This window comes from Cervus elaphus, chromosome 22, assembly GCF_910594005.1.
Source record: "Cervus elaphus chromosome 22, mCerEla1.1, whole genome shotgun sequence".
NCBI lineage: Eukaryota > Metazoa > Chordata > Mammalia > Artiodactyla > Cervidae > Cervus > Cervus elaphus.
This window is the reverse complement of record NC_057836.1, coordinates 59,440,745-59,512,833: the sequence shown is the minus strand read 5'-3', so window position 1 is coordinate 59,512,833 and position 72,089 is coordinate 59,440,745. Positions and strand designations below refer to the sequence as shown.

General features: G+C 36.4%; 4 protein-coding genes and 4 pseudogenes across 4 annotated transcripts; 3 read left to right on the top strand and 5 right to left on the bottom strand.

The window, feature by feature from the left end:
* Nucleotides 1–1,613: 1,613 nt before the first annotated feature.
* LOC122680005 lies at nucleotides 1,614–3,301 on the bottom strand (annotated as a pseudogene).
* Nucleotides 3,302–11,557: 8,256 nt separating this feature from the next.
* On the top strand, nucleotides 11,558–19,447 carry LOC122680004 (annotated as a pseudogene).
* A 3,137-nt stretch (nucleotides 19,448–22,584) lies between these two features.
* LOC122680426 (olfactory receptor 6C3-like) lies at nucleotides 22,585–23,529 on the top strand. The gene has a single exon (XM_043881779.1). The coding sequence runs from the start codon at nucleotides 22,585–22,587 to the stop codon at nucleotides 23,527–23,529; it is 945 nt and encodes a 314-aa protein (XP_043737714.1).
* A 6,585-nt stretch (nucleotides 23,530–30,114) lies between these two features.
* LOC122680003 lies at nucleotides 30,115–38,616 on the bottom strand (annotated as a pseudogene).
* Nucleotides 38,617–40,359: 1,743 nt separating this feature from the next.
* LOC122680309 (olfactory receptor 6C3-like) lies at nucleotides 40,360–41,304 on the top strand. Its single transcript, XM_043881534.1, has one exon. The coding sequence runs from the start codon at nucleotides 40,360–40,362 to the stop codon at nucleotides 41,302–41,304; it is 945 nt and encodes a 314-aa protein (XP_043737469.1).
* A 7,347-nt stretch (nucleotides 41,305–48,651) lies between these two features.
* Nucleotides 48,652–49,591, bottom strand: LOC122680310 (annotated as a pseudogene).
* Nucleotides 49,592–61,118: 11,527 nt separating this feature from the next.
* On the bottom strand, nucleotides 61,119–62,208 carry LOC122680692 (mitochondrial import receptor subunit TOM22 homolog). Its single transcript, XM_043882323.1, has one exon. It carries the CDS (start codon nucleotides 62,178–62,180, stop codon nucleotides 61,758–61,760), a length of 423 nt encoding a protein of 140 aa, XP_043738258.1. The 5' UTR covers nucleotides 62,181–62,208; the 3' UTR covers nucleotides 61,119–61,757.
* Nucleotides 62,209–69,248: 7,040 nt separating this feature from the next.
* Nucleotides 69,249–70,319, bottom strand: LOC122680404 (olfactory receptor 6C1). The gene has a single exon (XM_043881730.1). The coding sequence runs from the start codon at nucleotides 70,279–70,281 to the stop codon at nucleotides 69,340–69,342; it is 942 nt and encodes a 313-aa protein (XP_043737665.1). The 5' UTR covers nucleotides 70,282–70,319; the 3' UTR covers nucleotides 69,249–69,339.
* Between the last annotated feature and the right edge of the window lie 1,770 nt (nucleotides 70,320–72,089).

The following is a 72,089-nucleotide window of genomic DNA, read 5'->3' as shown; positions in this document are numbered from 1 at the left end:
TTTATTCAGTAAGGAAAACCAAACTCAGAGAAAATTTTCTGAAAACTAGTGAAAAAATATATTCCTATGACAAACAGGAAATGTAAGCATGTTCATTTTTCATAATCCTTGATATACATCAGAAACGAATGGCAATGCCAATTATTCATCTGTACCTGATAAAAAGCTGAGCTAAGAACTAATAAATCAGTGCTTAGAAAAGCTTCATTGCCTTTTACTTTGCAATCTTACCTCTCTTTGTCCTACAGTGCATCACATCAGGCAGTTGAAATTACAAATAATATATTGGAAACTGTTTCCATTTTTGTTTAAGCAAACCAGCACTTCTAGAAAGTTACTCTTTCTCAATACATTTGAAATTATTTTATTTCTATAGTTATTATAGAAAATATTTGGATACATTTTTCATTCAGCCATGATAGCAAAAATAGTGAAGGGAAGCAGATATGGAGTTAATGTGGTCCTTTATGGGTATTATTTCTATGTGGAATTTAACCCGCATGAGACAAGTGTTGCTTTATCCACCACATATGCCCAAGGCTCATTGGAAATACTCAGGTGAATCAAATGTACCAACCAGGGCGAAGAGGAAAATACACTGAGGATTATAAACATATTATCAACTTTTGTATCACTACTGAAACAGAAAACTTGCCAGACAATGTCCATAGGGATAGAAAAACATGAGAAATAGGCCAGAGGTATATGCAATATTTTGCATAGTATCTATGTGAAGATATCTAAATGTGCAAAAGTTATGGAAATGGTTTCCTGAATTTCCTAAATCAGTATTTCTCTGAAGAGCATTTTTTTTTCCCTAGCAACCCAATTTACAAGGGACATGAAGAAAGAGAAAATAACCCAATCAAATAAACAAAATAAATTTCAAAAAGTAGACCCTAAAAAATTGGAGGTTTGTGAACCCTTCACCAAGAATGAAAAACAATTGTCATAAACATGATCACTAAGTTCAGGAAATTGGCAGTGATTTAGTTTTATTGCATTCACTCTGAATTATTTGAATATAAGTATTTTTCAAAAGTGATAGAGAATATGTGAATTTTATTACTAGTACATAATACGATAAATGTTTACCTTGAAAATAGGTACTGAACTTTACAAAATGAAAAATTCTACATTTAATGTACATTTTATCTCTTTGGACTTTTATCTCTTTAGTGCCTTATCATTGAATATATAAATTCTTAAACTATAGGAAATTGTCAACATTCAGCCCGAAAATACACTGGAAATTACACACTCATTTTGAAACTCTACATTTGAAGTATGATGTTGCATTATAGGATCTTTTCAGGGACTGATTAACAGAATTAAAACTATCTATTCACATCGTGCTATGTCTTAAAGAAATACGTTTCATGTCCAGAAAATTCTGAATGAGAAATAATATTTGCTATAATTTTAAATATAAATAACAATGCACTGGAGAAACTTGGGCATTGAAGTGAAAGAAACATTGGGAAATTATTATATTAACTATTATGTGGCTTGTTAAGAGACTATAAACAGCAAACATAGCTATGCAGATATTTAGGATTTTCAGGGTTTAATCTAATTTCTATTTAAAGTAGCCTTCATTTTTTACCAAAATCTCACTTATTGGCAGGAAACATTGCTTTATAGACCATGTCTTTGAAGCTTCTTTTACTGGCTGGTCTCTCAAGAGTGTAGATGTAGGGGTTCAACATGGGGGCCACAGAGGTACTAAGAATAGCTACTCCTCTTATTAATTACACCATTTCTTTGGCCAACGGATTAGCATACATGAATATACAGCTTCCATAGGAGATAGAAATGGCAATCATGTGAGCGGAACAAGTAGAGAAGGCCTTTTTTCTCTGACTAGCAGATGGAATTCTCTAAATAGCCCTAATAATGTGCATATAGTACAAAATTACTAATGCCAAGGTGAACAGCAAACTAACAAAAGCAAAGTAAAAATCCCATTACCACTGGAAGTCATGTATCTGAACAAGACAATTGTAAAAGAGGGAAACAGTCACACACAAGATGATCAATGTGAACAAGACAATTGTAAAAGGGGAAAACAGTCACACCAAAAGTGATCAAAAAGTGATTACTGTGCTCAATTGGAAGCACAGTAATCCAACTGGATGAAAAGCATAAGGCGTTGGAAGATGGTAAGAAACCTGCCCAGCCCAAGCACAGAGCACACGCAGGCTGCAGAACTTCTTGCTCACAATGGTTGTGTAATGCAGGGGTTTGCAGATGGCGACGTAGTGGTCATAGGACATGGAGGTTAGAATGTGAAATTCAGTCACTCCAATGAAAATAGAGAAAAATAGTTAGCCTGCACAATTGTAAGAAATAGTCTTGTCCCTGGTGATGATTGCCCCCAGAAATCTAGGGATACACACAGTAGTAAAGGAGATTTCTAAGAAAGAGAAGTTTCGGAGGAAGAAATACATTGGTGTCTGGAGATGGGAGTCCACTCAGGTTAGGGTGATAATAGGTTTCCAGTAACAATACATGTGTGATAAATAAAAAGAGGAAAATCACAATCTGAAGGTCAGGATCATCAGAAAGGCCTAGGAGGACAAACCATGTGATCACGGTGTGTGGTTCATTTCTCTGTCTCTTTTTCTCCTTTTTCCTTCTTGTAAATATATTTAGGTGGAAAGTGTATTAAAGGGAAAAGATGAAAGATTTAATTCATTGTGATCAATATCATTCTCATGAATACAATTCTATATTCATGCTGATGTTATTTTCTTTTGATTATTTTCTTTGCATTGTACCTTAAAAGGTTTGAGTCCTGCTTTATTTACTAGCACTCATTCTAAATCGAGCAGGAGATGTTAGGAAAATTTCATACAATAAGTCATATTATTCAGTGACTATAAATTAAAGCAATCCTTTTGCTTTGTCCAATTTATTCAAATAACTGCATTTTTTAAAGAAACAATCATATAAATACATTTTTCTGTGATGTATTTATTAGACGATACCATAACTTGAAAGTGTTTCCCAGATGGCTCAGTGGTAAAGAATCCACCTGCCAAGCAGAAGATGTGGGTTCAAATCTGGGTCGAGAAGATCCTCTGGAAAAAGAAATGGTAAACCACTCCAGTATTCTTGCCTGGAAAATCATGGACAGAGGAACCTGGCAGGCAACAGTCCATGGTCGCAAAGAGTGTTGATAACATGTCTATGATCCTTAAAGTATTTTCCTCTTGGCCGTTGGTGGCACTTTGGATTCACTGGCATATTTCCCATGAGCCTGGGGCATATGTGGTGGATAAAACAACATGTGGCTCATACTGGTTAAAACCGTATAGAGTCATGTCCATAAAGGACCAAGTAATTCCATATCTTGCATCCATTCACTATTTTTGCTACTGTGGCTACAATGAGAGATGTATTAAATATTATCTATAGACAAAATAATTCCAAATGTATTCAGCGTGTGAGGGTGACTTTTAGAAGTGCTGGATCGCTTAACCTAAAACTGAAATGATGGCCAATATATTTTTTAATGATTTAACTGACTGATATGATGCATTTGTATGACAAGGAGAGATAAGATTGTAAGGAAAAAGGCAATGAAAGCTTTGTTTTTATATACTTTACTTTTAGTTTAAATAAACCATCACTTGATGAAGGTGGAAGAGGAGAGAGAAAAAGTTGACTTAAAACTTTGTTGAAAAACAAAGATCATAGCATCCAGTCCCGTCACTTCATGGCAAATAGATGGGGAAACAATGGAAACGACAATAGACTTTATTTGCTTGGGTTTCAAAATCACTGCACTTGGTGACTGCAGCCATGAAATTAAAAGACGCTTGCTCCTTGGAAGAAAAGCTATGACAAACTTGGGCAGTGTATTAAAAAGCAGAGACATTACTTTGCCGACAAAATTCTGAATGGTCAAAAGCTATGTTTTTTCCAGTAGTCCTTTATGGATGTGAGAGTTGGACCGCAAAGAAAGCTGAGCGCCCAAGAATTGATGCTTTTGAGCTGTGGTGTTGAAGAAAAATCTTTAGAGTCCCTTGGACTATAAGATCAGAACAGTCAATCATAAGGGAAATCAATCCTGAAAATTCATTGGAAGGACTGATGCTGAAGCTGAAGCTCCAATACTTTGGCCACCTCACGCAAAGAGCCGATCATTAGAAAAGACCTTGATGCTGAGAAAAATTGAACACAGGAGGAGGAGGAGGACACAACAGAGGATGAGATGGTTTGATGGCATCACTAACTCGATGGACATGAATTGGAGCAAGCTCCAAGAGATGGTGAAGGACAGGGAAGCCTGGCATACTGCAGTCCATGGGGTTGCAATGAGTCTGACATGACCGAGGGACTGAACAACAACAACAGAATTATTTAATGAAATTATACTCATTTTCATAGTGGAAAAACAAACAAACCTAAAACTCAGAGAGTTGTATTTTTAATGCATTTCTCTCAGAATGCAAAGCCACATAATCAAACACATTATAAATTAAAATTAAGTCCTGATGCCATATTATTATAAAACTTGTTTTTTCCTTTTAAAGTTAAAATTATCTTCAAATATAGATACTAGTTAACAAACTGAGACAATCAGGAGAGAAACAGTATCTCTATGAAAACCTAAAAACTTTGAGAGTGATTTTAGGTGATTACTGTTTTTCCTCTTTATTCCTATTCTTACTGGTTGGTGCTTTGAACTGACCTACTTAATTTGACTCCCCTTTTTTATTAGGAAAAATGTAAGGTCATTTTTTTCCCCAAAAGAATCAGGGAAACAGAATTTTGAACTAATTGTAAGATTATTCAAAGGCAGTCTTAAAGCAATAATCTGAAAATAATATAAATTGATTCCTCTTATGATTTGTTTCCATTTAGTTATGATGAAGTTCTTACATGATATTAGAAGTCAGCAAACACAGTCAGGAGTGGAATAAATCATTCCAGAAAAAAAAAATCAAGTTGTTTTAAAATAAAAATTTACCCAAGGTATTAAATTAAACCAATGTTCTGTTGTCTTCTGTGACAAATTAACTTTGCACAAAAAAAAAAAAAAAAAAATTATGGCCAAAGGAGAGGGAAAGATCAGCAATTGGAATGCTGTGCAGTAATTTTGAGGGTGCAACATGCCTTGATGATAAATATGTTTGCAGCATCACTTATGACTTCTTAGGAGGCTGAACATAATAAAAACAAATTCAGTACATGTATACAATACAGGAGGCTAATTTATGTTTTCAATTATATTGAAGAATTTAGGAAGCTTCTCACATGCATATTTATATAAAATAAGGAAAAACAATGTCTCTGTCTCTAATAGTTGTTTAAATAGTGTTGCTTCTTTAAATTGGAGAATTTGGGGAATGATAGTACTCTTTTGTCACAAGAGCCACCCTTAAATTTACTTTAGAATGACAGAGATGTCCTGAAAGTCATTGCTAGTTATTTTATTTAGCACGATGGCAAGCCTTTATTTATATAATAGGTTAATTTTCACATTCAATGAACTACAAGCATGATTTGACAGTGGGGTATCCATTATTACAGTTCATTAAAAAGAAAGGGACAGAAAGGAATATGAAGCTTGTTAACTTAAGCTCCATGGGACTAAGGGAAAAATGTGGATAGATTGTTAGGAAGGCAAGTCTGAAATTATGTCTTAGAAACAGAAATATTCTTCATTACCTCACCAAGGAAATTCCGGGAATGGTTGACAGATCACACCTTAGAAAGTGTTTATAGTTCAGAGTAATACAGATTTGTTAATTACAGAGGCTTGTTAATTGAGAACAATGACTTTTGTGTTTATAAATACCTATCACATGATTGAATTGCTATACATTTGTCTACAGAAAATGAAATTTTAATGCCTATTTTTCTTGCAAGTGTTCTTCACCTTTCTTTTCCCTCTAGTCCCTGAGGATTAGGGAAAAAATAAGCTCATTTTCTTGTGAACGTCACATATTCTCTCTGTAGCACTGACTATGATCCATCTCAGCAAGAATTTTCCTTAAATCAACAGCAGCTATACTTTTTGCTGTTCAATGAAGTGAGTGAAAGAAGTCTCAGACTAGTAAGTGAAAAAACACTGAAAATTTTCACAATATTATGATGCTTTACATGTTACAAATCAGAAAACCTATATCTTGATATTAAATAGTCTATTGCCAAAACTTCTGACAGTGGGATGTAAACTTTACTATTTAATGAGTATTTTCAGAATGAGTGATATGAAAATGAACTGGTTTAATGTAGGGAGGGAATTCTTTGCTTCTTTTTAAAATGCATTATTTTAAATATTATTATTTAATGCATATTATTATCATAACTGTTATTTAGAAAGACAAAATAAAAGACCTTCTTTGCTATTTCTTGGATTATTCCAAGGTAGTAGCGACTTTCTATTAACAAAATATTAATGTAGATAAAAAAATATAATATAGGTTAGAAAGCTATATATATGTATATAGAGAAAGACAGACAGAGGGAGAGGGAAAGAGAAAGAGAGCATTAATATAATTTAGATGGGAGAAATTTTGAAGGGAAAAAACATGTTTTCTGGAAGATAATGCTTTAAGTTTTACTTTCAGTTCAGTTCAGTTCAGTCACTCAGTCGTGTACGACTCTTTGCGACCCCATGAATTGCAGCACACCAGGCCTCCCTGTCCACAACCAACTCCTAGAGTTTACTCAAACTCATGCCCATCGAGTCAATGATGCCATCCAGCCATCTCATCCTCATCGTCCCCTCCTCCTCCTGCCCCCAATCCCATCCAGCATCAGGGTCTTTTCCAATGAGTCAACTCTTCACATAAGGTGGCCAAAGTAATGGAGTTTCAGCTTTAGCATCAGTTCTTCCAATGAACACCCAGGACTGATCTCCTCTAGGATGGACTGGTTGGATCTCCTTGCAGTCCAAGGGACTCTCAAGAGTCTTCTCCAACACCACAGTTCAAAAGCATCAATTTTTCAGCACTCAGTTTTCTTCACAGTCCAACTCTCACACCCATACATGACCACTGGAAAAACAATAGCCTTGCCTAGATGGACATTTGTTGGCAAAGTAACATCTCTGCTTTTTAATATGCTATCTAGGTTGGTCATAACTTTCCTTCCAAGGAGTAAGTGTCTTTTAATTTCATGGCTGCAATCATCATCTGCAGTGATTTTGGAGCCCAAAAAAATAAAGTCTGACACTGTTTCCACTGTCTCCCCATCTATTTCCTATGAGGTGATGGGACCAGATGCCATGATCTTAGTTTTCTAAATGTTAAGCTTTAAGCCAACTTTTTCACTCTCCTCTTTCACTTTCATCAAGAGGCTTTTTAGTTCCTCTTCACTCTCTGCCATAAGGGTGGTGTCCTCTGCATATCTGAGGTTATTGATATTTCTCCCGGCAATCTTGATTCCAGCTTGTGCTTCTTCTAGCCCAGCATTTCTCATGATGTACTCGTCATAAAAGTCAAATAAGCAGGGTGACAATATACAGCCTTGACTTACTCCTTTTCCTATTTGGAACCAGACTGTTGTTACATGTCCAGTTCTAACTGTTGCTTCCTGACCTGCATACAGGTTTCTCAAGAGGCAGGTCAGGAGGTCTGGTATTCCCATCTCTTTCAGAATTTCCCACAGTTTATTGTGATCCACACAGTCGAAGGCTTTGGCACAGTCAATAAAGCAGAAATAGATGTTTTTCTGGAACTCTCTTGCTTTTTCAATGATCCAGCAGATATTGGCAACTTGATCTCTGGTTCCTCTGCCTTTTCTAAAACTAGCTTGAACATCTGGAAGTTCTCGGTTCACGTATTGCTGAAGCCTGGCTTGGAGAATTTTGAGCATTACCTTACTAGCGTGTGAGATGAGTGCAATTGTGTGGTAGTTTGAGCATTCTTTGGCATTGCCTTTCTTAGGGATTGGAATGAAAACTGACCTTTTCCAGTCCTGTGGCCACTGCTGAGTTTTCCAGATTTGCTGGCATATTGAGTGCAGCACTTTCACAGCATCATCTTTCAGGATTTGAAATAGCTCAGCTGGAATTCCATCACATTCACTAGCTTTTTTCGTAGTGATGCTTTCTAAGGCCCAGTTGACTTCACATTCCAGTATGTCTGGCTCTAGGTGAGTGATCACACCATTGTGATTATCTGGATCGTGAAGATCTTTTTTGTACAGTTCTTCTGTGTATTCCTGCCACCTCTTCTTAATACCTTCTGCTTCTGTTAGGTCCATACCATTTCTGTCCTTTATCGAACCCATCTTTGCCTGAAATGTTCCCTTGATATCTCTGATTTTCTTGAATAGATCTCTAGTCTTTCCCATTCTGTTGTTTTCCTCTATTTCTTTACATTGATCACTGAGGAAGGCTTTCTTATCTCTCCTGGCTATTCTTTGGAACTTTGCAAAATTTGGTTTCCTTAGCCCATGACACAGATCATTAATCACAGTCTACTAAAGATACAATATGCCTCTTCTATACTCTGGACTCTTTAAAGATGTTCCCAAAACTTTTGGCACCAGGGACCAGTTTCCTGGAAGACTATTTTTCCATGAACCAGAATAGAAGGTGGTTTCAGGATTATTCAAGTATTGTGACATTTATGGTGAACTTTATTTTTATTGCTACTGCATCAGATCCACCTCAGATCATCAGACATTGGATCATGGAGTTCAAGGACCCCACCTCTAATACCTTAGGAGGTCACGACAATGAATGCATTACCTGTGGCTTCAGATGAGGAGTAGGAGGTTGGGAAAGTGAAAGTTTTCTTAGTGAAAATTTAGAAATCTGTCACATTGTGAAAGATTTTACTCTAATGACTTTCATCTTGGACGGACCCATCTGAGTGATCTTTTTCTGACATACTTGGAATTACTATATTAACTAGTACATAAAAATACAAGAAATTAGGTGAAAGATTAGGAAATAATACAATTTTACTGGGTTTGAAGAAAAGAGGAGTTTCTCAGTGGGAAGGCTTTTAAAAATACTTAGGAATATATCTACCTAAAGAAACAAAAGACATATATATAGAAAACTATAAAACACTGGTGAAAGAAATCAAAGAGGACACAAATAAATGGAGAAATATACCATGTTCATGGGTCAGAGGAAACAATACAATGAAAATGAGTATACTCCCCAAAGCAATCTATAGACTCAATGCAATCCCCATCAAGCTACCGATGGTATTTTTCAGAGAACTAGAACAAATAATTTCACAATTTGTTTGGAAATACAATAAAACCTCAAATAGCCAAGGCAATCTTGAGAAAGAAGAGTGGAACTGGAGGAATCAACCTGCCTGACTTCAGTCTCTACTACAAAGCCACAGTCATCAAGACAGTATGGTATGGGCACAAAGACAGAAATATAGATCAATGGAACAAAATTGAAAGCCCAGAGATAAATCCACACACCTATGGACATCTTATCTTTCACAAAGGAGGCAAGGATATATAATGGAGGAAAGACAATCTCTTTAACAAGTGGTGCTGGGAAAACTGGTCAACCACTTGTAAAAGATTGAAACTAGAACACTTTCTAACACCATACACAAAAATAAACTCAAAATGGATTAAAGATCTAAACATAAGACCAGAAATGATTAAACTCCCAGAAGAAAATATAGGCAAAACACTCTCTGACATAAACCACAGCAGGATCCTCTATGATCCACCTCCCAGAATATTGGAAATAAAAGCAAAAATAAACAAATGGGACCTAATGAAACTTAAAAGCTTCTGCACAACACAGCAAACTATAAGCAAGCTGAAAAGACAGCCTTCAGAAAGGGAGAAAATAATAGCAAACAAAGCAACCGACAAAGAATTAATCTAAAAAAATATACAAGCAACTCCTGCAGCTCAATTCCAGGAAAAATGAAAGACCCAATCAAAAAGTAGGCCAAAGAACTAAACAAACATTTCTCCCAAGAAGACATACAGATGGCTAACAAACACATGAAAAGATGCTCAACATCACTCATTATCAGAGAAATGCAGGTCAAAACCACAATGAAGTACCACTTCACGCCAGTCAGAATGGCTGCTATCCAAAGTCTACAAGCAATAAATGCTGGAGAGGGTGTGAAGAAAAGGGAAACTTCTTACACTGTTGGTGAGAATGCAAACTAGCACAGCCACTATGGAGAACAGTGTGGAGATTCCTTAAAACACTGGAAATAGAACTGCCATATGACCCAGCAATCCCACTACTGGGCATACACACTGAGGAAACCAGAATTGAAAGAGACATGTGCACCCCAGTGTTCATCGTGGCACTGTTTATAATAGCCAGGACATGGAATCAACCTATATGTCCATCAGCAGATGAATGGATAAGAAAGCTGTGGTACATATACACAATGGAATATTACTCAGCCATTAAAAAGAATACATTTGAATCAGTTCTAATCAGGTGGATGAAACTGGAGTCTATTATACAGAGTGAAGTAAGCCAGAAAGAAAAACACCAATACAGTATACTAACACATATATATGGAATTTAGAAAGATGGTAATGGTAACCCTGTATGCGAGACAGCTAAAGAGACACAGATGTATTGAACAGTGTTTTGGACTCTGTGGGAGAGGGTGAGGGCGGGATGATATGGGAGAATTGCATTGAAACATATAAATTATCATATGTGAAATGAATCGCCAGTCCAGGTTTGATGCATGAGACAGGGTGCTCAGGGCTGGTGCACTGGGATGACCCAGAGGGATGTAATAGGGAGGGAGGTAGGAGGGGGTTTCATGATGGGGAGCACATGTACACCCATGGAGGATTCAAGTCAATGTATGGCAAAACCAATACAGTATTGTAAAGTAAAATTAATTAATTAATTAAATTAATTTAAAAAATAAATAAATAAAAAGTCAATAGGTAGAATTTCTATTTCGGTATTTCAAATGCTTAGAAAGGCCTATGTTAAAATCCCTGCTCTTCCCATTCAGAGTGCATGATTTGGATTTTTGTCATTTAGCAGATAAGTCCTGTCCCACTCTTGTGCAAATTCATGAACTGTAGCCTGCCAGGCTTCTCTGTCTGTGGGATTTCCCGGGCATGAATTCTGGAGTGTATTGCCATTTCTTTCTCCAGCCGACCTTCCCAACCAAGGAATGGACCTAAGTCTCCTGCATTGCAGGTGAATTCTTTACTACTGACCCACTAGGAAAGCCCATGATTTGGATTAGCTCTTTTTTTTTTTTTTTTTGCTCTTGTTTGCATACTAAACTTCTAGTCCTATTCTTTTTATTTTCTCTTTTTTTTTTTTTTTTTGGATTAGCTCTTTAAAAATAATTTTAGCCTGGCTTCAATCAGTAAATTAGAGTTTTAAAAGAAAAATTATATGAGAAATTCAGATCAGCATATGGTGAAAAAAATTACTTTAAAGCAAGTTATCTATTTTTATTAAGTTGTTTTAAAGATCTCCCAAGTCAAATCAAATATGGCATAACACTTAAAGAAATAAATTCCAGTGCTATTCAGGAATAAGTCTCTTTTATTTGAGGCTTCTTTTTATTTTTCTCCCAAAATGTATGCAAAAAGAAGAAGGACAAAAATGAGAAACTACACAGAAACAACAGAGTTTATCCCCGGGACTGTCAGATGACCCATAACTTCAGGTTGTGATCTTTGTCTTTCGGCTCATCAACTACAGGCTCAACATCACTGGGAACCTGACCTTTATCACCTTGACACTGCAGGATGCCCAACTCCAGACCCCCGTGTCTTGCTTCCTCAGGAGTTTCTCCATATTAGAAGTGTTATTCACAACTGTCACTATTCCTAAGTTTCTGACCACCATTATTACAGGAGATAAAACCATTTCTTTTAATTATTGTATGGCTCAGTTATTTTATTTTATTTTTTTCATTCTCTTGGGAATCACTGAGTTTTATCTTCTGGCTGCCGAGTCCTATGACTGTTACATTGCCATCTACAAATCACTGCATTACATGACCATCACGAATCATAGTCTTCACACTGCTTGTCTTGGCCTCTTGGCTGGCTTCATTCCTAATTATATTCCCATTACTCGTGTTCTTCATACAGCTCAGTTACTGTAAGTCCAGTACTATCGACCATTTTACTTGTGATTATCTCCCCTCTAACCTAGATAGCATATTAAAAAGCAGAGACATTTTTTTGCCAACAAAGGTCCATCTAGGCAAGGCTATGGTTTTCCAGTGGTCATGTATGGGTGTGAGAGTTGGACTGTGAAGAAAGCTGAGCGCCAAAGAATTGATGATTTTGAACTGTGGTGTTGGAGAAGACTCTTGATGGTCCCATGGACTGCAAGGAGATCCAACCAGTCCATCCTAAAGGAGATCAGTCCTGGGTGTTCATTGGAAGAACTGATGCTAAAGCTGAAACTCCAATACTTTGGCCACCTCATGTGAAGAGTTGACTCATTGGAAAAGACCCTGATGCTGGGAGGAATTGGGGGCAGGAGAAGAAGGGGACGACAGAGGATGAGATGGCTGGATGGCATCACCGACTCGATGGACATGAATCTAAGTAAACTCCTGGAGTTGGTGATGGACAGGGAGGCCGGGTGTGCTGTGATTCATGGGGTTGCAAAGAGTCGTACACGACTGAGCGACTGAACTGAACTGAACTAATACATATATCAAGAAGGGAAGCGAAAAGCAAAGGAGAAAAGGAAAGATATACCCATTTGATGCAGAGTTCCCAAAAAAATAGCAAGGAGAGGTAAGAAAGCCTTCCTTAGCAATCAATGCAAAGAAATAGAGGAAAATAATATAATGGGAAAGACTAGAGATCTCTTCAAGAAAATTAGAGATACTGAGGGAACATTTCATGCAAAGATGGGCTCAATAAAGGACAGAAATGGTATGGACCTAACAGAAGCAGAAGGTATTAAGAAGAGGTGGCAGGAATACACAGAAGAACTGTACAAAAAAGACCTTCATGACTCAGATAATCATGATGGTGTGATCACTCAACTAGAGCCAGACATCCTGGAATGTGAAGTCAAGTGGGCCTTAAGAAGCATCACTACGAACTAAGCTAGTGGAGGTGATGGAATACCAGTTGAGCTATTTCAAATCCTAAAAGATGATGCTGTGAAAGTGCTGCACTCAATATGCCAGCAACTTTGGAAAACTCAGCAGTGGCCACAGGACTGGAAAAGGTCAGTTTTCATTCCAATCCCTAAGAAAGGCAATGCCAAAGAATGCTCAAACTACCGCACAATTGAACTCATCTCACATATTAGTAAAGTAATGCTTAAAATTCTCCAAGCTCAGGGCTGGTGCACTGGGAAGACCCAGAGGGATGGGATGGGGAGGGAGCAGAAAGGGGAGATCAGGAAGGGGGACACATGTAAATCCATGGCTGATTCATGTCAATGTATGGCAAAAAGCACTACAATATTGTAAAGTAATTAGCTTCCAACTAATAAAAATAAATTAAAAAAAAATTCTCCAAGGCAGGCTTCAGCAATACATGAACTGTGAACATCCAGATGTTCAAGCTGGTTTTAGAAAAAGCAGAAGAACCAGAGATCAAATTGCCAACATCTGCTGGATCATTGAAAAAGCAAGATAGTTCCAGAAAAACATCTATTTCTGCTTTATTGACAATGCCAAAGACTTTGACTGTGTGGATCACAATAAACTGTGGGAAATTCTTCAAGAGATGGGAATACCAGACCACCTGACCTGCCTCTTGAGAAACCTGTATGCAGGTCAGGAAGCAACAGTTAGAACTGGACATGGACCAACAGACGAGTTCCAAATAGGAAAAGTAGTATGTCAAGGTTGTATACTGTCACCCTGCTTATTTAATTTGCATGCAGAGTACATCATGAGAAACGCTGGGCTTGAGAAATCACAAGTTGGAATCAAGATTTCCAGGAGAAATATCAATAACCTCAGATACGCAGACAACACCACCCTTATGGCAGAAAGTGAAGAAGAACTAAAGAGCATCTTGATGAAAGTGAAAGAGGGGAGTGAAAAAGTTGACTTAAAGCTCAACATTCAGAAAACTAAGATCATGGCATCCGGTCCCATCACTTCATGGCAATAAGATGGGAGACTGTGGAAACAGTGGCTGACTTTATTTTTTGGGCTCCAGAATCACTGCAGATGGTGATTGCAGCCATGAAATTAAAAGACGTTTACTCCTTGGAAGGAAAGTTATGACCACCCTAGACAGCATATTAAAAAGCAGAGATATTGCTTTGCCGACAAAGGTCCATGTAGTCGAGGCTATGGTTTTTCCAATACTCATGTATGGATGGGAGAGTTGGACCATAAAGAAACCTGAGTGCCAAGGAATTGATGCTTTTGAACTGTGGTGTTGGAGAAGACTCTTAAGAGTCCCTTGGACTGCAAGGAGATCCAACCAGTCCATCCTAAAGGAGATCAGTCCTGGGTGTTCATTGGAAGGCCTGATGTTGAAGCTGAAATTCCAATACTTTGGCCACCTGATGCAAAGAGCTGACTCATTTGAAAAGACCCTGATGCTGGGAACAATTGAGGGCAGGAGGAGAAGGGGATGACAGAGAATGAGATGACTGGATGGCATCATCGACTTGATGGACATGGGTTTGGGTGGACTCTGGGAGTTGGTGATGGACAGGGAAGCCTGGAGTTCTGTGGTCCATGGGGTCGCAAACAGCCGGACACAATTGAGCGACTGAACTGAACTGAACTGATACATATATCATCAGAACAATTTTGAGGATCCCTTCTATCACTCAAAGGACAAAGGCCTTTCCACATGTTCTTCCCACATGATTGCCATCTCCATCTTTTATGGCAGCTGCATTTTCACATACATGAATCCATCAGCAAAGGACAGGGTCTCTTTTGAGCAAGGGAGTAGCTGTGCTAAATATTTCAGTTGCCCCCATACTAAACCCATTCATCTATACCCTAGGATTCAGCAAGTCAAGAGAGCCTTCATGGACGTGGCAAGGAAGAATTTACTTTTCTCAAGGAAATGAAAAAATAAAAGTCTTTTTATTTTTTTCATAAATTAGAGGCATAATGAAATGCAATTAAATAAAACTCAGAACTATTCAAAATCTATTAATTTTCATATTGTCTCCAGAGTTATTTTCCATTACTCATAATTTCACTGACAGAAGCTTTGCAAGGATACTGTAGATATTTTTTTTTTTTTCTATTCAAATTCCCATCTTTCTCTCATTCACTTACCTTCCTTTGGGCTCAGCTTTTCATTCTGTGCTTCCTGATTGGTGCCAGGGGTAAAGAGTCCGCCTGCCAATGCAGGACATGCAAGAGACACAGGTTTGATCCCTGGATGGGGAAGACACTGTGGAGTAGGAAATGGCAGCACACTCCAGTATTCTTGCCTGGAAAATGCTATGAACAGAGGATCCTGATGGGCTACGGTCCATGCTGTCACAAAGACCTGGCATGATTGCGCAGCTGCACGTGTGTTCCACACTGTAACTATGAAACTGCAATTTCCTTCTTTGAAACGTTTACAAGCCCATTTCTTCCACAGTATTTTTTGGGAAATTGAATTCAAACAGAAAGAGGCAGAACAGGAATGCACAAGAGAGATTTCTTTCTAGAAATTCAGGAAACAGTAAATCATGCTAAACACTATTTTTAATTTACTATACAAGACCATGAGAATAATCTGACCATCTTATTAGAGTATTACATATATTATTCTCTCCATACAATGGCCTACTTTGTAATTATGTGAAAAACAGCACAACTAAAAAATAAAAAATTAAAAAATTAAAATTAAAAAATTAAAAAAAGAATTAATGAAATTATAGTTTCTTGAGAAATCAAAAATCTTTTATTACCCAACTTAAAATCTTCTCTGCCATGTAATTTATCAATTTGAGAACAATTATGAATATATACTTTCAAGAAAACTGTGAAATTGCCCCTCTTTTGGGGAACACTTTAAGTAACACATAACAATTTCTAATAAAAGCCTGAAGAATTAAAAATTATTGGAAACCATATATGACTACATTTGCCATAATCAGTTTTATATTTAAATTAATGCTTGAAGTTGAGCTGTTTTTTTAATTAATCAATAGCTGACAGTTTTTACAACTTTCTATTATTAGTGGTTATTTTGAGTTGATATCATACACATATAATGCATTCAACTACCTAATTAAATGAAAAACTTAATTAATAGGGATAAAGACACTGATATTGGCAAAATTTTACTGTATATAAATTTGAAATGTTCTTTTGTTAAAAATTTGTATGTTCACTCTGCTTTAAGCATTATAATGATTAGAATTTAGAAGATGATTATGCAAGATCATGCAATCATGCAATTCTGGCACTAAACTTTTTTTTTTTGCTTTTCCATGAAGCCAAAATTTTAAATAATACTGAATGTTATCCAAACTCATCTCACATTTTCTAACCTTTTTTCTATAAAGACTGTATTTGTAATTCATTGAGCCAAATTATTCCTGATATGCATATACTGTACTCAGTTGAAAGTTTAGATCCATACTTGCTGAAAAACAAAGAAAATAACTTTAAACATTACTAAAGAATTTTCCAGTTTGGAAAGAGTCATGGAGCTACTATCTCCTACCTTCTTGTTGAATCAATAATTTCTACAGTTAACTGGAAATATTTGAAAATACTGAAGTTTAGAATTGATTGATGATGTGGGTTCTTGATACCTGAATAAAAATATACCATAAACTAGCGAGTTATAGTTCCAGGAATTAAAAGAACTGTAAATTTTATTACAAAAGATATGAAGGAGTTTATGTTGATATCCAATAATGTGGCTCTTTAACTCTACAAAAACTCTTTAGTGGTTATTATAAAGGTTTCAATCAGTGTAAACATTTTAATTATCAGTATTGGAAGTCAACACAATTTGTGTCTAAAGGACACTATATTAATAATTTAGAATTTGCAGACCATAGCGTCCCTGATAAAATTACTCAATTCTCCCCCTCTGTCATACAAATGCAGCTATAAACCATATGTGAATGAAAGGGCTCAGGTGTGCCCAATTAAACTTTTAACACAAATAGGTGGTGGACCAACTGTGACCCATGGACAAGTTTTTCCATAAACATTGGCTAGTATATTATTTCTTATTTAACATAAGTTAATTTGACTAAAATTTGAAAATTCAATAAAAGATGTAAGATTTTCAAATTTAACAGCAAATGTCATTTATTTATTTATTGTTAAGAAGGTGAATGAGGACATCCATAAAATATTTATAGAAGAAAAGATGAGGTAAACATTTCTAACTCATTTTTGGACATTTACATTGTTTTTGATATCAAAAGATTAAGTGAGAAAGTCACCAGCAATTTGACTCATAAGTAAGGGGATAAAGCACTAAAAGAAATGATCAAAACTAGTATTTCATGTTACATGTGGCCCTATCCCAAAGATAATTTATCTTTAGAGAATTTACATGTGGAATTTGCCTCATCAAAAGACTAAAAATGAAAAACAAAAGTTGAAATGAAAATCATATATGTGATGACAAAATGCAGTGACCATTCATGATTTTTTAAAGTCTCTTAGTAAAATAGAATAAAACATTATTTCAATAGCATGAGTAACCTGACTAGATCATCACAATTGGATATGCTACATGCTCCTTGTCTGGCTCTAATTTGAACAAGCCAACAAAAAAGTGATGTTTTGAGACAATTGGGTATCTAGGATTATGTTCCCAGTGGCTCAGTGGTAAAGAATCCTCCTGCCAATGCAGAAGACTCAGGAGACATGGGTTCAGTCCCTGGGTCAGGAAGATCTCCTAGAGGAGGAACTAGCAACCTCCTCCTGTGTTCTTGCCTGGAAAATCCCATAAGCAGAGGAGCCTGGTGGGCTAGAGTCCATGGGGTCACAAAGAATCGGACACAACTGAGCAAGTGAGCATGAACTTGCACAAGTGTGTGCAAGGTGGTAAATGATACCAAAGGCGTTTTGCTAATTGGAAACTGCATCAGGATTAAGCAATATATATTTTAGGAGTTCATACTGAAAATATACAGGTAAGAAAAAGTTTGCTGTATAAGTTCTAGTTTAAAATACAACAAAATATTTAAAAGTTTTTTAAAAAACAGGTAAAACAATATAAAATAGCCTTCATATCTATTGAATCTGCTTGACCTGCACTTGAAACTATTTCTCCAGTTCTCTATCCTAGTGTATACTTGAAAATATTCAAAATTTAAAGTTTACAGCAAATATCATTTTTAATGTTTTAAATTGTAGCTGTAGTCTTGGTAAAATCAGTTATAAGATGTGAAGGACCACCATAACTGCTTTATTCAATACTCTGCTGGAGATTCTATCCAGGAAACTAGTTCAACAAAAATTGAAAAATATCAGAAATGAGAAAAAATAAACAACCAAAAATCATTCTTTGCAATTAACATGATTTTCCTTCTAGGACCTTAATGTATTTACACTAAATGTTTCTTAAACTGGAAAGTCTCCCTCTTCCAGATAATCACATGGTTAGCACCCATCCCTCCTTCAGATCTCTGTCCAAATATCACCTCAATAAAATCTACCCCATTGACACTATTTAAAATTATACTAGCTCCCCACTTCCAAGCCATTTCAGTTTTTTCTTCCTCTTCAAAACACTTACTATTATTACATTCATGCTTATTGTCTCCATTCTCTCCCACCCCTCACCCCATGAAAGCAGGGATATTTGTCCACTTTGTAAATGAACTGGTTCACTCCCAGCAGTGGTGTGCTGGAGCCTGTCTGGATCACATCATGGGACCCAGTTGTGCACAGGTTCTTGAAATCTGTCCCGGTAAGAGACTTTGCCTTAATATTTGAAAGGACTGGCAACCCAGTCCAGGATTCTTGACTGGAGAATTCCATGGACAGAGGAGCCTGGTGGGCTACAGTCAATGGGGTCGCAAAGAGTTGGACACGACTGAGCAACTAACATTTTTTTATCCAAATAGCGATTCTTTTCATATTTTGTTTCTCAAATTCTTTAACAATCAGTTTTAAAGATTTTATTGAGTACTGGATTATACACCAAAATTATTGATTATACACCAAAATTATTTCAACATATTTATTCATTCAGAAATATCTATTGTGTATCCACCACATGACTGACAGATGTTCTAAATGAGAGAATAGTAAATGTTTAACAACTACCTCTCAGAGGTGAAGTTGAGGGGCTGATTTGTCAAGTTTTTCAATTTCTAAATCTAAATCAAATTTTTGCACACTCAGTGTGACATGTTGTTTATGAAGTTACTTCATTTAGCTCAATCATTTTGGTTTTTGACTCTTTTTTTTTTTTAATAATTGTACTTGTTTGTTTATTTTGGCTGCACCGGCTTTCTCTAGCTGAGACTGGTGGCGACCGCTGTCTACTCACCATGTGTGAGCATCTCACTGCGGCGGCTTCTCCTCAGGTGGAGCAGGGCTGCAGGCGGGAACGGCTTCAGTAGCTGCAGCAGGCTGACTCAGTAATCGCGGTCCCCGGGCTCTAGAGCACAGGCTCAGATTTTGTGGCAAACGGTCTTAGTTGCTCCATGGCTTGAGGAATCTTCCCACTTCAGGGATCACAGCCGCATCTCTAGCATTGGCAAGTGGATTCTCTACCACTGAGCTACTAAGGAAGTGTAAGCACTTTCTTATTAATACTCACAAAACCGATTCACCTCTGTCTTTTCATAACACCTCATCAGCCCTCTGTTTACTTAACAAATTACCCTGAGAAAACAGGAAAGACTAGGTAAATCCAATTCCCTGTGTTTGACATACATGGAGAAGAAATTTCGAAATCTCTTTTTCTCAAAGCAGCATTCATAGGAAAACATAACAGTCTCTGAAGCCTAAGGAAAATATTACTTAAATTGCATGGATAAATAATCATTGAATTACAAAATCTTCATTTAAAATCTGTGCATTAATCTAAAAAAATGTTTTAATAAGTAATGCTTTATTATGTGAAAGGTGTAAATATAAGAAATATTTGACTAGTCCCCCCAAGTGCAACTGAGATTGTACACAGAACTCAGATAAGAGACAAGAATCAATTATGAGTTACAGTATAATGAAATGTGCACCAATTTTGCAATATCAGGAATGAAGGATATTGTGGGTCAAATATTACCAGTTGAACCACAATGAGAATATAATCCTTGAGAGCAATGACACGGTTAAGTCACCATATTTGTTTTGAGAGTACAATTGAAACCAAATAAATTGCTACCTCAGCTCAACAACTCTGAAATTATATAATTATTGAAGTGATCAGACCATAAAATTTGAGACTAAATCATCAAGAAAAACCAGGAAGCAAGTAAAATTTGTTATTATTCAGGTAAATGCATATTATTACATCTCATTTATGTGTTTTAAAGTAATATTTGCATATGGGTTTGTGAATTTTAAAAAGTTTTTGATATTAAAGAGTAAATAGTGGTTTACTAACAAAGAAAACTATTGATGGGGTCCTAAAGAAGCAGTGTAGCCATAAGTATTGAGTTGTTATTAATTTTTCCTAAGTTAAATGGTTTTCGTTTATAGAAATAAAACCATAAAAATGACATTACTTATTTAAAGGAATATCTGCTTCCCAGTAAAGGTTTTGCCCACCTACTTATTCATTTGCTAAGGCAAAATAGTAAAACAAAAGAAAATAAGTGTGCATTGTATGAACTAAACTGAGTGTAGGCAATTATTTAATTTGGTAGCGGAAGTTACACTTTCTTGTGCTTTTTGTCTCATCAGAAAAGGAAGAAATTAAGGCATTGCATCAACCAAACCTTTATGAAAGTAAATTAGGAGAGAGTGCCACCAAAATATTCCCATGGGTAAATACCTATATTCTAAAGTGAGATATTACGGAGCTGTGTTGTTGTTGGTCAGGGGGTTATTGTGTCTGACTCATGGGGTTGAACATCCCCATGAACTGCAGCATGCCAGTCTTCCCTGTCCCTCACTATTTCCTGGAGTTTGCTCAAACACACGTCCACTAAATCTATGATGCCATGAAGGCATCTCATCTTTGTCCCCTTCACCTCAGCCCTCAATGTTTCCCAGCATCAGGGTCTTTTCCAGTGAGTCAGCTCTTCCAATGAATATTCAGAACTGATTTCATTTAGGATTGACTGGTTTGATCTTCTTGCAGCCCAAGGGGCTCTCAGGAGCCCCACACCACAGTTCAAAAGCATCGGCGTTCAACTTTCTTTATAGTCCAACTCTCACATCCACACATGACTACTAGAAAAACCAAAGCTTTGACTAGATGGACTTTTGTTGGCAAAATAATGTCTCTGCTTTTTAAAATGCTGTCACGGTTGGTCATAGCTTTTCTTCCAAGGAGCAAGCATCTTTTAATTTCATGGCTACAGTCACCATCTGTAGTGATTTTAGAGCCCCCCAAAATAAAGTCTGTCACTGTTTCCACTGTTTCCCCACCTATTTGCCGTGGAGTGATGGGACTGGTTGCCATGATCTTAGTTTTCTGAATGTTGTGTTTTCAGCCAACTTTTTCACTCTCCTCCTCTTTCACTTTTGTCAAGAAGCTCTTTAGTTCTTCTTCTCTTTCTGCCATAAGGGTGGTGTCATCTGCATATCTGAGGTTATTGATATTTCTGCCCACAATCTTGATTCCAGCTTGTGCTTCATCCAGCCCAACATTTTGCATGATGTACTCTGCATATAATTTGAATAAGCAGGGTGACAATATGCAGCCTTGAGGTACTCCTTTCCTGATTTAAAACCATTATTTTGTTCCATGTACAGTTCTAACTGTTGCTTCTTGACCTGCATACAGATTTCTCAGAAAGCAAGTCAGGTGGTCTGGTATTCCCTCTCTTTAATAATTTTCCACAGTTTGTTGTGATTCACATGGACTGTGGCTACAGTTCATGGGGTCGTAAAAAGTCAGACACGACTGAGCAACTAACACACACACACAAACACACAGGGTGATGATATACAGCCTGGAAGTACTCCTTTCCCAATTTTGAAACTGTCCATTGTTCCGTGTCCAGTCCTAACTGCTGCTTCTTGTCCTGCATATAGGTTTCTCAGGAGGCAGGTTAGACTGTCTGGTATTCCCATCTCTTTAAGAATTTCCCACAGTTTTATTATGTTCACTAGTCACTTAAAGTAGTGAAAATCACCTAAACAAAGTGGGCCTCAGTTATGCAAAATATAAAATGTGGAAATAAGCATACAAAAACTCTGTATGCTTTCAAACTCTATTTAGATTATCTGCAAAATATACTGGTTTTTATAATACTGAGGAAAGGAGGAGAACCAATTAAAATATTTCTGTATTTTTTTACAAAGGAAGCTAAATATTTTAAAGACTGCCTTGAACCAATTAAAAATTATTAGAAAAAAAAATAGCCCTATTTAAGTGTTACCATAAGAGTTTTATTTTATCCGTAGTCTTTGATAATGTATTTTTGAAGAAGAAATAATGATTTTGAACTTCAGATAATATTCCTTACTAGAATGAAAAGTTGAATGGGAATTGGAGAGTATTCTATTCTCAAATGTATTTTGATCTTTTATTTCTTATAGGAAATCATCCATTTTCTGTTTGAATGGGGGCAAAGGATCAGCAATGAAAAACCACACAAGACCCACAGAATTCATTCTTCTGGGTCTATCAGATGATCCAGAGCTTCAGATTGTGACTTTTCTCTTTTTAATCATCACATATATATTAAGTGTCACTGGAAATTTGACCATCATCATTCTCACCTTGGTGGACTCCCATCTACAGACACCTATGTATTTTTTCCTCAGAAACTTCTCTATGTTAGAAATTTGCTTTACAACAGTCTGTATTCCTAGATTTCTGGGCACAATTATCACCAGGGACAAAACGATTTCATACAATGATTGTACAGCTCAGATGTTTTTCTTCATCTTCTTGGGTATCACTGAATTTTATCTTCTAACTGCCATGTCCTATGATCGCTATGTCGCTATCTGCAAACCCCTGCATTACGCAACCATCATGAACAACAGAGTCTGTGTATTGCTTGTCTTTTGTGCTTGGCTGGCAGGGTTCTTAAACATCTTCCCACCTGTTATTCTTTTCCTCCAGTTAGATTATTGCGGTTCTAACATCATTGATCACTTTGCTTGTGACTATTTCCCCCTCTTGAAAATATCCTGCTCAGACACATGGCTCCTTGAAGTGATTGGTTTTTACTCTGCAATAGAGATTCTGCTTTTTACTTTGGCATTGATAATTCTATCCTACATGTTCATCATCAAGACAATTCTGAGACTGCCTTCTGCCAGTCAGAGAAAAAAGGCATTTTCTACATGCTCCTCTCACATGATTGTCATTTCCATCTCTTATGGAAGCTGTATATTCATGTATGCTAACCCTTCAGCAAAAGAAAAGGCATCCTTGAGCAAAGGAGCATCTATTCTGAATGCTTCTGTTCCTCCTATGATGAATCCATTTATATATACACTGAGGAACCAGCAAGTGAAGCAAGCCTTTAAGGATACCATCCAAAAGGTTATCTTTTTCTCCAGCAAATGCAAGTGATTATATCATTAAAAGAGTAAAGTTCTTGTCAATGCTTTCTATTACTCATAATCTGCCAAAACTCTTTCAGTACAGCTGTATGAGTCCTTTTCATCTGTCCCCATGTTAAAAAATTCTCCACACTGAACCTAATTAACTGGATAAAGTTGAATATTGCTTCAGAATTTTCTGTAAATTTTTTATTCAAATATATTTGGATGAAGTAAAGAATACAGGTTGGTGTTACAATTTTATAGGCCATTTAGTTTGATAAAACGAATGTCAGAGTTGATGTGGATTTCTGAAATTTTCATTTTACCAGGTAATAGAAATGACTTTATTAGGAAATTTTTATTCTATTTGAAATTTTCATGAAATCAAACAATGACAATCCCTAGAGGGCTGGAAATAAAATATAAATATCTACTTAGATATTTTTAAAGTTTAGAAACTAAAGTATATTTGAACTCTTTATACTATTATAATACTTTTATAATAATGAGGAGAGAGAAGAAAGAGGAGGGTAGAGATAATATTTTATCCGCAATTACTATATTCCAGACCTGTTCTAATTATTTTCTTCATATTGGTTCATGGAATCTTGTGAACAAGTTTACTTCATTTTCAGTCACTCATTCATATCCAACTCTTTGTGCTTTCTTGGACTGCAGCACATGAGGCTCCCCTGTTCAAACGAGTTTGCTCAAACTCATGTCCACGATCTAGGGATGCCATCCAACCATCTCATCATCTGTTGCCCCCTTCCCTTCCTGCCCTCAATTTTTCCCAGCATCAGGGTCTTTTCAGCTTCAGCATCAGTCCTTCCAACGAATATTCAGAGTTGATTTCCTGTAGGATTGACTGGTGTGATCTCGCAGTCCGAAGGACTCTCCAGAGTCTTCTCTAGCAGCACAGTCTAAAAGCATCAATTCTTGTTTGCTCAGCCTTCTTTATTGTCCAACTCTCATATCCCTACATGGCTACTGAAAAACCTATAGCTTTGACTATACAAATCATTGCTGGCAAAGTGATGTTTCTGCTTTTTAATACACTGTCTAGGTTCTTCATAGCTTTTCTTAAACAACTTTCTGAGGTAACTGTTATTAATTTTCTCTTGAAGAAATTTTTACCTTACCTTTTCCTCTGGAAATGTTTTATATGATTGTTTTTATTTCACAGCCATGATGAAAAGGTAAAATTGGAGTTAATTTTAATTGGCAATAGAGAAAAACAAGAAAGAAAAATGATTCAGATTGGAAAAGAAGAAGTAAAACTTCCATTGGAGACAGCATGATACTGTACAAAGAAAGCCCTAAAAATACTATCAGAAAATGACTAGATTAATCAGTTAATTTAGTAAGGTTCCAGGATACAAAATCAATACACAGAAATCCATTGAATTCCAATACACTAGCAAAAAAATCTGAAAGAGAAAATAAAGAATCAACTCCATTTACCAAGGCAACAATAACAATAAAATAGGAATAAATGCACAAAAGAGCTGTATAAATAAAACTATAAGACGTTGATGAAAGAAGTCAATGATGACATAAACAGATGGAGAGACATACCAATTCTTGAATTGGAAGAATCAATGTAACAAAATAGAAAGCCCAGAGATAAACCCAAGCAGTTTTGGGTATCTTATCTTCGACAAAGGAGACAAGAATATCCAACAGAGGAAAGACAGACTCTTCAATAAGTGGTGCAGGGAAAACTGGACAGCTATGTGTAAAATAATAAAATTAGAACACTTCCTAACACCATTCACAAAGATAAACTCTAAATGGATTAAAGACCTCCACCTCCTTATGTTTTGGAAATAAAAACAAGTTGGACCTAATTAAACTTAAAAGCTTTTGCACAGCAAAGGAAATCATAAGCAAGATGACAAGACAACCCTCAGAGTGGGAGAAAATATTTGCAAATGAAGCAACTGACAAAGGATTAATTTCTAAAATATACAAAACTCATGTAGTTCAATAACAAAAGAACAAGTCATTGACACAATAGGCAGAAGACCTAAATAGATGGCTATTTCTCCAAAGAAGAGATAAAGATGGCTAATAAACACACAAAAAAATAGAAAAAAATACTCAACTTCACTTGTCAATACTACAATGAGGTAAACACATCAGTCAAGATGGCCATCATCAAACAAATGCTGGAAAGGATGTGAAGAAATGGGAATCCTCTTGCACAGTGGGTAGGAATGTGAATTTATAGAGCCACTATAAAGAATAGTATGGTGATTTCTTTAAAAATTAGGAATAAAACTTCCATATGACCCAGCAATCTCACAACCAGGCATATATTCAGAAAATCACAATTCTAAAAGACGTAGGTACCCCAGTGTTCATTGCAGCACTGTTCACAATAGCCAGGACACGGGAGCAACCTTGATGCCCATCGACAGACGGATGGATAAAGAAGCTGTGGTAAGCACGTGGACAGAGGAGACTGTCAGGCTGTAGTCCACAGGGTCACAAAGAGTTGGCTGTGACGAGCACACATGCACAACCATAGGCTGGGTTATAAACTGGTTCATAACAAGCCAAGCATCCACATGAAGGAACAAACTGGAATCAAATATAGTGAGGTAGATAAACCTAGAGCCTGTTATACAGAGTGAAGTAAATCAGAAAGACAAAAGCAAATATTGTATATTAGCACGTATATATGGAATCTAGAAAAATGGTACAGATGAACCTACTTTCAGGGCAACAATTAGACACACAGACATAGGGAACAGACCTGTGAACCTAGCGGGGTGGCGGTTGGGAGAGGGTGGGGCAAATTGAGAGACTAGCATTGAAACTCATATGTTAAAATATGTAAGACAGATAGCCAATGAGAAGTTGCTGTACAGCACTGTGAGCTTAACCCAGGCCTCTATGACAACCTGGAGAGGTGGGCTGGGGTAGAAGGTGTGAAGTCCAAAAAGGAGGGGACATGTGTATACTTATGACAGACTCACGTTAACGTATGGCAGAAACCAACACAACATTGTAAAGCAATTATCCAACAATTAAAAGACATTGAAAAATAGTATTCAACATCATTTAATATTTCCTGAATTTCTAGAAAGACTGTTTCCTGTCAAAATCAAAACACAAGTCTCTCTCAGGTGCTGCTGCTCGGCCTCTTTCTGTCTGTCCTTAATTTTCTAAGAAATATTGTGAAAACATGGAATTAAAAAACATTTCAAAGAGGGAAATGAGGTCAGTTCCAAGGTTGAGTGGAATGATGAGCCCAAAGGAAGGGCAGTACATGAGAGAATGATGAGAATTTGAAGGCAAAAAATGTATATACTATATTTGGTAGTTCATTTCAGTCATTCATTCCTGCTCAACTCTTTGCGACCCCATGGACTGCAACATGCCAGGCTTCCTGGTCTATAACCAACCCCTGGAGCTTGCTCAAACTCACGTGCATTGAGTCGGTGATGCCATCCAATTATCTCATCCTCTGTCATCCTCTTTTCCTCCTGCCTCCACTCTTTCCCAGCATCAGGGGCTTTTCCAGTTAGCCAGTTCTTTGCATCAAGTGGCCAAAGTATTGGAGCTTCAGCATTAGCCCTTTCAATGAATATTCAGGATTGATTTTCTTTGGGATTGACTGATTTAATCTCATTGCAGCCCAAGGGACTCTCATGAGTCTTCTACAACACCACAGTTTAAGAGCATCAATTCTTTGACACTCAGTATTCTTTATGGTCCAACTCTCACATTCATACATGACTACTGAAAAAAACCATAGCTTTAACTAGATGCATCTTTGTTGACAAAGTAATGTCTACTTTTTAATATGCTGTCTAGTTTGGTCATAGCTTTTCTTCCAAGTTGCAAGTGTCTTAATTTCATGCCTGCAGTTACCATCTGCAATGACTTTGGAGCCCAAGAAATTAAAGTTTGTCACTGTTTCCATTGTTTCCCCATGTATTTGCCATGAAGTGATGGAACCGGATGCCATGATCTTAGTTTTTTGAATGCTGAGTTTCAAGCCAGCTTTTTCACTCTCTTCTTTCACTTTCATCAAGAGACTCTTTAGTTCCTCTTGATTTTCTGCCCAAAGGATTGTGTCATCTGCTTATCTAGGTTATTGATATTTCTCTCAGCAATCTTGATTCCATCTTATGTTTCATTCAGCCTGGCATTTCGCATGATGTACGTTGCATATAAGTTAAATGAGCAGGGTGACCATACACAGCCTTAGTGTACTCCTTTCCCAATTTGGTACCAGTCCATTGTTCCATGTCTGGTTCTAACTGCTGCTTCTGGAAAGGCATACAGATTTCTCAGGATGTAGGTAAGGTGATCTGGTATTCCAATCTCTTTAAGAATTTTCCACACTTTGTTGTGATCCTACACAGTCAAAGGCTTTGGCATAGTCAATAAAGCATAAGTAGATGTTTTTCTGGAACTTTCTTGAATTTTCTATGGTCCAACGGATGTTGGCAATTTGGTCTCTGGTTCCTCGGTCTTTTCTAAATCCAGTTCTAACATCTGGAAGTTCTCGGTTAACGTACTGTTGAAGCCTCACTCGGAGAATTTGACCATTACTTTGCTAGAGTGAGAGATAAGTGCAATTGTGCTGTAGTTGGAACATTCTTCATGGTGGGGAGTTCTGACAAAACGTGGTCCACTGGAGAAGGGAATGGAAACCACTTCAGTACTCTTGCCTTGAGAACCCCAGGAACAGTATGAAAACGCAAAAAGATATGACACTGAAAGATGAACTCCCCTGGTCAGTAGGTGCTCAATATGCTACTGGACAAGAGTTGAAAAATAACTCAAGAAAGAATGAAGATATGGAGCCAAAGTGAAAACAATGCCCAGTTTGGATGTGACTGGTGATGTAAGTAAAGTCGGATGCTGTAAAGAACAATACTGCATAGGATCCTGGAATGTTAGGTACATGAATTAAGGTAAATCAATTCAGTTCATTTCAGTTCAGCCACTCAGTTGTGTCCAACACTTTGTGACCCCATGAAAAGGTAAATCAGAAGTGGTCGAATAGGAGATGGCAAGAGTGAACATAAACATTTTAGAATCAGTGAACTAAAATGGACTGGAATGGTGGAATTTAACTCAGAGGACTTTTATATCTACTACTGTGGGTAAGTAGTAGAAGAAATGGGGCATCCCTCATAGTCAACAAAGGAGTCTGAAATGCAGTACTTGGGTGCAATCTCAAAAACGACATAATGAACTCTGTTTCCAAGGCAATCCATTCAATATCACTGTAATCCAAGTCTATGCCCCAACCAGTAATGCTGAAGAAGCTGAAGTTGAACGTCTCTATGAAGACCTACAAGACCTTCTAGAAATAACAGGCAAAAAAGATGTCCTTTTCATCAAGGGGACTGGAATGCAAAAGTAGGAAGTCAAGAAATACCTGGAATAACAGGCAAATTTGGAGTACCGAATGAAGCAGGGCAAACTCTAATAGAGTTTTGCCAAGAGAGCACACTGGTCATAGCAAACACCCTCTTCCAACAACACAAGAGAAGACTCTACACATGGACATCTCCAGATGGTCGATACTGAAATCAGATTGATTATATTCTTTGCAGCTGAAGATGGGGAAGCTCTATGCAGTCAGCAAAAACAAGACTGGGAGCTGACTATGGCTCAGATCATGAACTCCTTACTGACAAATTCAGACTTAAATTGAAGAAAATAGGGGAAATCACTAGGCCATTTAGGTATGACCTAAATCAAATCCTTTATGATTATGCAGTGGAACTGACAAATAGATTCAAGGGAATAGATCTGATAGAGTGCTTGAAGAACTATGGACGGAGGTCCGTGACATTCTACAGGAGGCAGTGACCAAAACCATCCTCAAGGAAAAGAAAGGCAAAAAGGCAAAATGGTTGCCTGAGGAGGTCTTACAAATACCTGAGAAAAGTAGAGAAGTGAAAGGCAAAGGATAAAAGGAAAGATATACCCATTTGAATGAAGAGTTCCCAAGAATAGCAAGCAGAGGTAAGAAAGCTTTCCTCAGTGAACAATGCAAGAAAATTGAGGAAAACAATAGAATGGGAAAAACTAGATATCTCTTCAAGAAAATTAGAGCTGCCAAGGGAACGTTTCCTGCAAAGATGGGCACAATAAAGGACAGAAATGGTATGGACCTAATAAAAGCAGAAGATATTAAGAAGAGCTGGCAAGAATACACAGAAGAACTATACAAAAAAGACCTTTATGACCCAGATAACCATGATGGTGTGATCACTCACCTAGAGCCAGTCATCCTGGAGTCTGAAGCCAGGTTAGCCTTAGGAAGCATCACTATGAACAAAACTAGTGGAGGTGATAGAAATCCAGTTGAATTCTTTCAATTCCTAAAAGATGATGCTGTTAAAATGCTGCACTCAATATGTCAGTTTTCATTCCAATCCCAAAGAAGAGCAATGCCAAAGAATGTTCAAACTACTGCACAACTGTACTCATATTTGGTAAGATGCTGGCAATAAAAGTATAAGCACTGAAAAATACTTCCAGGGAGACTATGTGACAATTAATAGACTTTGAAAACCCTGGTTTTTATTTGATTGCTCATTGTTATGCCTCTAATTTATAAAACAAGGTTTTTATTTTTTCATTTCCTTGAGAAGAGTACAGTCTTCCTGGCCATGTCCATGAAGGCTCACTTGACTTTCGGATTCCTTAGGGTATAAATAAAGGGGTTCAGCATGGGGATTTACTGAGGTGTTTAGCACAGCCACTCCCTTGCTGAAAGACACCCTGTCCTTTGCTGATGGATTCATATACATTAAAATGTAGCTTCCATAAGAGATAGAGATGACAATTTGTGGGAAGAACATGTGGAAAAAGACCCTTGTCCTCTGAGTGGTGGAAGAGATCCTTGAAATTGTTCTGATGATATATGGATAGGACAGAATTATTAATACCAAAGTGAACATTAGGGTAAACACAACAGTGGAAAAGCCCAACATCTCTAGCAATTTGGTGTCTGTACAAGAAATGTGTGAAAGGGGAAATAATCACAAGTAAAATGGTCAATAGCATAATCAAGTTGTCTGAACAGCATGAGTGATGAGAAAATGACTAAGGATGAAGCCAGCCAAGAAACCAAGACAAGTAGTGTGCAGACTCTATGATTCATGATGGTCATGTAATGCAGCTGTTTGCAGATGACAATGTAATTGTCATAGGACTTGGCTGCCAGTAGGCAAAACTCAGTGACTCCCAAGAGAATGAAAAAAAATAGCCATACAATCAGTAAAATAAAAGGTTTTATCTCCTGCAATAAGGGTGGCAAGGAACTTGGGTATAGTGACAGTTGTGGATGACACCTCCAATATGGGGAAATTTCTGAGGAAGAAACACATGAGGCTCTGGAGGTGGGCATCCAGCAGGGTTAGGGTGCTAATGGTCAGGTTCCCAGTGATGCTGAGCATGTAGGTGGTGAGTAGAAAGACACGGCTCAGAATGTGAAGTTGTGAGTCATCTGACAGTCCCAGAAGGATAAACTCTCTTATTTCTATGTAGTTTCTCCTTTTCTTCTTCTTGTGAGTATCCTTCAGGGTAAAACACAAAGAGACTTAAAGAAAAGGAAATTATTCACAGATAGCACTAGAATTTATTTCTGGAAGAGCTATGCCATACTAATTTAACTTGGGAGATCTTTGAAACAATTTATCTTTAAAGTTTTGGTTTTTGTGTGTGTGTGTGTGTGTGCCATAAGCCAGTGTGTGTTTTTCATAGAATTTTTTTTAAATAACTATTTCACTGGTTGAAATGGGGTTAAAAATATGCTTAAAATTTATATCCAAATCACATACTGTAAATGTGAAGAGCAGGAATTGTAACCTAGGCTTTTCTATATGTTTGAAATACTGAAATAGAAATGCTATCTGTTAATTCTTTTAAATCCTTTCCTAAACTATTTCTTTCCCAATGAGAAATTCCTCATCTTTTCTTAAAATTCAGTTAGATTACATTATTTCTTAATCCTTTACCTGATTTCTTATATTATTATTTTGCTAGTTAGTTTAGAAAATCCAAATATGTCAGGGAAAAGGTCACTCAGATGGGCCCGTCTCCCAAATGAAAGTCATTGGACTTAAACCTTCAACAGTATGAAAGGCTTCGAAGTTCTCACTCTGACTCACATCCACCTTCCTAACTTCTGACTCCTTATCTGAATCACATCTAATGGTTTCACTATTGTGACCACCTCGAGTATTGGAGCCAGGGTTTCTGAACTCTGGAATCTATTGCCTGATGATTTGATGTGACAAAGATGTAACAATAATAGAAATAAAGTGCATGATACACAAAATGAGCTTGAACCATCCTGTAACTAGCCTCCACTCAGGTCCTTGGAAAAGTTGTCATCTACTAAACGGATCCGTAGTACAAAAAGTTGGGGAACTTCTGTAGAGAGCCCAGAGTACAGAGGAGGCAGAGTGGATTTTTCATAGACTGGATTTGTGTCATTGACTAAGGGAACAAAATTGTATGAATATCTAAAATCAAACATAAAACATTATCTTTCAGAGAACATTTTTTTCTTCAAAATCTCTGCCATCTAAATATTATTATTCTCTCTATATGTATGTGTATATTCTGTGTTCTATTCTATGTTGTATTTTTACATTTTCCTTTTTTCTACATCGATATTCACTTAGTAAAATCTCTATTTTGTCAGTATATTGGTATAATTCTTAAATAGCAATGAAAGACTTTTACTTTGTCTTGCTGTTTAACAGTAACAGTAATAACCATGCATTTGTTTTAAAAGGTCAACAAATTGACCGAGTTCTTTTCAAGATCATTCATTCTGTGAATTCTCTTTGAATGGTAAAATTTATATTTCAGGATCAGGAGAGAACTTTCTTCAATAGAATATTTAATTTCAAAATATAGGTTTATTGATTTGTTGTATGTGCATGCTTAGTTGCCCAGTTCTGCCCAGCTCTTTGCAAACCTATGGACTATAACCCATCAGGCTCCTCTATTCATGAGATTCTCCAGGCAAGAATACTGGAGTAAGTAGCCATTCCCTTCTCCAGGGGGATCTTCCTGGGCCAGGGATCTAACCGGGTCTCCGGCATTGCTAGCAGATACTTTACCATTGAGCCACCAGGGAAGCCTTTTTTTAGTATGTAATGCATCATAATATTGTGAAAACTCTCAGTGTTTTTTTCTTCTACAAGCCTGAGCCTTTTCATTCACTTTACTGTATAAGAAAACTATAGCTACTGTCAATTTAGGAAAAATTCCAACTGAGATGAATGGTGGCCAATTCTACTGGGAAATCATGTGATGTTTAGGAGGAAATGAGCATATCCTTTCGTTAATCCTCAAAGAGCAGAGGAAAACAATATCTTGAAACTTACAAAAACAACAGACTTTACATTGTCTGTAGACAAATTCATGGCAATTCAAGTATTTGATAAGTATTTATTAATGCAAGTGTAAAAGTCATTGTTCTCAATTAACAACAATCTTCTCTAAATAACAGCTATACATGACTCTGATCCTTAAACCATTTCGAAATATGAAGTGTCAACCACTCCTGGGATGTTTTTGGTAAAGCCATGAAGAATATACCCAAGTCTTTAAGACCTCATTTCAGACTTATCCTTCCTTAGGACTTATCCACACTTTTCCTGCTATTCCCATGAAATTTAGGATAACAAGTTTCATATTCCTTTCTCTCCCTTAAGAGTTCTAATGTCTTATATATCTTATGTTGAATCAGGCTTGTGGTTCATTTAGAGTGAAAATTAACCTATCCAATAAACTAATGCTTGCCAGAGGAAGGGGGGATGATTGGGACTGGCATATATACACTGTTGCTCATTGTTCATTATTCCTCATCTCAGTTGCATCCAACTCTTTGTGGTCCTTTGGACTGTAGCCCGCTAGGCTCCTCTGTCCACGAGATTTTTCAGGCAAGAAATACAGGAGTGGGTTGCCATTTCCTCCTCCAGGCAATATTCCTGACCCAGGGATTGAATCTGTGTCTCCTGCACTGCAGGCAGATTCTTTATCCACAGGGCCATTGGGAAAGCCATACACTATTGTTGAGTAATTTTTATAAATTACTTATAAATCTAATTATTTTCACATAGTATCTCTAGAGTTGTTTTTCATTTCTCATACTTTTGTTGCCAGCTCTTGCCAAGGATATTAGATACATTTATTATTTTTTTTTCCCATTCAAATTCCCATCTTTCACTCATATACTTCCCTTCCTTCAGGTTAGTCCTTCCACTCTGTAACCATGAACTGACCTCATAATTTTTCTTTGAAAAGTTTTTAATTCCATGTTTCTGGACAATATTTCTTAAAAAATTAAAGGCAGAAGAGGCAGAGCAAGAGCACACAAGAGAGGCCTGTGTTTTATGATTTCACCAGAAAACACTTTCTAGAATTTCAGGAAATATTAAATCATGTAAAACACTATTTTTAATTTACTCTACAATGGCTATATACATAGTCTGTTTGTCTTATTAGACTATTACGTATGCTCTCCTCTGCATATTGTGGCCTACCTAGTAGTTATGTGAAAACAGTACAACTAAAAACATAATGTAATTATATTTTCTGAGAACTCAGAAAACTTTTCTCATTACTCAGCTTAAATCTTCTGTGCCATATAATTTATCAACAGGAATATATACATTTAGGAAAAATGTGAAATACCCCCGTTTTTGGAAATATATAATTAACATATATGCTGTAACAATTCTTAAAGAAAGGTTGAAGAATGAATATTACCAGATACCACATATGACTACATTTTTTGTGGCCAGCTGTATATTTAAATAAATGATTGATGTTATGCTGATTTTTTCAATAATCAATAGCTAAGAGTTTTTGTAACTTTCTCAGATTGGTGGCCATTTTGAGATAATATCTTACAGATACAATTCATTCAATAATCTACTTAAATGACAAATCTAATCAGTAGGGATAAATAAGCTCACATTGGCAAAGTTAATTGAGGTTAAAAAAAATTATAAGTTCACTATATTTTAAGCATTAGAAAATTGCATTGCTTTGGAAAATGTATTGATTAAAATTTATAAAACGTTCACACAAGATTATGCTATTCTGACACTGAAATTTTATTTTATTTTTTTATGTTTTCCATGAAGTCAAAACTTGAAATAATAATGAGGAATACTCAAACTCATCCTACATTTTTAAAACATTTATCCAGAAAGAGTATAACTGTAATTCACTGAGCCAAATTCTTCCTGATATTCATGTACTATTATCAACTGAGAGACTCAAGTCCAAAATTTACTGAAAAACAAATAAAATAACTTATTAAAAAATACTGAGGAGATTTCAACTTTGTAGGAAAGTTGTGGAATTACTATTTCCTCCCCTCATGCTGAAACATTTATGATTTCCTAGATTAATTGGAAATATTTGAAGATACTGAAGTTTAGACTAGATTGATGGTTGTGAGTTCTTGATACCACAAACTGTAGTCTGGGAATTAAAAGAACTGTAAATGAACTACAAAAGAGGAGTTTATGCAGATATTATCAGATAATGTAGCTCTCCACATAACTCTGTACAAACTCCTTAGTGGTTAGTATAAATGTTTGCAATCTGCATGAAAACATCGATTATCAATATCAGAGGTAAACACAATTTTTCTGTAAAAGGGTAATATATCAATAATTTAGAATTTGCAGACTGTAGTGTCCCTGTTGAAACTATTCAATTCTCTGTCTTTGTAATAAGAATGCTGCTATAAGCATTGTGTGAATGAAAGGGCTCAGGTGTGTCCAATAAAACTTTTAACAAAAATAGGAACTGGGCCAAATTTGGCCCATAAACCTTAGTTCACCCACCCCTGTTTTAGACTTTTCCCATAAACACTAACCCATATGCTAGTTTCTTTATTTAATATGGGCTAATTTGATTTAAATGTGAAAATTTGATAATAGATGTAAGATTTAAATTTAACTCCAGATCTTTTTTTTTTTTTTTTTTTTTGCACAGTTCAGATTTATTTCATGTTTTGCAATTACTTTATATCAATCAGAATAGAAAACAGTGTTAGTAACAATCAAGTTGAGAAAGGATAGTGGTGACTATGCTGTCACTAAACAGAACGACTGTTAGCCAGAATGCTAAAGTGCTTTCAAACAAAGCTATTCACTGTACATGGAAACCACCATGGTCTTAGGTTAATCATTTACATTTTTTTCTTTTGCATGCTTGTGAGCCAAGCAGACTCAGTGGTACTATCTTAAATGGTCTAAGATAAAATTTTGTTACTCTGCTTAGGGAAAAGATTAGGTTCATCATCAAACATTAATATTCTTGGTATGAAAGCTAAATTGAGGCACTGTTCTTTCTCTCACTGGGAAAAACAAAAAAGGATTCTTTTGAATATTTATCCAGGTGTAAGGAACTGGATAGGGTACAGTGGTTTTTAGGATTAAGAAGTGTGCCTGGGAAGAGAAAGAGAAGTTAAAAGTCTATGAAAGTGGAGAGGAATCGGAGTCATTCAAGCAACAAAAAGTATTTTTAACTTCTTGTGAGCAGTCCAGTCATGCAATTCATTTTATAAAAGTCTGGATCGATGATGACACCCTCTCATGCATTCCTTGGGAAAAAAAAAAAAAATAAAAGTCTGGTGGTACCGATTAGAAAGCCTTGTAGACAAACCCCAGACTGTCTGTCAGTATCCATGGTCTGTGATACTTCTATAAGCCACGCTATTTTAACAGGTAAAAACAAATCTAAAAAGATATTTAAAAATTTTTCTTCTCTGATGCCAAAAAGGAATGAGAACTGCTCCCACTTTTTCATAAAATATTTTCTTTTAAAAACTTGTAATTTAAATCCTTTTTCTCTGTTTTGGAGATGTATGCTAATATTTTTAAAAAAGTGAATGAACCTTCTGCCAGTTTTCCATCCTAGGACTGTCTTCTGGGGGCAGGGCTGTTGAAGCCACTTTGAAATGTGAGCATTTCAGGGGCACTTTGTCTTCCTGATGTTGAGAGTTTAGCCTAAGGACTTGGCTCCAGGTAGTAACTTTCTGTTTGTCACAAAGATATGAAAAGTTTTAATTTCTTTTGGATACAGACAGTTAACATGTCTGTATTATGTTTATTATGAAGGTAAATTAGCATAATCTTATAAAGTATTTCCAGAGGAAAAGATGAGGCAAACATTTCTAACTCAGTTTTGGAGATTTTTATTCTTGATATCAAAACATAATGTAAGAAATTAAGTATCATCAGCAATTTGAGCCCTAATTAAAAGATAAAGTACTAAAAGTATCAAAACTAGTATTTCATGTTACATATGATTTTATCCCAAAGGTAATTTATCTTTAGAAAGCTTATTTGTGGAATCAGTTACATTAAAGGATTAAAGATGAAAATCAAAGGTTGAAGAAAGAAAATCACATATCCTTGAACAAGATGCAGTGACAAGTCATGATTCTTAACAGTGTCTTAGTAAAATATAACAGAACATTTTTTTTCAGTAGCATAAATAACCTGACTAGATCATCACAACTAGATATGCTATATGTTCCTTGTTTGACTCAGTTGGAACAAGTTAACACAAAATGATATTTTCGGACGACAGAGTACCTCTGAGTTTTGCAAGATGATAAATAATACCAAAGACCTTTGGTTAATTTTACTAGCTTGAAAATTGCATCTTGGTTAAGCAAAAATCAAACATGTAGTTTAGGAATTCATACTGAAAATATACAGGGATGAAAAAAATACTCCATTTCAGTTCTGATTTAAAATATATCAATAAAATTCTTTAAAAGTTTTTAAAACACAGTTAATGCAAATATTTAAAAAGTCCTCATATTTATTCAGTCTGCTTGATCTGTATATGAAACTTATTTCTCCAGTCCTCTATCTTAGTGTATATTTGATAATATTTATAAGAATGATAGCAAACAATTTTAATGTTTTAAACAGTAGCCAAGTCTTGATAAAATCACTTATAAAATGAGAACTATCACCATAACTCCTTTCATTTAGCACTCTGCTGGAAGTTCTATCCATGGAACTATCATAAGAAAATTAAATATATATAAAAGTATTGGAAAATAGGAAACAAACATGTCGTTCATTGCAAATAACATGATTTTCCTCCTAGGGCCTTAGTGTTTTATACTAAATATTTCTTTTACTGGAAAGTCTCCTCTCCCAGATATTTGCATGGTTAGCAAATATCCTTTAGGTCCTCCACTCCTTTAGGTCTCTGTTCAAATGTCACCTCAATGACAAACATCCACCCCAATGACATTTTTTGATATTACAGTATCTCCCCACTTCCAAGATTTTTCAGTTTTCTCTTCCTTTACAAACTACTCATTAACATGTGAAATACCATATATATATAGTTTACTAATCAATTATGTTCAGGTTTATTGTCTATATTCTCTTACATCCCTCACCCCATGAAAGCAGGGATCTTTATCTACTTTGTAGATGAACTGATGCACTCCCAGCAGTGGTGTGCTGGAGCTTGCCTGGACCACATCCTGGGAGCCAATGGTTGCAAGTCTGATCTCACCTCTGAGTTCAGTAAGGGTACACGGATAGCTTGAAATCTGCCACGGTGAGAGACTTCACCTTCATTTGTGTAACCAACTAGTGACTTTTTCATATTTTCTTTCTCAAATCTTTAACAATAATACATGTTGCAATCAGTTGTTAAGGTTCTGTTGATTAACAGGGATTGACTCTGCACATAAATTATTTAAATCTGTTTATTTATTTTAAAATATTTATTGAGTATCCACTGCATGGCTGACAGATGTTCTAAATGAGAAGGATTAACGACTTCTGGTAAATGCTTAACAACTGCCTCTCTGGAGTTGAACAAATACAAATCTATTTGTAGAGACTCTGTTTCTATGATACAAATTCAAAATTCAAAGGATATAAGCACACTAACTCTCTTAAGGGTAAGTTCAGAATTTCTGGGAGAAAAAAGTAGACTCCTTAAACATAATCATACAAGAGTCAAATCTAAATTAAATTTTCATGCACTCAATATCACATGCTGTTTCTGAAGTTGCCTCATGTATCTCAGCCATTTTGCCTTTTTACGCTTTCTTATCCATGTTTACAAAGCTGACTCACCCCTATCTTTCAATGCTGCCTCATTGGGCCTCTCTCTATTTAGATTCCCCCGGGCTAACAGGAGACAGATAAAATCAATCCAGTTCTATGGGTGTGACATACATAGAGAAGAACATCCCTATTTTCTGTTTTTCAAAGCAGAATTTGTACAAAAATGTTAGGCTCTGAAGGCTAAGGAAAATGTTACTTAAATTGTGTAGATAATCATAGAATTACAAAATATCATTTAAAATCTGCATTAATACAAAGAAAATGTCTTAGTAAGTAGTGTGTCATATTATATGAAAAGGAGCAAGTGTAAGAAGTACTTTATTGAGTTTACCCAGATGTAATTAAGTTTGTACACAGAGCTTGGCTAAGAGACAAAGAGCAACTATGCATTCCATTATAATGAAAATATTCCTCAAATTTTGCAGCAGCAGGAATGAAGGATATCGTGGGTCAAATATTACCAGTCTAACCATAATGAGGACTATAAACCTTGAGAGTCATGACAAAGTTACACCACCATACTTGATTTGAGAGTACAAAAGAAACCAAATAAATTGCTAACTCAATTCACCAACTCTGAATTTACATAAGTATGGAAATAATCACTTTAAAATTTGAGACTAAATCATCAAGAAGAACCAGAGAGTAAGTATCTTTGTTATTTTCTAGTATAATAATATGATTCCATCTCATTAAAATGTTATAAAGTAGTATTTGTTTATGGGTTTGCAAATTCAAAACCTTTTTGATATTAAAATGTTAGTATTTACTAACAAGAAAACTATTCATAGAGTCCTAAAGAATCAGCACAGCAATAAGTCTTGGGTTTTTCATTAACTTTTCTTAAGTTAAACGGTTTTCTGTTACAGAAATAAAATGGCATTCCCTATGTAAAGAATTATCTGCTTCCCAGTAAAAGTGTTGACCATCTACATGGTCAATTTCTTGGTCACTTTTCAAAGCATTATTGTAAAACAAAGGAAAACTGATGTGTTCACTGCATGAACTGAACTATTTCTAGGCAATATTTATTTTAGTAGCAGAAGTTACTCTCTCTTGCCCTTCTGGCCTTTTATCAGAAAAAGAAAACAATGATGTGGGAAAGGGTTGCATCAACCAAATCCATAAGAAAGGAGAGAATACCAAAAAATATTCCCATGGATAAACACATATTCTAAAGTGAGATATTTACTATGTAGACTAGTCATTTAAACTTGTGAAAGTTTCCTAAACAAAGTGGGCCTCAGTTTTTCAAAATATAAATGTGAAAGTAGGCCTACATAGCCTCTGTAAGCTTATAAACTCTGTATTTAGATTACCTACAAAGCATACTGGTTTTTATACTACTGAAGAAAGGAAAACAATAAATTAAATATTATCATATTATTACCAAAGAAGGTCAATACTTTAAAGACTAACTTGAACTCTTAATAAAGAAAACAGTAGAAGAAATGGCCCTGTTTAAATGTTAACATGTAATTTTTATTTCATCCATGGCCTGTGAGAGTGTATTTTTGAAGATTAGAGTTCAATATTTAACTTTTCAGATAATATTCATTACTTGAGTGAAAGGTTGAATGGAAACTGGAGAAAGTTACTGTATGGGAACAGAGGTTTTAAATTTCAAACACTAACTTCATGATGGAATCTTTAAAACTTTTGTATTCTATCCTCAAATATCTTTTAACATTTTTATATTTTCTGTTCTAACAAGGGAGAAAAAAGGATCAGCAATGAAAAACCACACAAGACCCACAGAATTCATTCTTCTGGGGCTATCAGATGATCCAGAGCTTCAGATTGTGACTTTTCTCTTTTTAATCATCACATATACATTAAGTGTCACTGGAAATTTGACCATCATCATTCTCACCTTGATGGACTCCCATCTACAGACACCTATGTATTTTTTCCTCAGGAACTTCTCTATGTTAGAAATTTGCTTTACAACAGTCTGTATTCCTAGATTTCTGGGCACAATTATCACCAGGGACAAAATGATTTCATACAACAATTGTACAGCTCAGTTGTTTTTCTTAATTTTCTTGGGTATCACTGAATTTTATCTTCTAACTGCCATGTCTTATGATCGCTATGTCGCTATCTGCAAACCCCTGCATTACGCAACCATCATGAACAACAGAGTCTGTGTATTGCTTGTCTTTTGTGCTTGGCTGGCAGGGTTCTTAAACATCTTCCCACCTGTTATTCTTTTCCTCCAGTTAGATTACTGTGGTTCTAATATCATTGATCACTTTGCTTGTGACTATTTCCCCCTCTTGCAACTATCCTGCTCAGACACATGGCTCCTTGAAGTGATTGGTTTTTACTCTGCAATAGTGATTCTGCTTTTTACTTTGGCATTGATAATTCTATCCTACATGTTCATCATCAAGACAATTCTGAGACTGCCTTCTGCCAGTCAGAGAAAAAAGGCATTTTCTACATGCTCCTCTCACATGATTGTCATTTCCATCTCTTATGGAAGCTGTACATTCATGTATGCTAACCCTTCAGCAAAAGAAAAGGCATCCTTGACGAAAGGAGTAGCAATTCTGAATACTTCCGTTGCTCCTATGATGAATCCATTTATATATACACTGAGGAACCAGCAAGTGAAGCAAGCCTTTAAGAATACCATCCAAAAGGTTATCTTTTTCTCCAGCAAATGCAAGTAACTGTAGCATTAAAAAAATAATGTTCTGGTCAATTATTTCTTTATTCATATTCCCTCAAAACTCTTTCACTACAGTTATATGATTCCTTTTTATTAATTCTTATTCTAAACTTCCCCAGATGTTGAACCAAAAAAATTGGATAAAGCTGAATATTGCTTCAGAATTTTCTGTAAATTGTTTTTTATTCATATATATTTGATGAAGTAAAACGATGTTACAACATACGCCATTTCATTTGAGAAAAAGAATCTCAGGAATAATGTGGATTTCTGAAATTTTCACTCTTAGAAGATAAAATAAATTATTATTAGAAAATTTTGGTTCTACTTGGCATTTTCATGAAATCAAAAAACCGCATACGCTAGCAGGTTGGAAATAAAATATAAATATTTACTTAAATATTTTTGAAAAATAATAAACATACATATTCAAATTCTTTATACTACTACTAATACTTTTGATAATAATGAAGAGAAGGGCAAGAAAAAAGAGGGTAGAGATAATTTTGTTTAGCAATTACTATATTCCAGACTTATTCCAGAGAATGATTTTCTAGAAGAAAGCAATTTCTTCCTATTGGCTCACTGAATCCTGCCAACAACATTCTGAGGTACCTGTAATTGTTATTCTCTTGTGGAAATATTACCTTATCTTTTCCTCTGGAAATATCTTATAAGATTATCATCATTCATAAGCATGTAAAAAATGTTGGAATTAAATTTTAAAATCTTACCTCTGTCAAGAATTTTCACATTTTATTCAAGAAGAGTTCAGTCACTTAGTCGTGTCTGATTCTTTGCAACACCATGGACTGCACCACGCCAGGTCTCCCTATCCATCACCAACTCCCGGAGTTTACTCAAACTCACGTCCTATGAGTCGGTGATGCCATCCAACCATCTCATCCTCTGTCGTCCCCTTCTCCTTCCACCTTCAATCTTTCCCAGCATCAGCGTTTCTTAAAATGAGTCAGTTGTTCACATCAGGTGGCCAAAGTATTGGAGTTTCAGCTTCAACATCAGTCCTTCCAATGAAGATTCAGAAATAATTTCCTTTACAATAGACTGTTTGGATCTCTTTGCTGTCCAAGGAACTCTCAAGAGTCTTCTCCAACACAACAGTTTAAAAGCATCAATTCTTCAGTGCTCAGTTTTCTTTATAGTCCAACTCTCACATCCATACATGATTACTGGAAAACCCATAGATTTGACTAGATGGACCCGCTGGCTGTGACTGACCACGCAGAAGCGTGGCGAAGAGCTACCCAACGTCCAACGTCAGGGGTGGAGGCTGAGAGGAGCTAACACAGCCAAAGGTCAGGGACAGCGGCTGAGAGGAGTAACACCCCTGCCCCTCGCCGGTCCAAGGAGCGGTGGCTGTGCTTTACTGGAGCAGTCATGAAGAGATGCCACACATCCAAGGTTAAGAGAAACCCAAGTAAGACGGTAGGTGTTGCAAGAGGGCATCAGATGGCAAACACACTGAAACCATAATCACAGAAAACTAGCCAATCTGATCACATGGATCACAGCCTTGTCTAACTCAATGAACTAAGCCATGCCGTGTGGGGCTACCCAAGACAGAGGGTCATGGTGGAGAGGTCTGACCGAATGTGGTCCACTGGAGAAGGGAATGGCAAACCACTCCAGTATTCTTGCCTTGAGAACCCCATGAACATTACGAAAAGGCAAAATAATAGGATACTGAAAGAGAAACTCCCCAGGTCAGTACGTGCCCAGTATGCTACTGGAGACCTTTAGGTCCATGAATAAAGGCAAATTGGGAGTGGTCAAACAGGAGATGGCAAGAGTGAAAGTCGATATTGTACGAATCAGTGAACTAAAAGGACTGGAATGGGTGAATTTAACTCAGATGACCATTATATCTACTACTGTGGGCAGGAATCCCTTAGAATAAATGGAGTAGCCATCATGGTCAACAAAAGAGTCTGAAATGCAGTATTTGGATGCAATCTCGAAACAACAGAATGATCTCTGTTCATTTCCAAGGTGAACCATTCAATATCATGGTAATCCAAGCCTATGCCCCAACCAGTAATGCTGAAGAAGCTGAAGTTGAATGTTTCTATGAAGGCCTACAAGACCTGTTAGAACTAACACCCAAAAAGGATGTCCTTGTCATTCTAGGGGACTGGAATGCAAAAGTAGGAAGTCAAGAAACACCTGGAGTAACAGGCAAATTTGGCCTTGGAGTGCAGAATGAAGCAGGGCAAAGGCTAATAGAGTTTTGCCAAGATAACGCACTGGTCATAGCAAAACACCCTCTTCCAACAAAACAAGAGGAGGCTCTCCACATGGACATCACCAGCTGGTCAACACCAAAACCGGATTGATTATATTCTTTGCAACCAAAGATGGAGAAGCTTTATACAGTCAGCAAAAACAAGACCAGGAACTGACTGTGGCTCAGATTATGAACTCCTTATTGCCAAAATCAGACTTAAGTTTAAGAAAGCGGGGAAAACAACTAGACCATTCAGGTATGACCTAAATCATATCCCTTATGATTATACAGTGGAAGTGAGGGATAGATTTAAGAGACCAGATCTGATAGACAGAGTGCCTTACGAACCATGGACGGAGGTTTGTGACATTGTACAGGATACAGGGATTAAGACCACCCCCATGGAAAAGAAATGCCAGAAAGCAAAATGGCTGTCTGAGGAGGCCTTACAAATAGCTGTGAAAAGAAGAGAAGTGAAAAGCAAAGGAGAAAATGAAAGATATTCCCATTTGAATGCAGAGTTCCAAAGAATAGCAAGGAGAGATAAGAAAGCTTTCCTCAGCGATCAATGTAAAGAAATAGAGGAAAACAACAGAATGGGAAAGACTAGAGATCTCTTCAAGAAAATTAGAGATGCCAAGGGAACATTTCATGCAAAGATAGGTTTGATAAAGGACAGAAACTGTATGACCTAAGAGAAGCAGAAGATATTAAGAAGAGGTGGCAGGAATACACAGAAGAACTGTACAAAAAAGATCTTCACGATCCAGATAAGCACAATGGTGTGATCACTTCCCTAGGGCCAGACATCCTGGAATGTGAAGTCAAGTGGGCCTTAGAAAACATCACTAAGAACAAAGCTAGTGGAGGTGATGGAATTCCAGCTGAGCTATTTCAAATCCTGAAAGATGATGCTGTGAAAGTGCTGCACTGAATATGCCAGCAAATTTGGAAAACTCAGCAGTGGCCACAGGACTGGAAAAGGTCAGTTTTCATTCCAGTCCCTAAGAAAGGCAATCCCAAAGAATGCTCAAACTACCGCACAGTTGCACTCATCTCACATGCTAGTAAAGTAATGCTCAAAATTCTCTAAGCCAGGCTTCAGCAATATGTGAACAGTGAACTTCCAGATATTCAAGCTAGTTTTAGAAAAGGCAGAGGAACCAGAGATCAAAATGCCAATATCCACTGGATCATCAAAAAAGCAAGAGAGTTCCAGAAAAATATCTATTTCTGCTTTATTGACTATGCCAAAGCCTTCGACTGTGTGGATCACAATAAACTGTGGAAAATTCTGGAAGAGATGGGAATACCAGACAACCTGACCTGTCTGTTGAGAAACCTGTATGCAGATCAGGAAGCAACAGTTAGAACTGGACATGGAACAACAGACTGGTTCCAATAGGAAAAGGAGTACATCAAGGCTGTATATTGTCACCCTGTTTGTTTAACTTATATGTAGAGTACATCATGAAAAACTCTGGGCTGGAAGAAACACAAGCTGGAATCAAGATTGCCGGGAGAAGTATCAATAACCTCAGGTATGCAGATGACACCACCCTTATGGCAGAAGGTGAAGAGGAACTAAGAAGCCGCTTGATGAAAGTGAAAGAGGAGAGTGAAAAGGTCGGCTTAAAGCTCAACATTCAGAACACTAAGATCATTGCATCCAGTCCCATTACTTTATTACATATAGATGGGGAAACAGTGGAAACAGAGGCTGACTTTACTTTTTTGGGCTCCAAAATCACTGCAGATGGTGATTGCAGCCATGAAATTAAAAGACACTTACTCCTTGGAAGGAAAGTTACTACCAACCTAGATAGCATATTTATTTTTTCCCCCATTGTTTTTATTAGTTGGAGGCTAATTACTTTACAGTATTGTAGTGGTTTTTGTCATACATTGACATGAATCAGCCATGGATTTACACGTGTTCCCCATCCTGAACCCCCCCTCTCACCTCCTTCCCCATCCCATCCCTCTGGGTCTTCCCAGTGCACCAGCCCCGAGCACTTGTCTCATGCATCCAACCTGGACTGGCGATCTGTTTCACACTTGATAATATACATGTTTGAATGCTGTTCTCTCAGACCATCCCACCCTCGCCTTCTCCCACAGAATCCCAAAGTCTGTTCTATACATCTGTGTCTTTTTTCTGTATTGCATATAGGGTTATTGTTAAGCAGAGACATTACTTTGCCAACAAAGGTCCGCCTGGTCAAGGCTATGGTTTTTCCAGTAGTCATGTATGGATGTGAGAGTTGGACTGTGAAGAAAGCTGAGCGCCGAAAAATTGATGCTTTTGAACCATGGTGTTGGAGAAGACTCTTGAGAGTCCCTTGGGCTGCAAGGAGATCCAACCAGTCTATCCTAAAGGAGATCAGTCCTGGGTGTTCATTGGAAGGACTGATGCTGAAGCTGAAACGTCAATACTTTGGCCACCTGATGCAAAGTGTTGATTCATTGGAAAAGACCCTGATGCTGGGAGGGATTGGGGGCCCGAGGAGAAGGGGATGACGGAGGATGAGATGGCTGAATGGCATTACTGACTCGATGGACATGAGTTTGAGTGAACTCCGGGAGTTGGTTATGGACAGGGAGACCTGGTATGCTGCGCTTCATGGGGTCGTGAAGGTCAGACAAGACTGAGCGAGTGAACTGAACTGAACTGAACCTTATTTTAAATAAGAAATAATATATGTGTCAATGTTTAGGAAAATTTTACGACAGGAGGTCGGTGGACTATCCATAGCCCACTGGGAAAATTTGGCCCACCACATATTTTTGTTAAAAGTTTTATTGAACACAGCTGAGCCCTTTCATTTACATGCTGTTCATAGTTGCATCCAAAATAAAGACAGGAAGAACTGAGTAATTGCATCAGGGACACTGCCTGCAAGTTCTAAATTATTAATATATTACCCTTTTACAGAAAAAGTGTGTGTTGACCACCGCTATTGATAATCAAAATGATTATACTGATAGCAAATATTTAAACTAACCACTAAAGAGTTTGTATAGAATTATGTAGAGAGCTGCATTATCTGATAATATCAGCATAGACTCCTTCATACCTTTTGTAAAAATGTTACAGTTCTTTTAATTCCCAGAACTAACCTATCTACTGTTTATGGTATATTTTTATTGAGTGAATAAGAACTGACAATCCTCAATCAAGTCTAAACTTCAGTATTTTCACATGCTTCCAATTAAGCTTACAAATTATAAATGTTTCAGCATGAGGGAAGGAGAAAGTAATGGCATGACTTCCCTACAAAGTGGAAATCTCATTTTTTTATAAGTTGTTTTTCTTGTGTTTCATCAAATAATGGATCTAAGACTCTCAACTGAGTATAGTATGTGAATATCAGGAAAAACTTGCCTCTGAGTTATGGTTACAGTCTTTCTATAATAATGTTTTAAAAATGTAGGATGAGTTTGAGTACTTTTCATCATTATATAAATGTTTGACTTCATGGAAAACAGAAAAGAAAAAAGTGTTAAGGGCCAGAATTGCATGATCTTGCATGATTATTCATATAAATTCTAATCAGTGTATTTTCCAATATGATAATGCTTAAAATAAGCATTTTTAACAAAAAAACCTCAAGTTTATATATGGTAAAACTTTGCTCTTGTTACCTTCTTTACTCCTATTGATTAGGCATATCACTTAAAGAGGCAATTAAATGAATTGTATGTACAAGGTATTATCTCAGAATAGTCACAAATATGACAAAGTTATAACACCCCTTAGCTACTGATTATCAAAAGATCAGCTTAAGATCAAGCTTTTATTTAAATATACAACTGACCACAGTAAATTCGGTCATATTTGATATCCAGTAATATTTATTTTGTCAGCTACAAATTGGCACTGCCATGAGTGCTTGCCATCTACCTCTACAAGGATTAAATCATGTGCTATGCAGCTGTTGATGTTCAACACGCCTGAAGGAGTTCAGTGTGGAGAGCAGGAGTGAGGCACTCTGTGCTCTGGGAAAATTGGCAGGACAGGTCTTCAGATAGTTAAATAGTCTCAGGAGCTGATTTTATGAGCCCAATTCTTGTGTCTCCTCATATCAAGAAAAACACTAAAATTCTTCACGGTGACAATTGTTTCTCATAACTAGCAGAAGTTTCATGAGATGAGCAGAAACTTTCTACAAAAAATAATGTGCTTGAATACACATACTCCTGTTTTACCAAATTATAAATATATATATACTTTCCTTCCCCTATACCTCTTTAGATCTGTTTCTCACAGGTATCTGAGATCCATCTCCCAGTTTGCAATCCTCATATTGCCCCAAATAAAATTTAACTTGCAACTCTCACTTTGTGCATTTTTTTAATTGATAATTTCTTCAGGCATTTTAAAAGAATTGTTATGATACATATGTTAATTTTGGAGTTCCCCAAGAAGTGGAGGCTATTTCATAGTTTTCCCTAATAGCTTTCATAGTTTTCTTCATTATGATAGTCTTTGAGTTGATAAATTATACAGCACAGAAAATGTAAAATTCAGTAATGAGAAAAGTTTTTTGATTCCTCAAGAAAATGTAATTACATTATTCTTTTAAGTTGTACTGTTTTTCATATAGTTACTAAATTGGCCACAATATGAAAAGGAGAGTATATGCAATATTCTAATGAGACTGTCAGATTATGTTTATTGTCCTTGTGTGGTAATAAAAAATAAGGTTAAACATGATACAATATTTACTCAATTACTGAAAAGAGTAATTCTGGTGAAATCACAAAATGCAATTCTCTCTTGCATTTTGAAATTTCACCAGAAGAAAAGTGCATGAGAAAAGGTTTACAATCTGAATGGAAAAAATGGATATATATATATATGTGTGTGTGTGTGTGTGTGTGTGTGTGTGTGTACATATATGAAGATTTCAAATTTAAATGGCAAAAATAAAATACACATATGCAAATATCCTTGATAAACTGCTGACAATAAAAGTATAAATGATGAAAATGAATCTAGGGAGGCTGTGTGGATATTAACAAATTTTGATAAACCTGGATTTTAATTTAATTGCTCTTCATTCATATGCCTCTAATTCATGAAACAGAACTTTTATATTTTCATTTCCTTGAGAAAAACGTGGTCTTCCTTGCCATGTCCATGAAGGCTCTCTTGACCTGCTGATTCCTAAGAGTGTAGATAAAGGGGTTCAGCATGGGGGCTACTGAGGTATTTAGCACAGCTACTCCCTTGCTCAAAGAGACTCTATCTTTTGCTGATGGATTCACATACATGAAAATGCAGCTGCCATAAGAGATGGAGATGACAATCATGTGGGAAGAACACGTGGAAAAGGCCTTTGTCCTCTGGGTGGTAGAAGGGATCCTCAAAATTGTTCTGATGATACATGTGTAGGACAGAATTATTAATGCTAAAGTGAACAACAGAATAAACACAGCACAGGAAAACCCCAGTATCTCTAGGAATTTGGTGTCGGAACAAGAAAGGTATAATAAAGGGAAATAATCACAAGTAAAATGGTTGATAACATTAGACTTACAGTAATCAAGCTGTATGAAGAACATGAGTAATGGGAATATAATTAAGAATGAAGTCAGCCAAGAGGCCAAGACAAGCAGTGTGCAGACTCCGTGATTCATGATGGTCATGTAATGCAGCGGTTTGCAGATGGCAATGTAGCGGTCATAGGACATGGCAGCCAGAAGGTAAAACTCAGTGATTCCCAAGAAAATGAAAAAAAAATAACTGAGCCATACAATCTTTAAAAGAGATGGTTTTATCTCCCGTAATAATGGTGGCCAAGAACTTGGGAATAGTGACAGTTGTGAATGAAACTTCCAATATGGAGAAACTCCTGAGGAAGAAATACATGGGGGTCTGGAGGTGGGCATCCAGCAGGGTCAGGATGATAATGGTCAGGTTCCCAGTGATGCTGAGCATGTAGGTGATGAGCAGAAAGACAAAGATCACAACCTGAAGTTGTGGGTCATCTGACAGTCCCAGGAGGATAAATTCTGTTATTTCTGTGTAGTTTCTCATTTTTCTTCTTCTTTTAAGTAACATTCAGGAGAAAACACAAAGGGAAGACATAGAAAAGGGCATTATGAATGTATAACACTGGGATTTGTCTCTGAAAGTAAATTTACTATGCCATGCTAACATAATTCAGGAGATCTTTAAAAACAAGTTAATAAAAATAGATAACTTACTTTGAAGTAAGTTTTTACCGTATGCCGGTATGTGTGTTTCACATAGAATATTTCTTTCTAAAATCCCTATTTTACAGGTTGGAATCAGAGTAGAAATAATTTTTAAAATCTTATCCAAATCACATACCCTGAATTGAAACAGCAGGGATTATACCCTAGATCTTTCTAAAACCTAGGAAATACAGTAAAATAGATGCTACCTGTTGACTTTTAAAATGCCCCACCCCCCACTCTTAGAGGATTCCCTCCTGTTGGGAAAGACTTCATCTTTTTTCAAGCCCCATAAAATCATCCTATCCTAATTCATGTCACCTGGTTCCTTGTATTGTTATTCTCTACTGTAATATAGAAAACCTAAATGTCTCAGGAAAAAGTCACCCAGTGGATATGTCTCCAAAATAAAAGTGATTGGAATGAAATCTTTAACAACATGACAGATTTCTAAGTTTTCACTCAGACTCGCATTAACCTCCCAACCTCATATCCCTCTTCTGAAGCCCCAGATAATGGAATAAAGGAATCCAGACAATGGATTTGCTTCAGCAGTCTTCTCAGATATTAGGTAGTCAAGAGAGGAGGCAGAGTGGACCTTTAGTGGATTGGATCTGTGTTATGAGTTAAGGAAACCAAAATGTGTTATTCAGTCTCCAAGTCGTGTCCGACTTGTTGTGACCCCATGGACTGCAGCACGCCAGGCTTCCCTGTCCCTCACCATCTCCCAGACTTTGCTCAGATTCAGGTCCATTGCATTGGCGATGCCATCCATGCCATCATGCTATGGTGATGCCATGCCCCTGAAGTCCTCTTCTCCTTCTGCCCTCAATCTTTCCCAGCATCACAGTCTTTTCCAATGTGTCAGCTGTTGGCCTCAACTGGCCAAACTGTTGAAGCTTTCAGTAGATAGCAGCAATGCTGCTCTGCTACATAGGAAATCCCAAACAAGAATTAGGTCATCTGCGAATGGTTTAGCACCAGGCACAAATTGGGGTGCTGTGATGGGGGAGGGGGTGGCTACCTTTCTGGCTGCACCCAGTGTCCCAGGAAGAAGGGCTCTCTGCTCCTGACCCTGGTCCCAAGCAAAGGGTGGAGCTCCCTTAGGGACCCGGTGAAGGCCTGCCAGCAGGGGTGCTGGGGGACCAGCTCTCCAAGGCCGATCAAGGCTCCTGCGATGCTGCCATATCATTCTGTAGGGGCAGGATTCTGACTTAGAGGTGTTCAGTCATAATCCCACAGATGGTAGCTTCACTCCATTGGCTCCTCAGCTAAGCTCTCAACCAAAGTGTATGAATATCTAAAAACAAACATTACCTTCTAGAGAACATTTTTTCTTCAAAATTTCTCCCATCTAAATGTTATTAGTATGTATTACTCTGATCTGTAAACCATTTCTGGAATGTGAGGTGTTAACCATTCCTGGGATGTTTTTGGTAAAGTAATGAAGAATATATCCAAATGTTTAAGACATCATTTCAGACTTTTTTTCCTTACAACTCATTCACATTTTTCCCCCCTTAGTCCCGTGGATCTTAGGATAACAAGTTACCTACTCCTTTCTGTCCCTTTCTTTTTAATGAATTCTGGTGTCTTGGATAAGGGCTTCCCAGGTGGTGCTGGTGGTAAAGAACACGCCTGCCAATTCAGGAGCCATCAGAGCTGTGGGCTCCATCCCTGGGTGGGAAAGATCCCCTGGAGGAGGGCATGGCAATCCACTCCAGTATTCCTGCCTGGAGAATGCCCATGTACAAATGAGCCTGGCAGGCTACAGTCCATAGGGTCTCAAAGAGTCAGACACGACTGAAGTGACTTAGAAGCAGTGTCTTGGATATCTCGTTGTCGAAACAGGCGTGTGGCTCATTGAAAGTGAAAGTTAATCTATATGGTAAACAAATGTTGGCCATTGTGTTAAATAAGATAACTGGAAGTGATTTTCAGGACACATATGCTATTCCATAGTAAATTGTAAGCATGGCTTCTTTAAGAAAAGATCAGTAGCATTCCCCAAATTCATCAATTTAAAAAAGTGACAATATTTAAATGTCTATTAAAGATTGCATTCTTTATTTTACATAAATTGTGAGACATGAGTGGGGAGCTCTCTAAATTCCACAATATAATTGAAAACAAATTAGCTTCTCACATTCTCTATGTGTACTGAATTTTCTCTTCTTGACTTTAAGACTCCTAAGGAAATCGTAAGTAATTTGATGAACACATATATCCTCAAGGCAGCTTGCACCCTTTGCATACTATATAGTATTCCACTTCCTTATCTTTTCCTTCCACTTGAGGATCTTTTCCTTGGTGTTAGGTTTATAAGCTAGAATAATTTGTCACAGAAGAGAATAGAATATTTATTAAATTTGATATCTTGGGTAATAGCTTGGTTTTATAACAATCCTAATCTTTTTCTAGAATGATTTGTTCCACTCCTGATTGTGTTCACTGACATCTAATACCATGTAAGAACATCATCATGACTGTAGGGGAAAAAAAAAATTGACTCATAAGAGTCAATTTAGATTATTTTCAGATTATTACTTTAAGACTGCCTTTGACTAGTCCTAAAATTAGTTCAGAATCCTGTTTCTTTTAGTTCTCTAGTGTTTTTTTTTTTAAGTCCTCGTTTTTTTCTTAATGGAAAAGGGAAATCAAATCAAAGCACCAATAAGTATGAATAGGAATAATGAAGGAAAAACTGTAAAGACCTAATCACTCTCAAAATCTGTATATTTTCCTAGAAATGTTGCTTCTCTCCTAATTGTCTCAGTTTTAACTAGTATCTGTGTCTGAAGATAATTTTTAACTTAAAAAGGAAATAAATTCTTACAAAAGTATGGCATCAGGACTTAATTTTAGTTAAAAATGTGTGAGACTATTAGGGATTTGCATTCCAAGATAAATTATTAAAGATACAACTCTCTGAGTTATAGGTTTCTTTTCCACTATGAACATGACTATAATATTTCATGGAATTATTATGAGGGCTAATTTAATTAAAAGAAAAGTTAAATTATATAAAACTTTAAAACATGTATTCCCACAGAGCAAATATTATTTTTATTATTATTCCTAAAAATAAAGTCAATTATTACCTTTGAGGAAGATGATCCCAATATAAAAAGTAATAGCCATTTTTTGAGGAAACTCGTTTGAAAGACAATGCTAAGATTTATGTAGTTATCTAACAGACTCATTACAATAGTTTTGTGTAGTGTTTGAATAAGCTAACAATGAGAGGCTAAATATTAAACAAAATCATACAGCTAGTAAATGGTCAAGTTGGTATTCTAAATTCTTTCTGCTTGAACTGAAGCATGTGTTATTTATTAAACATATATTCAATGAGGAGGGCCAAACTCAAAGAGTAATTTTCTAACAATGAATAAATAATTAGTAAGACAAACAGAAAATATTAATGTGCTCATTCTTCATAACCCTTGGTATTTACAGAAAGGAAAGGCAACTCCAAATTATTCATCTCAATGTAATGAAAAGTTAAGCTAAGAACATGTAAATCAATGCTAAGAAAAAGTTGTCATTGGCTTTTAATTTACAGTCTTACCTCTATTTGTACAAATGCATCACTTCAGGTGACTGAAGCTATTTTTAAAAATTGGTAACTATATCAATTTTAGGATAAGATATCGAGCATTTCTAAAAATGCTCTATCTCAACACATTTGGAATTACCTTATTTCTATAGATAAATTTCTTTGATACATTTTACATGGAAGCCATGGAAGCAAAAACAGGGAAGGGAAGCAAGATATGGAGTTACTGTGGTCCTTTCTGGTTGTGATTTCTATATGAATTTTAACCTGCATGAGGCAAATGTTGCTTTATCCACCATATGGCCAAGGCTCATGGGAAATACTCCAGCGAATCAAATATGGCAACAGGGCCAAAAGGAAAGAAAATACACTAAGGATTATAAACATGTTATCAACATTTATACCACTACTGAAACTTGGCAGATAATATCTAAAACTTGGCAGATAATATCCAAACAGATAGAAAAGCATGAGAATTTGGCCAGAAGCATATGGATTATTTTGCTTACTATCTATGTGAAGATATCTAAATGTACAAGATTTTGGAAGAGATTTCTTGAATATCCTAAATCACCATTTCTCTGAAGAATAGACCTTTTTCCCCTTGCTGATTAAAATACTGTGATGAATGAATCATATGTGTAAACATTACATTTTCCTTTCTTATGTAATAAAATGTCTCTATAAAGTGGCTCTCTAGGCTACTAGATATTAAAAAAAATAAAAAATCAAATAGAGCACAATAAAAACAAGAATGAGATAAAATATCATACTCAGTGAATCCCATGAAAGTTACAAGAAATATTGGATTAAATACACTTTAAACTGTTCAAACTCTTCCAAAAAACTTTTCAAGTTATTTTTCCATAATAATGGTAATAATTGTTGAGAAGGATCTACCAGAGGTCTTATTTTCATCTGATTGATGATCTGTGTTCCAGTAATTATTGAAAGTGTAAAATCTAGGAATTTTTACAAGAATTTGCAACTCAGATTCCTTTTAATCTAATTTTAGAAAGGACAGAGAATCAAATAAACTCATCTATTGACTCAATCACTGTTATTCATTGAACAAACATTTATTGAAATTCTTCTATCTTTAGATACTAGAGGAGCACTAAGGACACTACAGGACAAAATTAGATATGACCCAAACTTTAATCAGCCTACCAAGGACTCTCCAAACAAAAATATAGAAGATACTGTGTGGTTCGTGCACAGGTTGGAAAAGAATTTCTAGACATGAGGCAGAATGAGATGGAAATAAAGGTTATTAGAGTGGGAGATGCTGATAAGAACAAACACTACACTTAATCTTAGCCCAAAGGCTGAGAAGCAATAGACTTATGGACATGGGGAGAGGGGAGGAGAGGGTGAGATCTATGGAAAGAGTAACATGGAAACTTACATTACCATATGTAAAATAGACCGTCAACGGGAATTTGCTGGATGGCTCAGGAAACTCAAACAGGGGTTCTGTGTCACAGGGGTGGGATGGGGAGGGAGATGGGAGGGATATATGTATACCTATGGCTGATTCATGTTGAGCTTTGACAGAAAACAGCAAAATTCTGTAAAGCAATTACCCTTCAATAAAAGAATAAATAAATAAATTTAAAAAGACTTGTGGGTCATTCGCTGATTGGATGAGGCAGGTATACTGGGTAGGGAAGAGTAAGGCAAATACCTTCCCTGTGTGGGGTTGGAGGGCGAACAGGTTACACTGCTCAGGAGGATCTGAAATCCGTTAATAGTTACAACACGGGGGAGGGAAGGACCGTATGTGTCTGGTTTTTCCGTTCCTACATTAATCCTCCTTGATTTTCTCTGTTTTTTAGTCCTTGGGTCACCACATTCCTCCCTTCCGTTAACACTAATATGATAACTAGAATTTTAATTGACCACATTTTTATCAGGGCATATCAGATCTATATGAATTCCACAGAATTTTAGGATATCTATATTAGTAAACCAACCATATAGTATGACCTGAGAAAATTTATCATCCCTTCAACAATATTTTCCATGTAACTTAACATTTCTAATGAACCCAGGTAGTTTATAGCTCTTTGGGATGTCTCAGAGGCCCTCTGAAGCATCCCAAAATCATCCTCATAAAATATGCGAGATGCCCCCAAATCTCTTGGTGGACTTGATGATGATGAAGTCCTGAACAAATCCAACTCCAAAATACTGGACCGCCACTTGATGTAGGTAAAAACACCAAGTTACAAGTGACAAGAAGAAACAGAAAATAACCCAATCAAATAAAATAAACCTCAAAAATTATACCCTAAACAAATGGAGGTTTTTGAACACTTGACAAAGACATCAAAATAACTGTCATAAATATGATCACTAAATTCAGGAAAGTGGCAGTGTTTTAGTTTTATTGAATTTATTCTGAATTATTTGAATTTTTTTCCCAAAATAATAGAGAATATTTGAATTATATATAAAATGCATGATATCATGATCAACATTTACCTTCAAAATGTGTATTGAATTTCACAAAATAAATATCTTGACATTAAAAGTCTGATGCAAGAGTGCATATCTCTTTGGACTGAATTTAGTGTATGTTGACTAAAAAATACAGTCACAATCTGAAAGAAGAGAGCTATTTTATTTGATGGGAATGTTTAGGACTCTGAGCCCAGAAAACAGCATCTCAGTAGCTTTGAGAAAACTGCTTCAAGAAGACAGGAGAGGGAGTCAGACTATATACAAGTTTGCAACAAAGAGAGCAGGCAGTCTGAACACCAAAGATCAGGTATCAAATTAAGGAATTTAACATTCTAGATATGGGAAGATGCAAGCCTCTAGGTTCACTGAATTAATTCATTTCATAGACACCTCAGCTATCTGGGGCCAAATCCTGTTCCCTTGTTCACCTTAAAGAGTTGCAAGTGGCTACTTCTTGCATCACCCCCAGAGACTCAGCAATCACCACGAGGGAATGAGACTCCGCTGGATCTCAGTTTTGGGAGCCCTTATTCACGTCTGGAGACCAGTCTGATGGCTGTGACGTTTCTTGTTTGTTGATATGACAGGAGATATTTTCATTTCACACGTAATATCACACAGAATATATAGACTCTTTAAACCATAGGAAATATCAATGTTCATCTTGAAAATACACAGGAAATTACACACTCATTTTGAAACTCTATATTTGAATACAAGGTGGTATCATAGGATCTTTTCAGGGACTGACTAAGAAAATTAAAACTATCTTTCACATTGTGCTATGTCTTAAAGAAATACATTTCATTGGTCTAGTTCTGTGAAAAATACCGTTGGTAGCTTGATAGGGTTTGCATTGAATCTATAGATTGCTTTGGGTAGAATAGCCATTTTGACAATATTGATTCTTCCAATCCATGAACACGGTATGTTTCTCCATCTGTTTGTGTCCTCTTTGATTTCTTTCATACAAAAAACCTCGAATAGCCAAAGTAATCTTGAAAAAGAAGAATGGAACTGGAGGAATCAACCTGCCTGACTTCAGACTCTACTACAAAGCCACAGTCATCAAGACAGTGTGGTACTGGCACAAAGACAGAAATATAGACCAAAGGAACAGAATAGAAAGCCCAGAGATAAATCCACGAACCTATGGACACCTTATCTTTGACAAAGGAGGCAAGGATATACAATGGAAAAAAGACAACCTCTTTAACAAGTGGTGCTGGGAAAACTGGTCAACCACTTGCAAAAGAATGAAACTAGAACACTTTCTAACACCATACACAAAAATAAACTCAAAATGGATTAAAGATCTAAATGTAAGACCAGAAACTATAAAACTCCTAGAGGAGAACATAGGCAAAACACTCTCCGACATAAATCACAGCAAGATCCTCTATGACCCACCTCCCAGAATATTGGAAATAAAAGCAAAACTAAACAAATGGGATCTAATGAAACTTAAAAGCTTTTGCACTACAAAAGAAACTATAAGTAAGGTGAAAAGACAGCCGTCAGATTGGGAGAAAATAATAGCAAATGAAGAAACAGACAAAGGATTAATCTCAAAAATATACAAGCAACTCCTGCAGCTCAATTCCAGAAAAATAAATGACCCAATCAAAAAATGGGCCAGAGAACTAAACAGACATTTCTCCAAAGAAGACATACAGATGGCTAACAAACACATGAAAAGGTGCTCAACATCACTCATTATTAGAGAAATGCAAATCAAAACCACAATGAGGTACCATTACACACCAGTCAGGATGGCTGCTATCCAAAAGTCTACAAGCAATAAATGCTGGAGAGGCTGTGGAGAAAAGGGAACCCTCTTACACTGTTGGTGGGAATGCAAACTAGTACAGCCACTATGGAAAACAGTGTGGAGATTCCTTAAAAAACTGGAAATAGAACTGCCATATGACCCAGCAATACCACTTCTGGGCATACACACTGAGGAAACCAGATCTGAAAGAGACACGTGCACCCCAATGTTCATCGCAGCACTGTTTATAATAGCCAGGACATGGAAGCAACCTAGATGCCCATCAGCAGATGAATGGATAAGGAAGCTGTGGTACATATACACCATGGAATTTTACTCAGCCGTCAAAAAGAATTCATTTGAACCAGTCCTAATGAGATGGATGAAACTGGAGCCCCTTATACAGAGTGAAGTAAGCCAGAAAGATAAAGAACATTACAGCATACTAACACATATATATGGAATTTAGAAAGATGGTAACGATAACCCTATATGCAAAACAGAAAAAGAGACACAGAAATACAGAACAGACTTTTGAACTCTGTGGGAGAAGGTGAGGGTGGGATGTTTCAAAAGAACAGCATGTATACTATCTATGGTGAAACAGATCACCAGCCCAGGTGGGATGCATGAGACAAGTGCTCGGGCCTGGTGCACTGGAAGACCCAGAGGAATCGGGTGGAGAGGGAGATGGGAGGGGGGATCGGGATGGGGAATAAGTGTAAATCTATGGCTGATTCATATCAATGTATGACAAAACCCACTGAAATGTTGTGAAGTAATTAGCCTCCAACTAATAAAAAATTTTAAAAAAAAAATCTTAAAATAAAAAAAAAAAAAAGAAATACATTTCATTTTTATGAAAGGCCTTTTTCCTCTGACTGGCAGATGGGATTCTCAGAATAGTCCTGATAATGTACATATAAGACAAAATCACTAGGGCCAAAGTGAACAGCAAGGTAACCAAAGCAAAGTATAAACCAGTTATTTCTAGGAACCATGTATCTGAGAAAGACAATTGTAAAAGGGGGAAACAGTCACACAAAAAGTGATCAATGACATTGGGAGCACAGTAATCCTGCTGGAGGGGCGGGAAAATGGTCAGAAACCCACTGAGCCAAGCACAGAGCACAAGCAGGCTGCACAGTCTCCTGCTCATGATGGTTGTGTAATGCAGGGGCCTGCAGATGGCAACATAGCGGTCATAGGACACGGCGGTTAGGATGTAAAATTCAGTCACCCCTAAAAATAAAGAAAAATAGTTGGGTTGCGCAATTGTTGTAAGAATTAGTCTTGTCTTTGGTAGTAATTGCACCCAGAAATCTAGGGATACACACAGTAGTAAAGGAGATTTCTAAGAAAGAGAAGTTTCGGAGGAAGAAATACATGGGCGTCTGGAGATGGGAGTCCACCCAGGTTAAGGTGATGATGGTCAGGTTTCCAGTGACACTTAATACATATATGATAGATAAAAAGAGGAAAATCACAATCTGAAGGTCAGGATCATCAGAAAGGCCTAGGAGGACAAACTCTGTGATCATGGTGTGGTTCACTTTTCTCTCTTTTTTTCTGGTTTTTTTCTTCTTTTAAACATACTTAGGTGGAAAGCACATTAAAGGGAAGAGATGAAAGAGATAACTCATTGTGACCAATATCATCATCATTAATGCAGTTCTAAAATATTCTCTGTAATTCATGTCAATGGTATTTTATTTTTATTATCTTATTTGCATTATTACTTAAAACATATTTGTGAATCCTGCTTCACATACTAATTCTCTGATTCTAAATCTAGCTGATGATAGGAAATCTTCATACAATAAGTTGCATTATAGAGAGATGATAAGTGAAATAAATCAATGCTTTTTTGCTTTGTCCAATTAAATCATTGTAATTTTGTTGGAATAATCCTATAAAATATATGTTTTTCTTTGTTTCTGTCATGTATTTATTAGAAGATACTACTACCTAAAACAGAAATGGATGATCTCACTTCCTTCACAAGATCAAAATGAAACAAAAAACTAAAGTAACAACCCAATACTTTTATGATATAAGTAATTAATGTTTACTTAGCAAATAAAATAAATGTTTAATGATGAAATAATTTAATTACTAATTTTATTTTGTTAGTATTTATGAATGTAATTATCAAGATAATATGAGAACACTGTATATATTTTACATATGTATTTACAATAAATAGAATAAATAACCTAATTATTTTATTTAATAGTGGACATATTCACTTATTCAATGATTTGTCTTATAATTCTACTGAAATCATTAATATTTGGCATCTACTATGGTTTTGTAGGAATGTACATATGGAAACAGTTTTATGTTTTAGCTTAAAACGATATGCAGTGTTTATATACTCTTCATTTTGCACGGAAACACAAATTGAAAAGTAATTCGTTGCCTCAGATCTTAGCAGTTCTGTTACCCATATTGTAGCCCAGTGCATTTTCTGCTTGAATATCGTCTCTTAGCTATTAAGTTTTATGAAAAAATGTTTTATTCCCTTGCAGTTCTGCTCCACATTTTTCATTTGCATGAGATGACTGATACAAAGGGATATTCCAGATATGTATAGCAAAGCCTCGCCTATGCATTCACACCTCTCCAGTTAATTCCCAGCTCTGCTGCATACATCTTTCTGTGTATTAGGTTTGCTAAAAGTCGTGAAATCTCCCTTCTCCTTATTTCATATATTCATACTTCTGCTATGAAAAATAGAATGCAAAATAATTGTTTCTCTGCTAGACACTACCAAATGTCACACTAATCAAATTGGATTTTTTTCTCTGTTTTATGATGATTCATGAGAATAAAAATGTTCAGAAACCTTAAGAAGATGTAGAAATATACTATCCTCTTCAGTAACATTGATCTAGAAATTTAAGGGAGAAATATTTACGGAAAGAATTGCAAGGGATATTGCAACATTTAGTTTTACAAGTATAGATTCTGGTGTCTCTAGGACTAGGCTCTGGGGTCCCTCTGGTTGCACTAAAAGCCAAATACTCAAATCTAGTTGTTTTGACCTATGAAGAAAGACATGTATTGATCTCCTAGGAAAAAAGCAAAGTCGAGGCTACATCTGTGTTCTGCTGTGGACCATGGGGGATTTCTGGAAGGCCCCCTTGGCGTTCCCAGTAACCTCCTGACTCTCCTCTATAGCAATGTCCCTTGAGAATGGTTATGTTCATCCTACAGAAGACCTCAATGATGACATCTACAAAACAATCACTTTCATTAACCACAATTATTTATTTCATGAGTAATAAAATAGATGTAAAACCTTACAAAATATACTCAACCTACTTTATTTTTAATCTTTATACATGAAAATTTTCTACATATACAAATTGTTTGCTTATCCTTTGACTTTATTATTTTTGGAACTTCACAAAACAAGGTTATTTCACATTTCTAAGTTATATGATAACTATTATAATGCACATAATGTCCTCACAGTTTTTAAAAATTGCTGTTACATAGGTTAACTGAATAACCTACGATATCCTCACTATCGATACCAATATTATTTACAGTGTCATTTTTTTTTTGTTGGAATCATCTTTTTTTAATATTTAAATACAAAAAGTGAGCACTGACTTTTTTTTTTCCTTTTTAGACACATATATACACAAGGCTAACAGCCGAAATATTGGAGGAAATGAGCTCCTGCTCTGTCCTCCAGTCCCCATCTTGGGGCTGAAGCTGCCAGCCCTCCCTCCATCCTTTCAGAAATTCACAGTGGCTGCTTTGCAGCAGAGCTGTAATTAATGCATTTTGTATTTTATCTTGTGTGCATACCCTTCCCCAGCATCTCCATTCTATTGTTAATGGTCAGGGGCACGTCCTTCTCCACAGCATCAGTTTCCCACCCCAGCAATGGAATTGTGAGATCTTCCACCAGGAGTAATTTAGTGAGGGGGGTGGGGTGGCCAGAGCTGGAGTAACCGTCTGCGTTGCTGCACTCTGGTATCAGCATGAGGAGAGAAGAAATAGGACAGTGGAGGGCACAGCTGCAAGTGAGGAGTCTCTCCATGAGCCAATGTGGGTAGAATTCCTGCCACCAGGTTTATAGAGCAATGTGCCAAAGTTTAAAAAAAAAAAAAAAAATCCCATAATCAGCAGTTCAAACACTATTGAATTTTCAAACTTCTTCCACCAAGACAGGTCAAATATAGCAGTAGCAATCTAGATTTTTCCGGGAAGTGAAGGTAGAGCCCCGGGCATTCCTCCTGACAGCCCTGTATTAGGCCCTAGAAGTATCTGCCGTTGCTGCAGCTGCTGCTGTTGCTCCATCTGCAACTTCTCAGTTTCAAAGACGACTGGAAGAACCAGGATCATGAAGGAAGTGGTTCCAATCCACAAGGCTGCCCTGGAAAACCTGTACCTTTTTTGAGCCACGAAGAGGGAAAGATCAAAAGTGGCTCCAGCCGCGGACCGGACCCTCTCCGGGAACATCTCCGTCAGACCCCACAGTCTCTCCGATAGGGTTTCATCTAGCTCCTCGTCGTCGTCTTCCTCCAGCTCTTCCTCAGGCTTCTCAGCATCGCCTTTCGGAAGCAATTCGTCCGGGGACAGGGGCGCCCCAGGGCCGGCGGCGGCGGCGGCCATGGCTGTGGGGGACACCGGAAGCGGAAAAGAAAGCTACAGTGTCAATTTTGTCCATCTTATTTTTCATCTTGGCCTTTGCAAGTCTTTATCATGTCTGACATACTAGTGAGAAATATCACAAAATACAAACATTTTGTTTCTTTCAGGTTCTAGTCAGTGAATTATTGTTCCTTATTTCCTTTGTTGTTATTTTCATTTTTCCCCAATACTTTGATAGAGAAAATTATATGTAATCAGCTAATAATATGCCATACATTGCTATATAATTATTAATATATAAATAACACATATCATAGAATAGCTACTTTATATTAAATACATTTATATATTTCAATGAATTAACTTTATTTAACATAAAGAATACAATAAGGAATTTATATAATAAAATAATAATAGAGTCACTAATGCAGAACTAGATGACTGCTGGGGGGAAGTCTGCATGAGAATTATTTACTGGAAGAGAGGCATTAGGAAAGAGTACAAAGAAAAATAGAAGAAAATGATAGCATAACTCGTATCTGTGACAGGACATGTACTGTTTTTATTTAACTCAGGAAAGGAGCATTTTGGCAGATGTGTCTCTATATCACAAGGATTGATACTTTTGTCCACTTCATCTTTTTTTCAACTCTATTGAGACACAATTGACACATAACATCGTGTAAGTTTAAAATGTACATGTTGATTTTATTTATTTTTATGTTAATTATATACACATATACTGTGAAATGATTATCACAGTGGGTTAGTAAACATATCTATCACTCACATAGTTCCTATTTACTTTTTTTGTGGTGAGAGAATTTAAGATTACTCTCTCAGCAATTTTCAATTATATAACACAGTATTCTGATATCAGCTTTGTGGTGATAGCGATATGATGAATGCCTTTACCCTAAGAGCCCAATTAACAAGCAGCAAGGTGACTAGATTAAAGCCTCATCTTCATGATAGAGGCTTAATCCAGGTTTAGATCTGGGTTTTTTTTTTCTTTTGTAATGATACTCCAGAAATATGTTGAATTGATTTTTTTTTTCATCCTTAATATCCATTGTTGATCAATGGCTGGAGCCATTATTTTTTGTGGTACAAAATGGCTCTATTATTTTTAATCTGCTTTCCAATAAGAATTTTGTGCCATAATATTGCTAACACTTTATACATTTTTCCTGTTTCTTGACAGTCAGGGATGATAGTTTGAAGTTATCTGTTTTTATTGATTAATGTTAACACTATAAAATTAAGCAAACACAAGGTTTTGTTTGTTGTGTTTTTTCAAATCAGTCTCTTATGTTGGCTATTATAGCTCACAACCTCATGCAATTACACAACTTTTCTGAGCATCAATTTACATATTTGTAAAAATAAGTAGTGTCTAATCTGCCAATTAGTTCTGAAGTTTAAATAATTATTTTTTAAAATATGTGAAAACAAATATTTAGACAATCACCATTACTCTTACACTACCTGGAGTTTTATAGGAATACTATAAATAATACATATTTCTTGTAGAGAGCATTTATTCTTTTAGTTCATATGCTGAACTAGGTATGCCAATTTATGCCTGGAATGAAGAATTGTTCAATATACAAAAATCAATCAATGTGAGACACTACTTTAACAGAACAAAGGATAAAAATCACATGAGTATCTCAATATATGTAGAAAAAGCATTTGGCAAAATTCAAAAACCTTTCAAGATAAAATATCTCAACAAACTAGTAATAGAAGTTACCTCGACACAACAGAGAGCGTTATGAAAAGCCCACAGCTAGTATTATCTGTTGTTGTTGTTCAGTTGCTAAGTTGTATCCAACTATATGTGACCCCATGGAATGTAGCATTCCAGGATCCTGTCCTTCACCATCTTCCAGAGTTCACTCAGATTTATGTCCATTGAGCTGGTGATGCTATCTGACTATCTCATTCCTTTGCTGCCTCCTTCTCCTTTTGCCTTCAAGCTTTCCCAGCATCAGGGTCTTTCCAATGAGCTGTCTCTTAGCATCAGGTGGCCAAAGTATTGGAGCTTCAGCTTCAGCGTCAATATTTCCAGTGAATATTGAGGGTTGATTTTCTTTAGGATTAACTGGTTTGATCTCCCTGTAGTACAAAGGACTCTTAAGAATCTTCTCCAGCATCACAGTTCAAAGTCACCAATTTTATGGTGCTCAGTCTTTATGATCCAACTCTCACATCCATACATGACTACTGGAAAGACCATAGCTTTGACTATACAGACCTTAGTTGGCAAAGTGATGTCTGTGTTTTTAATACACTGAGTTTATCATAGCTTTTCTTCCAAAGAACAAGTGTCTTTTATTTACATGGCTGCAGTCACCATACACAGCCAAAAAAATTTTGGAGCCCGGGAAAATAAAACCTGTCACTGTTTCTACTTTTTTCCCCATCGATTTGCCATGAAGTGATGATACTGGATGCCATGCTGTTAGCTTTTGGAATGTTGAGTTTTAAGCCAGCTTTTTCACTCTCCTTTTTCACCCTCATCAAAAAGATGAAACACTATACTCAAAAGTTAAAAACTGAAAGCTTTTTTTTCTAGAATTAGAAATAAGCAAGGAGGCCCTAATATTCAATATAGTATAGAAAGTACTAGTCAGGATAATTGGACAAAACTGATCAATCAATAAACCAGTCATCTCTATTGCAGGTGACATGATTTATAATAGAAAACTCTACACACTTTGTTAAAAAGTTTTAAAGTTGCAGAAGATAGAATCAGCATTAAAAATTTAAGTTGCATTTTTATACTATTAATAAGCTATCTGAAAAAGAAATTAAGTAAAAAATGAAAGTTGCAATAGTACCAAAAGGAATAAGATACTTAGGAATAAACTTAACTAAAGAGGTAGAAGATATATACACTGAAAAATGCAAAACTTTGATGAAACTAAAGACATAAACACATGGGAAAACATTCAGTACTCATGGATTAGGAAACTTATGTATACGTCCTACTCCCCAACAAAATCGACAGATTCAGTGCAATCCTGTCAAATACCAATGGAATTATTTTTTTACAGAAACAGAAAAAAAATATTCTAAAATTTATAAGGAATCACAAAAGACCATGAATAGTCAAATAAATCTTAAGAATAAAAACTAAAGCTGGCTTCCAGATTTCAAAATATATTGAAAGCTATGATAATTAAATTGATAGAGTACTAGCATAATAGCCATCTTAACCAATTACACAGCATGGGGAGCCCAGTAAGCGCTCAGGTACATACAGTCAAATGATCTTTGACAAGGGTGCCAAAAACCCATGGAGGGGAAAAGACAGTCTTTTCAAAGAGTCATTATGGGAAAATTGGGCATCTACAAGTGAAAGAAGGAAATTCTACCCTTACCTTTCACTGCACACAAAATCAACTCAAAACAGATTAAAGCTTAAACATAAGACATAAAGTTTTAAAAGTCTTTAGAAGAAACCATAGGGGAAAAGCTGCATGATATTGGACTGGGCAGTGATTTAATGGATATGACCCCAGGAGCATAGGCAACAAAAGTAGATAGAACAGTGGGATTACATCAAAATAAGAAGCACTTTCACCACCAAAGAAAGAGTCGACAAATAGTAAAGAAACAACCTATAGAATAGAAAAGAATATTACAAACACTTTTATCTGATAAAGGGTTAATGTCTAAAATAGGTATGAAAGTCTTACAACTCAGTAGAACAAAACCAGGACAAACCCCCAAAACCTAATAGCTTAATTAATAAAAGGACTGAAGACTCAAGTATACATTTTTCCAAAGAAGACAAACAAGTATAAGGAGATAAATGGCCAACTGATATATGCTAGATGCTTAATGCCACTAATGTTCAGAGAAAGGAAGATCAAAAGGACAATGTTAAATCACCTCACACCTATCAGGATGGCTGTTATGAAGATGATAAAAGACAAGTGTTGATGACGCTGTGGAGAATTTAGAATACAGATCCATTGTCGGTGGGAATGCACATTGTGCAGCCACTATGAGAAACAGCACAGATTTTCTTCAAAAATTAAAAACAGAACAACCATGTTATCTTGCAACTCCATTTCCAGATATGTATTTAAAATAACTGAAATCAGGGTATCAAAGTGGTAGCATTTTCATGTTCCCTGCAGCAGTATTCACAATTGTTAAGACATGGAAACAACCTACATGTCTAGGGAAGGATGGATGGACACAGAAAATACAGTAAATGCACTTAATGAAATAGTATTGGACTATTATTCAGCCCTAAAAAAGGAACAATATCCCAATATATAGAACAGAATGGATGAAGCGTGAGGGTCTTATGCTAAGTATAATAAGCCAGTCATAAAATGTTAAAAACCACATGAATTCACCCAGGTGATAAACCTCAAATTCTCAAACTCATAGATTCAGATAGTGGAATGGTGCTTGCCAGGCGGTAGAGGGAGAGGGAAATGTGGATATTGCTAATCAATTGACATAAAATTTGTGATAGTTAACACTGTATTGTGTTTAAAATGATTAAGTGGATGAATCTCATATTAAGAGTTCTTATCACCTCAAAAGTATAATCTGTATATATCTGTAATGGTTAGATATGCAGGATAATGTTAATAATCATTATTGTAATTTATTGATAGCTAATTATGTTATATGCTTTACAAATTCATTTTCATTTCTATAGTAAGTTATGTAGACCTGGATTACCTGAACTTACACTTGACTCACTGATGGGGAAATATGTGCTTAGAGGTTGTAGAAACCTTAAGTCTGTCAGATATTCACCTTATGTAATATACAAATGGTGTTTGAGAGAGGATAGAAAGAAATGGAGAACCCACTATCAACTTCCCTTTAACATTTGAATCCCCTTCAATTTTCCATCACTCCCATCCTCACCTCTCCCTTTTTATTTTTCATAAAGAAAACCTGTGGTATATCTCTCAAGTGTGTATTTCTCTTAATGATTATTAAGAAAGTTGTACCACTAATTAGGTTTGTATTTTCTATTACTAAAATGCGGTTTATATAAATGAGGGTTTCTTGGTATCTGTAATCACTTCACCTACACACATACACCCACCTTTCCAAATATTTTAGGCACCTATTAAGGCCTTAATAAGTGGAAAAGTATTCTAGCACATGAAATCCTAATTTTCTATAAAAAGGGGAGATTTTGTTTTGTTATCAAGATTTTAGTTTCCACAAAACTTAAGTGATTTTGTCATAAAATAATTTAAGGTATAAATAAACAAATAAATATTTTAGGGATTAAATAATTTAGATATATACCCTGTCTCAAACTAGTCCTGAACTTCAGAAGGAGCTGTGTATATATTTCAGCCAGATCAGAAAATGGAGCTTACTTTCTGTGGAACTGGAGAAAGTGAACTTAATCCTACATATCTAAAATGGCTATTTCTTCACCATATTCTACTACATATGTATGTGTTTACTGACGTCTGTTGAGTTACTATGGGATTTGGAAATAAATAGTGATATTTCTATCATTATATTTACAAAATTACATATTGTTAAAAGTCTATGTTTTGAATTAATGAAGAAATTATGCAGTTCAGTTCAATTGCTCAGTTGTGTCTGACTCTTTGCAACCCCATGGACTGCAGCACGCCAGGCCTCCCTGTCCATCACCAACTCCTGGAGTTTACCCAAACCCATGTCCATTGAGTTGGTGATGCCATCCAACCATCTCATCCTCTGTCATCCCCTTCTCCTCTTGCCTTCAATCTTTCCCAGCATTAGGGTCTTTTCAAATGAGTCAGCTCTTCGCATCAGGTACAAAGTATTGAAGTTTCAGCTTCAGCATCAGTCCTTCCAATGAACACCCAGGACTGATCTCCTTCAGGATGGACTGGTTGGATCTTCTTGCCGTCCAAGGGACTCTCAAGAGTCTTCTCCAACACCACAGTTCAAAAGCTTTAATTCTTTGGTGTTTAGCTTTCTTTATAGTCCAACTCTTACCTCCATACATGACCACTGGGAAAACCTTAGCCTTGACTAGACATACCTTTGTTGGCAAAGCAATGTCTCTGCTTTTTAATACGCTGTCTAGGTTGGTCACAACTTTTCTTCCAAGGAGCAAGTGTCTTTTAATTTCATGGCTGCAGTCACCATCTACAGTGATTTTGGAGCCCCAAAAAATAAAGTCAGTCACTGTTTCCCCATCTATTTGCCATGAAGTGATAGGACCAGATACCATGATCTTTTTTTTCTGAATGTTGAGTTTTAAGCCAACTTTTTTTACTCTCCTCTTTCACTTTCATCAAGAGGCTCTCTAGTTCTTCTTCACTTTCTGCCGTAAGGGTGGAGAAGAAATTATTAGGACATACCTTATTAAAGTGTGCCATAAATAATCTCTCTGTTTATAAATGAAAATATTCACATTTTTCAATAAACTATACAGCATTTAAAAACATTTACCCAGATAAATAGTGAAGGGACTTCCCTGAAGCTCTAGTGGCTAAGAATCCATCTGCCAGTCAGGAGACACAAGTACAATCCCTGGGACAGGAAGATCCCATATACCATGGAACAGTTAGGTCCCTCGGCCACAACTACTGAGCCAGCACTCTAGAGCCCACCAGCTGCAACCACTGATGCCATGAACCGCAAGTAAGGAAGTCTGCATGCCTAGAGCCCTTGCTCCACAACAAGAGAAGCTACTGCAAAAAGAAACCCATGCACTGCTACAGAGTAGCTCCATCTTGCCTCAACAAGAGAAAGCCTATGAGCAACAATGAAGATTCAGTGCAGTCAACAAATAAATAATAGACACATTTTTAAAAACTATAAAATGGTAAAAAGAGTTTCTGTCAAATATACTGTAAATGAAATTCATAAGATTATATTTCCTGTGCTGAGTAAACTAAATATCACATCCAAACTCAAAACAGGAATTTATATTAAACAATTTTTAATTTAAGAAGTTGAAACTAACAAAATGTTCAGAAGAATGGGAGTCAGAAAGACATAAGAAAAGCTGTTTAAATTGAATGAGAAATATATAAACAAACATGATTTTAAACTCCTAGGAATAAAAAGAATAAACAAGGCTGACAGGGAAGCCATTGTGATTTGAATAAGTTATTAGAATTCTTGATTATATATCTCTTAAAAGTTGCCCTGCAAAACATCTCTAATTTATTATAGTACATCATTTAGTCTCCTTCTGAAAAATAGTCTTTCTTGCCATATCCAGGAAGGCTTGCTTGACTTGCTGATTCCGTAGGCTGTAAATGAAGGGGTTCAGCATGGGGGCTACTGAGGTGTTTAGCACAGCCACTCCCTTGCTCAAAGACACCCTATCCCGTGCTGAGGGTTTAATATACATAAAAATGCAGCTGCCATAAGAGATGGAGATGACAATCATGTGGGAAGAACATGTGGAAAAGGCCTTTGTCCTCTGACTAGTAGAAGGAATTCTTAAAATTGTTCTGATGATGTATGTATAGGACAGAATTATTAATGCTAAAGTGAACATTAGAGTAAACACAGCACAGGAAAATCCCATCATTTCGAGGAAGTTTGTGTCTGAACAAGACAGTTGAAGCAAAGGAAAATAATCACAGGTAAAATGGTCAATAATATTAGACGTACAGTAATCAAGGTTTAAGAGCAACATGAGTGCAGGGAATATGATTAAGAATGAAACTAGCCAGGAAGAGAAGACAAGCAGTGTGCAGACTCTGTGATTCATGATGGTCATGTAATGCAGGGGTTTGCAGATGGCAATGTAGCGGTCATAGGACATGGCAGCCAGAAGGTAAAACTCAGTGACTCCCAAGAGAATGAAAAAAAATAACTGAGCAATGCAATCATTAAAAGAGATGGTTTTATCTCCTGTAATGATGGTGGCCAGGAACTTGGGTATACTGACAGTTGTGAATGATACTTCTAAGATGGAGAAATTTCTGAGGAAGAAATACATGGGGGTTTGGAGGTGGGCATCCAGCAGGGTCAGGGTGATAATGGTCAGGTTCCCAGTGATGCTGAGCGTGTAGGTGATGAGCAGAAAGACAAAGATCACAACCTGAACTTGTGGGTCATCTGACAGTCCCAGGAGGATAAACTCTATTCTTTCTGTATGGTTCCTCATTCTTCAGTTGCTTGTTTGTTTTTCTCCTTCCAGGAGATCTACAAAAGAAAGCACAAGGAATATACTAGAAGAGAGGATTACCAAATATCCTAGTGTAGACCTAGAATTTGATGAAATTAGTATGTCGTTTCACCTTCAGGGGAAATTTAAAGCAAGTTGATAATAACATTGATCCTTAAGTTTCCTCTGTTTAATAAGTAAAAAAACTCTTTGATTAAGGGAAGTTTAAAACTGTAAATGTCACAAAGCTTGTAGGGCAAGAATTTGTTCCTACACTTTTCTGACACCAAATACTACCTGTGAACTTTCAGAAACATACCCACCAGGTTTCATGAGGATTGCCTTTGTGCTAATATTCCAGCACCTACACAGTTTTCCTCCCATGTAACAAAAGCTTAATTATATTGAGAATCTTTAAAATGGAAAAGATATTGCAATTTTTAAATAAAAAATGACTATTTTGTCCTTGGCTTCTCTGGTGGCTCAGAGGTAAAGTACCTGCCTGCGATATAGGAGAAGCAGGAGAAGCAGGTTTGATCCCTGGGTTGGAAAGATCCCTGGAGAAGGAAATGGCAACCCACTCCAGGATTCCCACCTGGGAATGGACAGAGGAGCCTGGCATGCTCAGTCCAAAGGGACGCAAAGGAGTTGAACACAACTTAGTGACTAAACAACAACAAAACAGCAAATCAAGTTTTGTTAACACCCAGTTTTTTCCTTTTTTTAAGATTTTTATATGTGAACCATTTTAAAAATCTTTATTGAATTTGTTAGAATATTTTTTTTCTGTTGAGGTTTTTTTGGCCATGATGCATGTGGGATCCTAGATTCCCCATCAGGAATCCAACCAGCACCCCCTTCATTGCAAGGCAAAGTCTTAAACACTGGACCACCAAGGAAGTCTTCATTTTTTTCAACTCTTACTACCTCACTGGAAGTCAGAAATGTTAAAGTCACTGCCACTGGCAACTGCAGGTTTTAGACATAGAAGGGGAAATGAGATAGACAATAATGTAAGCTTAAGGTTGATATCATCTTAATCCCTGGCAACATTTTATAATATTACAGCATAACTATGTGTCATCATTATGGACTTTATTCTCATACAACCTATTTCCCTTTATATTTAAAATATTACTTATATGTTATTATTATGCTGATGATTAATAAGTAAGATAATTGCCCTTCAAGAAAGCAAATGTTAATAATATGTTTATTAGTATATGTTTTGGAAATAATGAGTTTTAATTTTTCTTTTTTGGGGGGTAAAATTTAAATGATATTACAGAAGACTGAGGATATGTAGGTTTGAATCCAATTCACTTACTAAGTCTGAAAGTCACTCAGTCCCTTCATGCCCCATCTATAAATACACACTAACATAAGTCTATCTCATAAAGTTATTTTGACCATTAAGTGAGCAAATACATGTGAAGCATTTTGAAAAATGCTTATCATTTAATAAAACCCATATAAGGCGTTGTTCAATGGAGAAAACATTCCCTAACCACTCAGCTGACAACATTTGGGATTTAGATGTTGTGCTATGTAAAAACTTACATCTGAGATAAGTAGTAGTGCATAAATTTAGCATCAAGAGAGTCACATGATAACAATAACAGCAACAGCAATGGAAATAGAGTAGAATCACCTGACTATAGAGTACCTGGCAGGCATTCTGGGAAAGTGAATCTTATCCTCATTCTTCCACTTTGGGTACATGATCACTTCTCCCAACACAGTGTATCTGCCTTCTCTACTCATCACTGCTCCGCTACTTTCCACAAACAATCCACTTCTCTCATCTT

Excerpts from the sequence above, each read along its gene's own strand:
- LOC122680692 (XM_043882323.1), bottom strand. The coding sequence starts at position 62,180 with ATGGCCGCCGCCGCCGCCGGCCCTGGGGCGCCCCTGTCCCCGGACGAA.
- LOC122680404 (XM_043881730.1), bottom strand. The coding sequence starts at position 70,281 with ATGAGGAACCATACAGAAAGAATAGAGTTTATCCTCCTGGGACTGTCA.
- LOC122680309 (XM_043881534.1), top strand. The coding sequence starts at position 40,360 with ATGAAAAACCACACAAGACCCACAGAATTCATTCTTCTGGGGCTATCA.
- LOC122680426 (XM_043881779.1), top strand. The coding sequence starts at position 22,585 with ATGAAAAACCACACAAGACCCACAGAATTCATTCTTCTGGGTCTATCA.